At 40.5% G+C, this 71156-nt stretch overlaps 4 protein-coding genes and 1 pseudogene across 6 annotated transcripts; 2 read left to right on the top strand and 3 right to left on the bottom strand.

Moving 5' to 3' along the window:
- The first annotated feature begins 427 nt into the window (after positions 1-427).
- Positions 428-5186, top strand: onecutl (one cut domain, family member, like). Its single transcript, XM_052144040.1, has 2 exons — positions 428-1451; positions 4758-5186. The coding sequence occupies exons 1-2, from the start codon at positions 428-430 to the stop codon at positions 5066-5068; spliced, it is 1335 nt and encodes a 444-aa protein (XP_052000000.1). The 3' UTR covers positions 5069-5186.
- Positions 5187-7936: 2750 nt separating this feature from the next.
- Positions 7937-15678, bottom strand: LOC127655947 (cathepsin S-like). The gene is made up of 8 exons (XM_052144045.1): positions 15591-15678; positions 14396-14521; positions 14089-14211; positions 12975-13127; positions 12341-12565; positions 11860-12025; positions 11578-11680; positions 7937-8798 (listed from the first exon to the last, which is right to left on the bottom strand). Exons 2-8 carry the CDS (start codon positions 14513-14515, stop codon positions 8699-8701), a joined length of 990 nt encoding a protein of 329 aa, XP_052000005.1. The 5' UTR covers positions 14516-14521; positions 15591-15678; the 3' UTR covers positions 7937-8698.
- Positions 15679-29099: 13421 nt separating this feature from the next.
- LOC127656178 (uncharacterized) lies at positions 29100-33599 on the bottom strand (annotated as a pseudogene).
- A 2144-nt stretch (positions 33600-35743) lies between these two features.
- Positions 35744-41731, bottom strand: LOC127655946 (cathepsin K-like). The gene is made up of 8 exons (XM_052144044.1): positions 41548-41731; positions 41016-41162; positions 40423-40545; positions 39833-39985; positions 39050-39268; positions 38201-38366; positions 37886-37994; positions 35744-36338 (listed from the first exon to the last, which is right to left on the bottom strand). The coding sequence occupies exons 2-8, from the start codon at positions 41154-41156 to the stop codon at positions 36239-36241; spliced, it is 1011 nt and encodes a 336-aa protein (XP_052000004.1). The 5' UTR covers positions 41157-41162; positions 41548-41731; the 3' UTR covers positions 35744-36238.
- An 11799-nt stretch (positions 41732-53530) lies between these two features.
- Positions 53531-64689, top strand: LOC127655941 (leucine-rich repeat and immunoglobulin-like domain-containing nogo receptor-interacting protein 1). 3 transcript variants are annotated; one of them, XM_052144037.1, is made up of 3 exons: positions 53531-53665; positions 61112-61227; positions 61465-64689. In XM_052144037.1, exon 3 carries the CDS (start codon positions 61473-61475, stop codon positions 63288-63290), a length of 1818 nt encoding a protein of 605 aa, XP_051999997.1. In that variant the 5' UTR covers positions 53531-53665; positions 61112-61227; positions 61465-61472; the 3' UTR covers positions 63291-64689. The 3 variants fall into 3 exon arrangements, with proteins under 3 accessions (XP_051999997.1, XP_051999998.1, XP_051999996.1); XM_052144038.1 differs by lacking the exon at positions 53531-53665 and adding an exon at positions 59643-59700; XM_052144036.1 differs by lacking the exon at positions 53531-53665 and adding an exon at positions 59744-59967.
- Positions 64690-71156: the final 6467 nt, after the last annotated feature.

Consider the following 71156-nt stretch of genomic DNA (forward strand, 5'->3'; position numbering starts at 1 on the left):
GCCTAATACAAAAGTTATAAACACGTGCATCTCATCAGTTTGTAAGGGAATTAAGCATCTCGGGTGGTTTAAGAAGTGTAATATCTGGGCTATTTATTAAATATGTAAATAAAGTCTAAATAAATTCTAAATTACCAAATCAGTAATTTTTATTATCCATGTTTTTTTGACAGCTTTCCAGGTTACAGTCACCCAGCCAACGGCAAGACAGACAGGAATAAAAGCATATGTATCTATGGAGGGCAGAATTAGCTTGTATGTCCCAACATGGTGTTGTTGTGATGAAATGTCAATGAGAAAACACTGAAATCAGATTTGCAAAATAAACCGCTTTATTTTTATTTGAGATAAATTTTCGATTTGAAATCGAAATCTAGTCTGTAAACAACACATTTAAGAACAACCGAAATTTAAGGAGTGGTAAAACATGGATGGTAATATGGGTGAGATGTCTGTACACAGTCAGGACAGCCGAGCCATGCTGCACTCTCGGGATATCACGGCTGCCTTCCCTCGTCCTTCTCTGGGGGGCCCTTCCATGGGCCTGGAGTCAGAACACCAGAGCCCTGGGTATGACCACAGCATGGCAACACTGGGGTACAGTAGGGATGTACCAACAAGCTGTGGCAGCACATACACCACATTGACACCTCTTCAGCCCTTTGATGACAAATTCCATCACCATCATCACCACCCCTGCCTGCCTGTCAGCAACGTCATCGGTAGCTTTACTCTAATGCGAGACGATCGAGGTCTGGGGGGAAACTACTACACTTCGTACGGAAAAGACTTTGGTATAGGACAGGGTCTGTCTTCTCCGCTGGGCAGTGCAGGATTGGAGACTGCCATGCATGGCTATGGTAGTCTAGGAAGTCAGAATGGACACACTAGCCAGATGCTTCCAGGTGGCCATGAAGTCCATATGGGCAGCAATGGGGGTAACATCTGTCGAACAGTGGCAGACTTTGGGAGGGAGATGTCACCACCCTCTCTGGGGGGCGAGCATGGGGTCAGCCACCAGCTAAACAAAATGGATGCCCATCAGCACACTCCCACGTACCACCCCCATATATACAACCAGAGTTATCAGCACCATCTCCCCAGCCAACAGGCCACCAAGCTGGGGGAACACACCTCTTCCTCCCCATCCTCTTCTGGTTCCAGCCTGGGAAGAGATGGCATGCTAACTGGTTCCCAGAACAGCGGAGCAGGAGAGGAGATCAACACCAAAGATGTGGCACAGAGAATCATCACAGAACTAAAGAGATACAGCATCCCACAGGCCATTTTCGCTGAGAGGGTTCTGTGCAGGTCTCAGGGCACTCTGTCAGACCTGCTCAGGAACCCCAAACCTTGGGGGAAACTCAAGTCTGGCCGAGAGACCTTTAAGAGGATGTCCCGCTGGCTACAGGAGCCAGAGTTTCAGAGGATGGCCTCATTGCGTCTGGAAGGTAAAAATCCTTTTGCCTGTTGCAAAACAGATTGACAAATCTCTATTAAATTACCTCTACTCCATTTGGGGCACAGTTGATAAAGTGGAACTTCATCTATATTATTAACCATACATAGAGCATGTTTTTCATTTGAGTTGGTCTGTAAGTCACAATACATTAACAGTATCTTTAACCAACATTTGCTAAACATGAAATAATATTACTGTATGGTAAAATTGTAAATTAAATGACTTGTTGTAATAATGCTAAATGAACAATGTTAAGTCAAATATTTCACTGCATACCCAATGTATCACTCAGTGTTACAATGTTTTGATATTAACAAGGCTGAAACAGCAACTGTTGTCTAAAGCTCACAAAGAGATCCAGAGAAAAAAGTAACATGAGAATCGACAAAGGTGGGGGGTGCTAGTGATGCAGGGATGGGGCGGTTTTCAAAATGTCGGCTGGCGTGCTGCAGCAGCCACTGAGGATTGTGGGTTGGGATACAAACGCAGACATTTAGGTTCTCCAAAATCTTTCTGAATCCCAAGCGATCAGTCACCGAAGCATGAAATACGTTTCAGAATGGATTATTATGCTTGCATTACCACTACAGATATTGATTGATGACCACTGTGCCCTTAGTCATTGGGGTGTTCCATGCAATGAAATACATGGAATCAATCAATACAGGGAATCAATCAATTAAAGCCCAGTTGGCCTGAGTGCTGCTGTGTGTTTTGTTTTTTTGCGGTATTTACTATATATTTACTATAACACTATTATGGAAATTTTGGTGATTGGCACTAAATGTTCATTAAGGATTAAGTGTTATTTTGCAACTATGTTAACACTGATTTTATATTCTGTCTTTAAAAAGTTGTCATTTTATTGTAGTTCTGGGCTTTGATTATTATTTATAATATATATACATATTTAAACTTTTTAATTTATATCTCTTAACCACAAATTCCAAGATTGTCTGCTATATCTGTCTGAAAAAAATACTTGACATTTTTTTAGGCTTTTCTCATGGTTTCTAGCCAAAACACACAAAAGCACAAGTGGACACCTCTCTATTTCCCTATATAACCCACTTTCCATGAGTGTTGACTTTTCTCACCATGTCCTTTGTTTAATTACTAGCTAGTATTGATTTCCTTGGGAAAGCAACACAGAAGGCTCCTGCACACACCTCCTGTGAAAAAGACGGTGTGAGCAAACATTAGAATGCATGCATCTACACGCCTCTCCTCTCTCGGAGACAACAGGAGTTCAGTTTAAAGACACATTTAATGATTATACAGCCTAATGCAGATATATATAAATGCTTGATATATATATATATATATATATATATATATATATATATATATATATATATATATATATATATATATATATATGTATATATCAAGCATTTATAAAAAGTACATAAATCCTTTTTAAATCTTAAAATTTTCATTGTGGTTATTTGGAAACTGAAATGATTCATGCACATTGCAAGCAGGCACTGAGATCACACTGCATTTGTTGCACTATAAATGCAGTTTTTATATTTTATTTTATTGGCTGAATTTATTGACTACACCAGAATTTGATTATTATCCGGCATTATAAATCTTAATATTTGGACTAAATTGAATCCTGTTTTCCCTGAATATTTTGTGTCCATCTTCTTCTGCCTTTCTTTCTCTAACTCAGTTTTTCTTCACCTATTATGTGTGGATGTGTTCTGAGGGTGCTTTTGCAAACTGGCTGAGCTTTGATTGGGAGAAAGAGAGAGAGAGAGATGAACAGAGAGAAATTCAGTTGTAGGACAGGGTAGAGATCATTACTCTAAACCTCAGCACTCGGACAGCATGGGGATTTCACACACAATCACTGAAGCCTAAAGCTCTTGTCTTAAAGAATCAGAGAGATGAACTGGCCTAAAAACCAGAGACTCTTTCAATTGTGCTGTTACATTTAGTATAATGAGCAGCTGCACACAATAAAATGTGAATATTTTTCCCCCATGATTTTTTTGCCCAAACTATTTTTTCAATAAAAACTGCATAGTTAAGTTTTGCTTTTTCCCCTACCGCCTGCAGAGACTAAATATTAGCGTTGTTTGCCTAATATAAGCTCTGTTTTCATCCAGCACAAAAGGGGTTAAACCTACTATAGGTCAAGGAGTCTGAGCAGCACAGATTTAATCAATAATTTCTATCAGCCCCTGGCCGAAAAAAAAAAAAATCAGCAGGGGGTGGAGTAGGCAGGGAGCAGTGCTTGGGGAGAGGGGGGTGATAGGCAATTGGGGGGTGGGGGTGGTTTATGAAAAAGGCTTTCAATCACGTTTCAGCTACATAAGACAAGTGGCATACGTCATGATTAGGGCCTGCTCCCACGATCATAAGAACTCTATGGGGGGATGTTTATGTTTGTTAGTGTGGCGCAGAGCACTGGATTTATAGCATGGTCATTCCTACCTTTTACACATGATTACAACATCAGGAAGCATTTAGTTAATGATCATGGTTATCCTGGTGAAAGTAGGTGGGGCGGATCGAGAGGAAGAAACAGAGTTGTTTGACTGCTTGGTATGAGATAGCAAGGTAAAATGCTGAGCATGTGGACTATGGCATTAACCTTTTACACAATTTACCTGAATAGAAACCGTGCTGCTACAGTAAAAAGGACTATGGGATGGTGCATTTTACCATCATGCATTTTGAGAACAAGTGACTCTGCTAATGTTTTTTTTTTTTCTGGTTGGTGTTATTGAGATGATTAAATTTAATAGAGTCATGGTTTGTTCATCAATGTAATTTTTTATAAATTCAGCAAGTTTACAGTCTTTTCCCTTAACCTTTAATCTTCCTTATCCTGAATTCCCTTTCATGGATCAATAAAGTACATTTGTCTATCTATCAAGTTGGCATTTGTCTAATAGAGACTCTCTTTGGTTTTCAGGCAATAATCTGGTAAACACCCAATGTGGTATTTAATTAAATAGGATATTATGTAAAAAATTACAGATGCAGGATACAGAAATGATCTGAAACTGATCTTTTTTTTGTTAGCTTGCAACCAAAATTCCGTTAATGAAACTGTCATCTATTATTTGCACATCTTTTTTTATTTCTTCTTTGCTTTATATTATTTTTAAAGACACAAGCTACATATTAAAATATCCACACTGAATTAATATTTATCTAACATGGTTTATATTTTCTGGAATTAAAAACTGTAGAGGCCATCAATGGAACACACAAATGTAGATTTAAAAGCCTAATTTATACTGCTAACATTCTCTCTCGTTCTTTGTCTATTTTTCAGCTTGTAAGCGCAAGGAACACGAGCAGTCTAAGCTGGAGCGAAACCAGGGACCCAAGCGTACTCGGCTAGTCTTTACAGACCTGCAGCGTCGCACACTTTTGGCCATTTTCAGAGAGAATCACAGACCTACCAAAGATCTGCAGATTACAATCTCCCAGCAGCTGGGCCTTGAGCTATCCACCGTAAGCAACTTCTTCATGAACGCTCGCCGGAGAAATGTAAACCGGTGGACCGAAGAGGGCCGACCATCCTCCACTGGCTCATCGGGGTCCAGTACCGTCTCTCCTGCTGTGACCTGCTCCACGGCATGAAAGGAAAACTAAGCGTTTTCTCTCTGGGCAGGTTTACCTGTAGCTAAGAGAGTTTGAGATTTTTAATCAAGGGTGTTTTTATATAGAAATCAAAAGCATATGAAACCAAAGATGAAGTCTTTACAAGGGTGATGTCCAGAGTTGTCTAGACGAGACAGGATTTGATTGTAGTTTTAGTGATTATTTTAGCTTTGATTGCAAAGTACGATAGCCCAACACATCAGGGCTCATGAAATCATTCACAAAGCAACTTATTGAGTCTCTGTGGATGGTTACGAAAAGGTAGCAAACAGATATTGAATCGGTTTGTGTATTATTTTATTATCTGCTTCACAATTTAAAATCAGTGCAAGGTCTAAACGGTTCTGATTTTTCTGACGGTGACGGATGGAAAGACTGCGTGAAAAATAAACAATTATGACCAAAGAAACAAAGGATGAAAATGAAACTGTCCAAGTTTTTGTTTTTTGTGGGGAAAAAGTACTGGACAAAGAAACTGCAGCTTAAACCAAAATACGAACACATTTTTCAAAAGCTTTTTTCTTTTTTATACTCAAAGTTGAAATCTTGTGCTGAAATTACAGACAGCCAGGCCATGTCTCATAGTCCATTTGTCGAAAAAGGAATCTACTTTGGGACAACTACAGTCTCAGCACTGGATGAAATCACGTCCTCTCAAACAGTGAGGTTGAACTGAAGATGCAGTGGTGGGGAAGGGCAGCCGTGACACTCTTTGCAGCAGCCTTCAAACTTGGCCCGATTGATTGGAAAACCTTGTGTGATTTTCTGTTGATTAGCTGCGAAAAGGAAACCAGAAAGATATCTCCTCTGGCATCAGAAAACAGTTGATTTCACAAATGATTTATCCGATGTCACACTGAGGATGGAGATATGTTTCCACTTTTTTTATTTTTACAAATTTCCAAGCACACAAGCTGGCCGATGGCTGTTCTTCCTGGAAAGCTCAAAATCTCCTAAACTGCAATGAAGAATACCAAACACAATGTCGAAGCTTGAATTGAAACAAGAACTGAGAACCACTTTGTGTATTTATAATTATTTATGTATTTATTTCCAATATTCTAGCTATTTATTTTATTTATTTGCTATTTACCGTCAGTATTTAATTATGTGTTGTTCGTGTATGAAAATGACCCTGTCTCTGATAGAGTCCCAATACCAAAGATGAATATTTGTCCTCCCTGAATGTCTAGATTTTCTCATCTCCTGAACGCTGTGTTCTTAGTATCTCGACATCAAGGCTAGTGTTAAAACCATCCATGGTTCATACTTAACATGTGCTGCATGTTTAGACCCATTACTTCACAGCCTGACTGAACAGATCAAGACTTAACATATAGATTCTAATGTTTTCTACCAGCTGTGCATGAAAACTGCACAAACTTGGCTGTGAATGCTAGATGATTCTATATTTAGACTATTCAGTCCGGCTGAGCAATGGGTGCGAATGTTTAACTGTGATCTCCTGCACTGCAGTTCACATTTATTGTACGTCGCTTATAGGTGCTGCTCCCCAGTCTCTCGGGGTGGGCTATGTTTGGCGTCAAGGGAGAAATCGTCCCTTTTTCAATGCTCTTTCTCATTCCCCCGTGTTTAACCTTTGCAGGGCATGTAGTGAGGCCTCTTCACAGCATGCATTTGAAAGAGGGTCCTTGAAAGAGGCCATCGACTTTTGCCAACTTCAAAGAGGCTCTTTTTATCCGTGTCCTCTTGGAGGCTGGGATAGCACTCTGCACTTGGTCAGACCCATGGGGGGGCAGATCAGAGACTAGCTGCATTACCAAATCACGTCAAAAAAGGGGTGGGGTGGGAGTTTGGGGATGGAAATTAAAGTTTAATGAGCAACAATTGTAAGTGTGCTATGCACAATGCAAAGGGTGTCAGCATGCGTTTCTCAACTCTCCAGGACACACAAAGTTGTTTTGCTGGTCCTCTTTTTTTCTTAGAGATTTAATTATTTAGATAATTATAATTTCAAAAATTACAGTGGTAGATAATTATATATTACATGCAACCTGTAGTGTCTTAAAGGTTACATTTAACAACTCAAAGCCAGCACATCATGGAAGATGCTTCTGTTGTAATTTAGTCTTTGGCGCCTCCTGGTGGGCATTTTGTTCACACAGTTAGGCTATTTTTTAACTTACCCTCAGGCCACATCAACTATAATCGTTTTTCCAGTTCCCAACGTCATCGTCACCAAATTATTCGCTAATGAAGAGCGTTTTTCTGGTGGAGGAAACCCGTTCAAGTGTGGATTAAATTGACGTGGCCTGGACTCAGATAACTTTGTACAGAGGCCCAAATAAAACAGTTCTAAACGTGTTCCAGTAAATGGAACACAAGGTACAATCCAGGTTGCTGGAGTGCTTGACAAACTCTTATTAAATGAGCCATGATGAAAATTTAAACAGAATGGAACTGTGGCTATCTATTATGTTCTGGCCATGTGTAAATCTAAAATATATTTCCATTCCACTGTTCATCAAGGGGAACTTGTGTGGCCCTTTTTTCTACCCAACAGCTCGAATTTCATCTACCTCAACTGTGTGATGTGTTGTGTAGCTGAGATGTAATTGTACCAAAGATCCCATCCATTCAGGGAGTGTTTGTGAGTTTTTAAGTTTTTATAGCCAAATGTGCTGGAATCAATCCGTTAACACAATTAAAATCACAGCCCTACCTGCAGGCAGAGAGAACCATATTGTTTGTCTATGAGTGTGTGTATATGAGTGAATGGGAGAGAGAGAGAAATTACAGAACATTTTTCAGTAAAGACCAAATGGGAACGACAATCGGAGCAAGATGGGGTCTTGCTGATCTTAAGATTGCTTATCCCTTCAAAAATAGAAAAGAGGAGAGGATTGAGACCAAAATGTTAAATATGTCTGAAACGGTCTACAAATATGGTGCAGTGATTCTCTAACACTGTCATATGAACCATCCAATAGGAAAATAAAATGAGAAAACCTGAACAAATTGGTTGTTGGAACAAAAATAAAATAAAAAAATAGGCCAACATAATTCTCCCCTGGAGAGCCAGGGCACTCTGACATAGTTTATACATTTTGGTGTCTGGAGATCTACTGATTTAGATAAGCAGACTTTAAGGTAGAAAGTCTTTTTTTATTTTTTTTTTTTAAAGTTGTCACTCATCTAAAATCCCTTTCTGCTGGTGTGAACAGCTGTCATTTTATGCCATTGTCCCCTTGCGTTACCTTAAACATGTGGCTAATCAACCAAAGGTGTAAAAATCACAGCAATCTTAAATGTCAATCACAACTGTGTGCTGATTTTGAAAATAATTAATAAAATATATATACATATATCTCCTTTAATACCTCATGTGAAACTGTTTGTTGTGATGTTGCACTGAATAAAACCCCCAAGTCATTTGTAAACTTAAAAGTGTGAAAGCCTATTTCCTTTAAAGATCTAGAACAAGCAATAGAAACAGTTCTAAAATAGAATATTTATTTAGTAAGATATTTAAAAATACATCTGAAATTTAAAAATAATTTTGATTTAGAACAATAAGCTAGAAAAAAAGATTATACAAATATAATTATCTTTTGACAAGTTCAACAGTCTGTTTCAACAGGGTTTCAGTTACACATCTGGATAGCAGGCATACGAAGCAATTCCACACATGTTGTTGTGATTTCGGGCTATACGGACATAGCCACCATCTCCAAAGTAGGTGCCCCAGCTGTTAATGCCAAAGACAGATTACATCAAGCATCCATACGTCAAAATCACAACTTTGATGTTTAGTTAGTTCTGCAAGTATTTTCTATACATCATACAAGAGTTGATCAAAAACAATAAATCCACTCCTCAGGAGTAGTGTTGTCACAGTACCAAAATTTCAGTAGTCGGTACCAATACCAGTGAAATTTCACGGTACTCAACACCATTTTCGGTACAAAAAACAGGTTACTGAACAACACTTATTAACAAAGAACAAAAATATACCACTGAGCAACACTTTAAGTTAAATATTTTATTTTTGAATTATAACACTGTACAATGTATGCTTAAAGTATTTTTGAACACTTATATAAGATTTGCTTCAACTTTTACTTTAAGTTTTTACCAAGTATTAAAAAAACAAAATAAACAAGCATACAATAGAATGAATAAAAAACTAATTTCCAAACTAATGCGCAAAGTGCTCATATTAATAAAGCTGCATATTGCCAATTTTCTTCACGATAAGAAATGCACAGTGACATATATTATGATTAAATAAGTCGCGAGCCATCGCGTTATAATCTACCTGCATTAAGCATCCGCGCTCGAGGGATGAGCGTCCCCGAGGCAGAGTCTCTCTCAGACGGGTGCAGTTTCAATCTCTCCCCCTTAGATCAGGACATTCACGCAACTCATTGAAGAGGCACCGACCACACAGAGAAATGGCAGTTTCTGAGTTATAGTTATTAACATGAGCTGCTTCTGTATTATTTGAACTTTAATAAAGCTATAACACATTGAAATAACTTAATTTAAGATGCAACGCATGTTTCCTTTAAAGAGCTCCGGCTCCACTTATTCCACAACGAGAGTATTTTATTTTATTTTTTTATAATTCCCTAATATTTTGGAGTCTACATAAGATGAAGCTGTGAAAGTTTAGAGTGCATCTGGACTGTGATCTGTAATTCTTCCCAATCAGGCATGAACTGCTGTGCTGCTCTCACGCTTCATCATTACAGTTTAATGTGATTTCATGTTATCATGTTATGAGATCAAATGACTATTAGACAACGAAAAATTCTCGACAATTTTATATTTTCGACATTGTCGATAATGTCGACTAAATGTTTCAGCCCTAATGCAAATGATAATGTTTTTAAACTCACCTGCTTTATTTGCTTGAATAAATCCGGGTGTCTGTCTTTCAGGTGCTTTATTAAGTTTGATGGGTTTCCTCCTTTCGTCAGAAAATTGTGAAAGTAGCGTTTACAAATACCGTAATTTCCGGACTATTGAGCGCACCTGAATATAAGCCGCACCCACTGATTTTTAAATAAAATATTATTTTGAACATAAATAAGCCGCACCTGTCTATAAGCCGCAGGTGCCTACCGGTACATTGAAACAAATGAACTTGACTCAGGCTTTAACGAAACATGGCTTGTAACAAAAATAAATAGGCTTTAACGAAACACGGTGTGGCAGCGGGGGCGTGGTTAAGCGCCCGTCCGGGAGAGAAAAGCGGCAAGGGCGCTTACACCTGAGCTAAATTGTGTCTAATTTCAGTAAGTATGGGGAGAGCAGCATAAAAAGGCAGCAGCCACAGAGCTGAGAGAGTGACACACGTCAGTCTAGTGTTGGCACATAGAAGAATTGAGAAACTTTATAAAATTGATTGTAAACATTGCTGTGGCTATTAAAAGCCTTACCTGGAACGTCAACTTGGCACTTGAAATTAGACACCGGTGTTAGACATAATTTAGCGCAGGTGTAAGCGCCCTTACAGCTTTTCTCTCCCGGACGGGCGCTTGACCACGCCCCCGCTGCCACACACGGCTTGTAACAAAACATTTGCAGTAAACAGCAGCCTACCAAGAAAGTCATTGGTCACTATCTTCCTCGTCCTGTGCACTGAAACCACTGAAGTCATCTCCTTCGGTGTCGGAGTTGAATAGCCTCAGATTTAGTTGTCTTTTTGCACTGAGTCAATTCCTCACGCTGCTGTTTCCAACGTCTTATCATCAACTCATTAAGACCAAGCTCCCGTGCAGCAGCTCTATTTCCTTTTCCAACAGCCAGATCAATCGCCTTCAACTTGAAAGCAGCATCATATGCGTTTCTCCATGTCTTTGCCATGGTGAGGGTGACACAAATACTACCGCACTCAGAATGATGGGAAGTTTGAGCGCGCTCGATTTAATCTAAACAGTAAACAAAAAAAGTTGTTTTGACCTTAACCCGTTCGGCAATTTCATTGGTCTAATGAAAGCTTCACGCCGCCAAAAAACTGAGCACGTCACAGAATGTTTTTTTTTTTTTTTTTTTTAATATATAAAATTTGAAAGCGGGAAAAATCCATATATTAGCCGCGTCATTGTATAAGCCGCAAGGTTCAAAGCGTGGGAAAAAAGTTGCGGCTTATAGTCCGGAATTTACGGTAGGTTTTTGCTGATCTATGATGTTTCCCTTTTCATCAGCCTCAAATCCAAAGAATTTCCAAACCTGGCTTTATCCACTTTTCTTTTCGACAAGATTAAGTTGAGACTCCGCAGCAGCAGCTACTTTGCTTGTTGTGAGCGTTCGAAAGTTCCCGACTCTGATTGGGAACCGGGTAAACCTGGTACTCGGTACTCCGGTACCTTCAGAAATTCTGGTATCTTAATTTCTTTTTGTTTGAGTACCGACTTGGTACCAGAGTACCGGTATTTTTGACAACACTACTCAGGAGTTCTTGGAGTTCTTGTCCCAAAGGAAAGGTAATAAGTGATTGAGTTTACCAATTGTATTCTTACCTGTTTTTGACCAGCCAATAGTCCTGTCCATCCATTGTACCATATCCCACAGTAAGCACTGCATGGTTCACGTTTTTGGTGCAGGTTGGGTCATTGTAAACTCCTGTGTACAGTTGACAGATTTAAGGTAACATAAAAAGTTGACAACAGATGCCGCCCCCCCCCCAAAAGCCAATTAAACATGAACCTCACACTGTAGGCTGAGAATTTCAGAAATTTAGAGAGGAAGAAGAGGTTGCCATAACAGAAAAATACTACCTAAACATGTATAGAAATACCTACCACTGCGGTACAGGATAAACTGAGGGCGGGTGGCATCAATAGCCACTGAAATGGGTCCGACATTAAACAGAGCCTGCTTTAGGGCCTCCTCATCTCCCTGACGGACAAAATAGTACTTGGTGCAGTTTGCTGCGTTCTGGGTTGGATTGTATCTGCACTGCCCTTGCTGTAGGACACATTTATATATTAGATTATACATTAGACCCATAATGATAATGGATTACATTTAAAAAAACAAGCTCCATCGCCAAATATTGATGTATGTAAATCCAGCCATGTAGAACCCATTCCCTATATGCATGTTTCAAAATAACCCAGGATCACCCCTACATTTCAAGGTTAAGAGGTTTTATGCATGACCCACAATCATGCAAAGAATTCCTACACATGTTCAAAAAGGGTGCAGACCCCAATACAGCTCTCTTATAATAAAGGTTGATAGATAGAACCCCATATCAGAAGCAAAAAGAAACACCCTTACCACTCCTTCATAAGGGTAAGAGGACTCTGGGTCTATTCCCCCATTATCAATGACATACTGGAAGGCAGAGCTCATAAATCCACCATTGCAGCCCTTGTTGCCATATTTGGAGGAACAGTCCACCAGGTTTTGAGGACTGAGGTCCACCAGCTTTCCTGTGGTCTTCTTTAGCAGTCCTTCAAGAGCCCCAACAGAACTAAATGCCCAACAGGAACCACAAGCACCCTGAAAGCAGAGAGAAGTAAGAAAACTACAAAAAGAAAAAACATGAAATTAAAGGAATAATTTCAATGTACATAAGGCTGCTGATTCAGCATTCTGAAAACTTATGTCAGCATTATTACATTTTTAGCAAGTTGCAATGGCACTACGGTTACTCAAGTTTTTTCTGGTTTGCAAGTGCATAGAGGAAGCTACAGGAAAGGAAGAATAATATCCCTTAGACACAGACTACGAAAAACAAAATTAAGGAAGTGAATATATATAAAAAAAAAAAAAAGAAAGAAAAGAAACACCACATGTAATCAGTCTACATGCAACTTTTTTGCCCCTATTTGCTACATATAATTGATATTAGGGAGGATTTACAATGGAACCTCTACTAGTGTGAACATCCTTAAAATTCTAACTATACCTGCATCTTCACACTGGTAACATAGCCCTTATCTCTCCAGTCCAGAGAGTCAGGGAGAGGATCCCCAGAAGAGCCTACGATATTCGCCTTTTGCCTCTTTAGGCCAGGTGGGATACGGGTTACAGCAAATGTTCGCAGGATTTCTTCTGTCGTCTTTAAGTCAACACAGCAGAAGAAAAAAAAATTTAGACTTAGGAAAAAACTTAAATGTATAACAAAAATGATTCTTCAACTTCTGGACTATGGATATATATTTTAGACAATTTATTGTGTAGAGTTTACAGAACACCCTAATTTTTACTCACCAATCCCAATCGAATTCTCAAATTAATTGAGAAGCAACAACGTGGGGAGTATGATTTTTAGCTGCTGTGCTTAAAGTGAATAGTCAGCACAATAAAACCCTCTGCAAGAATTTTCATATCTTTAATACTTTAAATTTAGTCAATTTATGTGCCGCTGCTGTTACAGCCAAAGTGCTGCATCATCCAAACATTACAAGATGATCACTGTCAGGCATCAAATCCTCTGCTGCGTGTAATGCTCCCATATTTTAAGTGCTTTGGCAGGATTAAAGTAATTTGCTGGTTCTGTCTGAAACTGCTCAAACAAATAGTTGGGAGTACACTGATTACACTGCTAGATTTTGTGAATTTTGTGTTTACATGCAATATTTTCTTGTAGTTCTGTGCTTTCGACTGCACATTGAGGATTATCCTGAGGCTCCCAAGCTCTCGGTTCACATTGAAGCACGTAATTATGTGCTCAGGATACACATAAATGGTTTTGTAACATTCTTAATTGGAACCCCTCTTATTTCTTACTATTTTGTGCAATAAGATGTTCTAGTTATTTAGCCTTTTTAATTGTTGAATATCTGTTAATTACCATGCTGAAGTGCTGCACTTTGCTTCAGTATATCCCTTTGAAACACATCTGATTGGGTTCAAGTGACCCTAACAGAGCCCAACTATACATTATTATCCTTAACACAGACTAGTTGATTATGAAAATTAGTAGTTCGCACATGCCTAGTTCTTGTCCATTTACATGGGCACAGCTTAACTTTCACATTAACATGCTCAATTTATCAAGGAAATAAAGCAGTACTCACCATGTCACCCATTTGATTCATGCCCAAATCATAGGTATGCATGCCCATGGAGGCCTCCAGGTTGTGGAGTGTAATAAGTTGAACATTTCTCTCCCACAACTCCCTCCTGCCCAGTTCCACAACCTACAAATGGACACACCTAAATAGATAATGCAGTACATGCACTTGTTGTGTGCACCTGTGCAATCTGGTAGACTACAAGGTGTACTACACATCTCTGCATTCTACAGAAATGTATTGCAAACACTTATTTTAACATTTCATTTTAACAAGTCATGTAACATTATAATAAGGTTTGTGTTCTCACCTCACTGGAGTAAAACTTGCCATGAGTCTTCTTCCACATCTCCCAGTGCTGGTCTAGATTGGAGTTAAAATGGGCCAGTGCTGCACCACAACACACTGCAAACAGCAAGCTCCTGAACATCTTTGCCTGACAAGTGCAAAACACCATGCTGAACACACGGACATGCATTTACACATCTTATCTACCAATATATTATTAATAATGTTTTGGCAACTGGCCTAAACAGCAATCCATCTGCCACAGTATAAAGAGGAAATGACATTTCAGTGAATGGCATTTTTGAAGTGTCTACAGGTTAAGATCCTCGGCATTGAGTGAACATGTGTTCTGCCTTCAACAAAGTTGTCTTTTACATTTTTTTATTAAATGGGAGCAACAGCTTGTTCTTCAAATGTTCAAATCTCTGTAATGATCCAATGACAAGCAACATTATTTTAAGGAAACAAACTCCAAGAAACTGAAGCGAAATTAACAGGAATAGACCAGGAAGTTAACATGTTGTAGAACTAGTTTTTTGAAATCCATGCAAATAACTACTAAACTAAACTGAACTGAACTGAAAGGCACAGAACTGAACTTCCCTGAAAAGTCTGTCTCAAGGGTTGCCACCCGTCCCGTAACGAATCAATAGGCCTAAATAAGATAAAGGAGACAAATAATCGAAAAGATACAAATAAATATATGTTTAACAAAAATTAGATTTTTTTTGTAAGTCATAGGTCAGGAAAATTCTAATTTTAGCATATAAGAAAGGGAATACAATGTTTATTAATAACGCATATTAACTCGACGCCTTTATAGCTAATAAAATGTGGAGGATGCGGTTAGGTGCCGTGATCCACCCATCTCTCCTCATTTAAGTGTCCCTTATTTTAAAAATCCAAAAGTGGCAATCCTAGCCTCAAGTCACTGCACAAAGTATTAAGCATAAGGGTAAAAACACAGTAGTAAGCAGATGGATACGGAAAGCAACATAGCAAATTTAAAATCACGTAAATGGTGCCACACAAGAGAATAACAGATGAGCCGAATTAAGGAAGCAACCGAAATTAAACCAACACGGCTTAATCGACTCCACCTGATCCCTCACCCCTTTACACAATTAAAATATTTCTTCATTTTTTTCAGTAACAGATAAAACATGTGAACGTGAAGGGCAAGAAATGTCTCCTTGTTCAAATGTTGTTAGTCTCACCTGTGCACTCTTGTTAAACTGCACTTCTCGTCACTTGGAGAGGATGTGAATGTCGGTGAGTTCCTAGTTGCTTTATTTTGTTCCATCACGTGTTAATCTCTGCCTATTGTCATGTGGTAACTTTTTGTTTCGCCCTGTTACAAAAGCAAGTTGGCGAAACTTTATACTTTATTTCTAAAGTAGGCTATGCAGATGTAGTTTGCCTATAAACAAAATATGGTATAAAGAATTAACTAAATAGCTAACAAAGCGCATTAATATATAGGGCTAATAGCACCAAAGTATTTTATGTAAAACAAGTTAAAGCCTTAAAATTTACTCTGAGGCCCGGTAGAACAATGAGACCTAAAAATAATAATAATACAAATAGGCTAATAATAGCCTAATAAAAGCTAGAAGCGGGGCCACGAATTGAACAGATCGCAAGTGAACAACAGAACGGTCAAATAGTCATACAAAAACACTTTCGGTGTTAACGGACCCTCCTTTTAAACTGGGGTTTAGGGTTCCCTATCGAGAGGTCTCTCCTATTGCGTAAGTAGCTTACGCTATGGGAAAACTCCGTTTCTCGAGAAATATTGAAGTCTTTATGTAAAACGCATTGCAGCTGCACAGCAGACAGCAATGAGCGAGGCAGCTCGGTCATTGGCTGTGCTGCAGCAACTTGCTCGAACCAATGACGGGGCGACTCTGAACGGGCGACCAATGGGCGCGCTTCGTGCTCGCGCGCTCAGAGCCCGCCAAGATGGGCGTGGCTTAGGGCTATATATTAGGCGCCCCGTCATTAGAGTTCTTTAGATTTAATCTCCTTCAGCAAAGACCTGTTCTTCGCTGGATCCTCTGGATTGTTGGAGTCTTTCGCCCGCCGTCGAAAAGCCTAAAGCAGGACCGCTAAAGAGGACGCCGGCGCCTTCAGCCGCCTTCAAAGCCTTCTGCTACGCCATCCGGCGCGCAACGCTATATCCTTTTACTGCAAGCGCTTGCCTCGTGCAGAGGCCCTCTTCCTGATGGGGATCGTCACATCATTTGCACTCGCTGCCTGGGACCGGACCACGCAGAAGCTGCTCTCATTCAGGGCGGATGCCCCGAATGTGACTCCCTGGGACTCGCCGAGCTGCGCGCTCGCTTTGCCGCTTTCACCGCAAACGAGCCTGCTTCCACCGTGCTGCCGCCCCCTCCGTTCGAGCCGCGCAAGAAAAAGCGCCGCTCACAGAGGCTGCCAGAGCACGTAGACTTCGGTGACGTCACGCCGGCCCAGTCCCCGCGTGCTTCACCGCTACCTGAGATCTCCCCGCCGCCAGTCCATTTTATGAAGGCGGACCAGCACCCCTCCAGCAGAGCGGTGGGTCTCGTCTCGTTCGGCACGTCAGGGGACGACGATGAAAAGGATGACAGCCTCTCTATTGACGCTGCATCCGACGACTGGCCGGGCTCGAGTTTCGACCCCGCGACATCGACATCAGCGGACACGAGCACGGGCACCAGCATGGACTCTGAGATCATCCGCATCCTGTCCAAAGCCGTGGAAGACCTCAGGCTCGACTGGTCTTCTCCGGAAGAACCCGCCCGCAGCCAGCTGGACGAGTGGTTCCTGCAGGGGCACCGGCAGGCCCCTCGACAGAGACCCTCTCCTTTCTTCCCCGAAGTGCACGACGAACTCACGAAGTCGTGGAAAGCCCCGCACTCTGCTCGCCTGAAGCCTTCTTTTTCTTCCTTGCTCTCCTCAGTGGATGGCGCAAGAGAAAGAGGCTACGAGGGAACTCCGCCCCTCGAGGAGGCTGTGGCCAACCATCTGTGCCCACCCTCCACCGCCGGATGGAAAGCCAAAGCTTCTCATCCCTCGAAGCCCTGCAGATCCACCTCAGCTCTCGCCGGTCGCGCATACGCCGCCGCCGGCCAAGCTGCGTCAGCGCTTCATTCAATGGCGGTTTTACAAGTTTACCAGGCCAATTTTCTCCGCACCATGGACCAGTCTGGACCTGAACCTGAGGCTTTCAAGGACCTGCGCAGCGCCACTGATGTAGCCCTGTGAGCCACGAAGGCCACCGCCCAATCCATCGGCCGGGCCATGGCTAACTTGACTGTCCTTGAGCGCCATCTGTGGCTGACGCTAACGGAGATGAAGGACGTGGATAAGGCACCATTCCTTGACGCGCCTATCGCTCCAAGCGGCCTGTTCGGATCAGCGGTAAAAGAATTCGCTGAACCCTTCACTGAGGCCCGGAAGGATTCGCAAGCTATGCGTCACTTCCTGCCCAAGCGTTCCAGCTCGTCTCACCAGAGACCGCCTCAGCAGCAGCAGCGAGCCAGGGCGGCCCCTCCCGTCTCCCAAAAGCCAAAGAGCAGACCTGAAACGGACGCTCGACGCCGCTCGCGTTCCGCTGGCCGAAGAAAGCCGCCTGAGCAACGAGGTCCTTGGCCCAAGATCGTGCTGAACCCGGAGCCTCGTAAGTCTTCCTAGCAATAGGAAGAAAAGAGAGAGTACGTGTCTCGCAAAGGCGGACCACTCTCTCTAAAACATGTAAAACATTACCCAGTCCCCTTACAGGCGGTTGGAAATGTCTGTACAGCAGTCAATGGGCCAGTCACAGAACTTCGCTCACCTGCAATCAAGCGCCGTTTTAACGGCGACACACAGAAATCACAAAAAGAGTCATTTTCTGCCTGTGTCACTAAGGGTTCACATGTCCACACTAAAGTGCGCATTCCCACATACCAATACTGTCCAAACAGTGCCAAATACTTCCCCAGCTCAGGCTGGACGTCCAATAAATGTAGATCGTGTGCCTATTGTCATGTATGCACCACTACACACAAGCACTGTTCCCACAGTTATAAACACTTCCCCAGTAAAAGCGGGAAATACTATAAATGTAGCGCGCGTGCCTGCTGTCCTGCATGCACCCCTACACACAAACACTGTATGCATAGCCAAAAAAAACCCCGCAGCGAGCGGAAGACTTTATGAAAGTGGTGCGCGTGCCTACTACAGTATATGCACCCCCACCCATAAGTGCTGCCCATACAGTTTCAAACAGTTCTCTGTCTCATGCCGCAAACATCACAGATGCGATGCGTGAGCCAAGAGACTCCCCGCTAAAAGCGGGAAGCTTCATGAATGTGGTGCGCGTGCCTATTATGATGTATGCACCCCCACCCGAAAACTCTGTCCATACAGTTTCAAGCATTTCTCCGAGTCATGCTGCAAGCATTTCGGAGATAGCGCGCGTGCCTGTACTCTCACACGCACCCCTGCACTCGGCACTCAACACGGCTGCTCAGCATGCACCTGCGCCTCTGAGAGCTGTAAACTCGGTGTTAGCACAAGGCAATTTGCCGGTGGGGCCCATACGTCACTGCGACATGCCCCCAGCCAGCATTCAGCCCATATCTGTGCGAGCAAAAGCCTGGGAAAAAATCCCCGACATGCCGAAATGGGTTTTGAACATAATAAAACACGGTTACTCACTTCAATTCGCTCGCAGACCACCCCGCTTTTCAGCGGTGGTCGAGACGAAGTGAGGAAAGATGTGTCACATGTTCTACGCACCGAGGTGCTCAAACTGATAGAGAAGGGTGCTATAGAAACTGTTCCTCCCTCTATGAGCGAGGCGGGTTTTACAGCCGCTATTTTCTTGTCCCGAAAAGGACGGTGGCCTCCGCCCCATCCTAGATCTCAGACATCTGAACAAAGCTTTAATGATTAGCTCGTTCAGAATGTGAACAACCAAACATATCCTCGCGCAAGTTAGCCCGGGGATTGGTTTCTATCAGTGGATTTGAAAGATGCTTACTTTCACATTCCGATAGCGCCTCATCACAGGCCTTTTCTGAGATTAAGCTTTCGAGGGACAGTCATACCAGTACACAGTACTACCATTCGACCTATCATTGGCCCCCGTACATTCACGAAATGTATGGACGCAGCACTTTCCCCTGAGACAGCGGGAGTCGCGAATACTGAATTACCTCGACGATTGGCTAATCATAGCACAATCAGAGGGTCAGTTAACGACGCACAGATCTTGGATTATCAGCCATCTAGAATGCCTGGGTCTGAGAATCAATTTTGCAAAGAGCGTGCTATCCCCAGCCAGAATATCTCTTTTCTGGGAATAGTGCTAGACTCAGTGCAGATGACAGCGCGCCTCTCATCAGAGCGCAGCTCTCTATTCGACACCTTGCAACATCATTCAGAGCGGGTGCACACGCCCCGTCAAAGCGATTTCAAAGAATGCTCGGTCTCATGGCCTCGGCATCGGTGGTACTCCAGCTAGGATTGTTGCACATGCGTCCTCTCCAGCGCTGGCTCAAGAGCCGTGTCCCCACTCACGCGTGGCGCTCGGGCCACTTTTTGATCAGAGCGAATCACGGCTGTATAAAAGCCCTGACGCCCTGGAAAGCCGTCAACTGGTATCAAACCGGCGTGAGTCTGGGTGTAAATACGCGGAGAAAAATGATCACGACAGATGCCTCCAAAATAGGATGGGGGCCCTTTACGAGGGCAGGCCTGTCTCCGGCTTTTGGTCAAACCCGGAAAAGCGCCTACATATAAACTGTCTGGAAATGAAAGCAGTCGCCTTGGCTCTCAGAGCCCTGCTTCCGTACCTGAAAAACGAACACGTCCTGGTCCGAACGGACAACATGACGGTAGTTTCGTATATAAATCGCCAGGGTGGACTCCGGTTGAGCTCCTGCACTCTATGGCCAGGGAGCTCATCTTATGGTCACAACACCACCTGCGCTCGCTGAGAGCAGCGCATGTGCCAGGTGCCCTGAACCAGGGAGCGGACATGCTGTCCAGAGACAAGGTTCTCCCAGGAGAATGGTCTTTCCACCCCCTGACGGTTCAGTGGTTATGGCAAACCTTTGGCGAGGCAGAGGTCGACCTCTTCGCCTCCAGAGAAAACGCGCACTGCCCCCTTTTCTTCTCAAAGAGCTCGGATGCGCTCGCCCAAGTCTGGCCGAGCCGCCCCTTGTATGCTTTTCCCCCGATCGCGATGCTACCTCAGGTCATCAGTCAGATCAGGGAAGTGAAATGTGCAGTGCTCCTGGTAGCCCCACTCTGGAACAACCAGATGTGGTTTCCAGAACTGATGCAGATGATGCAATCTGCCCCATGGCCGATTCCATTGAGGCTAGACCTCCTCAGGCAGGCCAACGGGATGATTCTTCATCCCTGCCCTGATCTGTGGGCCCTCCATGCATGGCCCCTCAATGGGTTCCCGAGAACCTCCCCAGTGAAGTTTTGAGAACCATCACTGAGGCGCGAGCGCCCTCTACGAGGCGCTTATATGCCCAAAAGTGGAAAGTGTTCAGTGACTGGTGTGATACCAAGAGCTTGAACCCCAAATCGTGCGAGATACCAAGTGTACTCGCCTTTTTGCAAGAGCTGCTGGAGACGGGCCGCACACCCTCCACGCTCAAAGTCTATGTGGCTGCCATAGCGGCGTCACACAATCCTGATAAAGGACGTTCATTAGGGAAAAACGACCTAATCATTCGTTTCCTAAAAGGCGCTAGGAGGATGAACCCTCCTCGCCCCCTCTCGGTGCCGATCTGGGACCTGGCCACGGTCCTGGACGCACTCAAGAGTGCCCCGTTCGAACCTCTCCGAACCGTGCACCTTAAACAGCTCTCGCTCAAAACTGCGCTCTTGCTGGCGCTCGCCTCAGTCAAGAGAGTGGGCGACCTGCACGCGCTGTCATCAAGCGCTGCTTGCCTGGAATTTGGACCTAATGACTGCAGAGTTGTCCTTAGGCCAAAGCACGGGTATATTCCTAAAGTGCTCTCCACACCCTTCAGAGTACAGGTGATATCTCTGGCAGCTCTATCGTCCCCAGCAGACGAAAGCGACGCTAATTTACTCTGCCCGGTCAGGGCGCTCAGAATATATTTGGAACGTTCTGCCCCGTTCAGACAATGGAACAATTATTCGTATGCTTTGGCGGCCGCACTAAAGGTCTCGCAGTCTCAAAGCAAAGAATATCGCGCTGGATAGTGGATGCTATAGCGCTAGCTTATGAAGCCAAGGGCCTTCAATGCCCCTTAGGCGTCAGAGCTCACTCTACGAGGAGCATGGCCTCCTCGTGGGCGTGGTCGAGTGGGATACCCATCGAAGATATTTGTGCGGCGGCGGGCTGGGCCTCGCCTTCGACATTTATCAGGTTTTATAACCTACAGGTCCCCTCATTGCATTCCAACATTCTATCAGCCTGACTGTAGAATGGACTGGAGAATGTATATGCTGAGCATTATCTCCTCCCTTATAAGGTCCGTCTCTGACTGACTTAGAGGATTTTTTATGCATATCAGTATATAGAAAAAAAATAAATAAATAAAAAAAAAATGCATTACAACATTCTATCACCCTGACTGTAGAATGGACTGGAGAATGTATATGCTGAGCATTATCTCCTCCCTTATAAGGTCCGTCTCTGACTGACTTAGAGGATTTTTTATGCATATCAGTACATAGAAAAAATGCATTCCAACATTCTATCAGCCTGACTGTAGAATGGACTGGAGTATGTATATGCTGAGCATTATCTCCTCCCTTACAAGGTCCGTCTCTGACTGACTTAGAGGATTTTTTATGCATATCAGTACATAGAAAACTCAGTACATAAGATATGTGCTTGTGTTTGTACTATGAGCGCCCCACCATGGACCACCTTGGAAGGGTGCTCTATACTATCCCATTATGTAGCTCGCCGTTGGCCGGCTCGTGGAATAATCACTTTGCTTTAAGGCTCAGGCATCTGCCTCTGGCTTTATAGAGCGAAGTCAGCACGCACGGCATTTTACATGGTGTTCCCATAGCGTAAGCTACTTACGCAATAGGAGAGACCTCTCGATAGGGAACGACTCGGTTACTAACGTAACCTCGGCTCCCTGAGAGGAGGGAACGAGTATTGCGTAAGCTGCCGTGCTAGTGCTTGGTCAGTTTCGATTCAGTCGATTGAACCTAAAGAACTCTCATGACGGGGCGCCTAATATATAGCCCTAAGCCACGCCCATCTTGGCGGGCTCTGAGCGTGCGAGCGCGAAGCGCGCGCCCATTGGTCGTGCGTTCAGAGTTGCCCCGTCATTGGTTCGAGCAAGTTGCTGCAGCACAGCCAATGACCGAGCTGCCTCGCTCATTGCTGTCTGCTGTGCAGCTGCAATGCGTTTTACATAAAGACTTCAATATTTCTCAAGAAACGGAGTTTTCCCATAGCGTAAGCTACTTACGCAATACTCGTTCCCTCCTCTCAGGGAACCGAGGTTACGTTAGTAACCGAGTCCTTTCCATGTCATAACTCAGCGAAGTCGGTGGTAGAGGAGTTGATTATCGGTTCGCTGCTTGGCTGTTTGTTGTGCTGTACCTCTGTCTGTGAAGAGGGTCTGTAAAGAGCGTGAACTGGAAGAGTCGAGATGAGGAATAAAAGAAGCTTTAGCTGGATCAGATACAAAAGTTAGAACAGATAAGTCAGAGGAAGAAAAAAAGAAATGGAGGTAGGATGTACACAGATGGAGGGAGGAAAAGCACGAGGAAAAAAACAAAGAATAGGAAAAGAGATAACGGTGAAGGGTTAGTTGGCTAACTAGTGTAGGTGATAGGATGGGAGGAATTCAATATCATAGTGCGATTAAAAGAGGGATGCCCATATCAAAGGAATTGAGTAAGTAGGTGAGATCGGGTGTTCCAAAGTACTTCAGGGGCATTGATTGTGGTATGAAACAGTGAAGAGCAGAGAAATAAAGTGATGAAAATGAAGGGTGTATGTAAGCAAGTGATTATAAGTTACAAACAAGTAGCCTAGCTGATAAAGCTAGGAGTAATCACTGGGGTTCCATTAGGGGTATCCATTGCAGAATTGAAAGGAAATATAGAGGGAGGGAGGGAGGGAGGGAAGTAAGGAAGTGGAACCATAAAGCCTACAGGTAAACAGGGAAGGTAATAGAGTGGACAGTCTTTCTGTAATGTTGCGTTTTGAGAGTGGTATGTTACCAAAAAGGGTGATGTCAGTTATCCAGTAAGAGCATATGTGCATGCACCACTGCGATGCTGTCACTGTCAGAGATATGGACACACTGCAAATCTCTGTAGGTCCAAAAAGAGATGTGCACAATGTGGAGGAGAGCATGATTATGGATTATGTTGCATACAGAGGATGTGACGTTAGAAAGAGAGCATTTGAGGTGCAAAAAGAACGGGATGAAAATAATTTGTCATATGCAGAATCTGTGAAAAATGTGGAAGTTGGGAAGAAAGAGAAAGAAGACGATAAAAAGGAAGGAGAGAAATCTGGCAGAAATCTATCCAGAAATGCAGCAGAGGGAAATATGATTAAGGAGGAGACGCTAATAAATAAGACCCATAAATAAGACAAATTTCTTGTTGTTTATGGCAAAGTTCATAAATTGTACAACTGAGAAAGAAAGGAGGACTTAGAGAGAGCAGAGAGATTTTTGGAAGTAAAAGGGCTGACATGGGAAATATTTAGAGATGGTCTTGCTACAGATACACAGCCAAGTCAAGAAACATGGGTTGGATATTAATCCTGATGTTAGTGATCCTGCAATGGAATGCTAGGAGTTTGGTGGATGAAAAACCTGATGTGCTGTGTATACAGGATTCATGGTTGAAGCCTAATTTTGATTTTGTAATAAAGGGTATACATCTGTGAGAAGAGACTGGGAAGAGGGTAGTGGTGGTGGATGTGTTAATTTTATTAAATCAGGAATACAATATAGAGTGGTGGGGCAGGGAAGTAAAATGGAATATGCGGTAATTGAGGTGTGGGTAGATGACAAGAGTTTTGTTATTATAAACTTGTATTATCCTTGTAAAAAGCTGATTTTAGATGACCTGAAGCACATAGAAGGTCAAAGTGGATAATCTGGTCTGGGGTCTTTAATGCCCATTGCACCTTATGTTGGGATGGAGGTACAGTAGTTGGAAATGGTCAGATAATAGAAGAGTTGATGGATGATATGAATTTGGTATGCCTTAATGATGGTGGAGGTACAAGGATTAGGTCAAGAAGCAGCACTAGACAACGCTAACAACAAGGAGGAATAACCAACTGAAGGGTACTATAGGAAGCGACCACTTTCCAATAATGATAAAAATTGTTGGGAATGTTGCAGCAAAAATAAGTGGAGATGGGTTAGTAAAATGAATGTATGAGAGCTAATTGGACCGAATTTGTTAAAATGATTGAAGAAGGATTTTGTATGAATGATGAAATACATGGTGATAATAATAAACTATTAGTAAGAAAATTACAGGGGGTAATCAAAAATGCTGCAGAAAATAACATCCCCAAGAGTAAAGGAACAAGGAAAATGAAAATGGTACATTGGTGGAATGATGAGTGTGATAAAGATATAAAAAAAAGAAAAGGAAAGCATTTAGGAAGGTTGGGAGAACTCATAACTTCCAAGCTCTGAGGGAGTACAAACAAGCTCAAGCAAAAGTAAATAAAATAGTAAGAAGGTCAAAGCGAACTATTGTACAGGTTTCTGATGAATGGAATTTGGAAAGAATTTCCAAACTTGCACCAAGAGTGATACAGCTACCAATACCTTTGTGGATTCTTCCACAACCAGCAGTGGATCTAACATTATTGGAGGTCAGACAAAAAGAGAATAAAGATGAACAGGAAGTAACAAGAGTAAAGGAGTATATTTGGCTAAAATATGGAAATAAAATTCATATATTCACAGGTGCTTCAAAAAATCTAAATGGAGGACAAGAAGTTGCAGTTGCTATTCTAAAATTAAAGATCTCCAGAGGATCTGAGTTACTCTCAGAAGAAAAGGTTAACTGACCAGGTATCAGTATATACAGGAGAATTTAATTCTGTTAGCAGTACAATTCTAAAAGATTCTAAAATACAATATGCGATTATATGCTCAGACTCATGCTCTGCATAAGCAAGTCTTGACATACAACATTCAGAAACAAGGCAAGATATAATATTGGACGTTCTTCAAAACTTATACATCATACAACAAAGTGGAATAGAGTTACAGTTCTTATGTGTACTAGCTCATGTTGGAGTTAAAGGAAATGAGGAAGCGGATAGATAGCAAAGCAAGCTATGGAAGAAGAGGTGGTAGAAACTGAAATATCACATCGTAGGTCAGAAATCAAATGATGCTACAGAAATGGCAACAGTATGGAATAATGAAATTAAAGGAAGACAGTTATAGGCAATACAAGCAAAAGTTGGTAAGCGAAGAAACAGTGGAATAAATGGGAAGGAAAAGAATATAATATCAAGACCAAGGCTGGGGCGTACAGGTCTAAATGAAACATTGCAGTTAATATCCAAACATCCAACAGAGCTGTGCGAATGGTGTGGCCAGAATGAATTAAAATGATTAAAAGGTGTGTTTTATTTAATTAACAATTTATTGGTGTGGTTCCTTCTATGAACTGTGTGGTGCTGTGAGTAAAGCCAGAGGAATTGAACATGCAGTGTTGGCTGATAAAGTCAGGGAGGGAGGAGGAGTAGAGTTGGGAAGATTTTGAGTTTCTGATCCAAGCTGTCAGCAGGTGGCATTAATGCACTAATAAGTGTGATCTGCCAATAAACAGAAGAAGAAGAAGAAGATAACCCAGTGAAGATCTTTTTATTTTCAACTGTAATGGAAATACCAACAACTCAGCCGAACTGCTTATGAAACTAACAGTTAAAGATAGGAGTCATTTCTTTAAAGCAGAGGAAATACATGCTGGCTAGGGACTAAATGCTGTCTAGACACTAGCAGGCAGCTCACTATGTTTTGAGACACGGCTTTAAAATGCTAATATTGGGTCCACTCAGCAGAATTGACTGCAGAATTGAGGGTAGTCAGTGTTTCACAAGCATTCCACCAAGTGGCAATTTCTCAGGGACAGCAAAGAATTCTCTGCTGGCGTAACATGCCTTTATGAATAAATCTTTTTTTCATCCTTTCATTCTCATTCACCTTTTTGCCTAATGTATTTTCAATAGCTTTTCACTCCTAATTCATCTACATATGAATAGCAAAAAAACAAAAGGTTTATCCAATCAGAATTAATCCCTTAATGCTTATAAGCAAAGCGTGTTGGCTGTTTCACAAATCGCATGCTCCTTATGCCGAGTTTACATTACATTGATTGATTTTAAGCCCGATTTTTGCTCGCTGACAGTTTTGGTGATCGCCGACAAAAGGCTGAAATCGTAGGCAAATCGGAGCTCGCTCCCGCGAGCGACAATCGCAATGTATGAACTATCAAAGACGTAATCTGAGAGAATCTCCGACGCTTTGCCGATTTCAACAAGATATTTAGAATGTTAAATATCTGGACGATTCCAAATCACGCAATGTGAAATATGTTTTGACTGAATACAACTGCGTCGTTGACCTACAGCCAATGAGAGAGCAAGAAACGGGGCACGGGAAGTTTCAGTGTGAGTCCTGATGTACCTGCAATAGGCTGCAGTATCGAGAAAGTCACATTGGACCAAAGCAATGGAGGAAAAATGTGTGGAACATTGGCAGGAGCAAGTTGGAGAGAAATTGCCAATTCTCTTAGACAGTCAGGTAAACAAATAGATAGATTTTTCAGTGTGAGGTACTTTTTCATCATGTAACCAATAACATATATGATGCCTTTAGGCGATTAAAAACATACACATCATTTTCTGAAATGCATAACATACGATCGTGCATTTGTTTTCGTATCTCGTATCACTTCTCGCGTGTACTCTGTTGGGAAAGGTAATTTGTTGTCCAGGCAGAGCTGTCGGGGATTTGTCAGTAGTGAAATGTCTTGTAATATGTTCACCCATGTCGCTGATTCCTCGTGTCATTTGAAAATGCTACGACTTATATGACAAGACAGACAGTTGTGTAATATGAATAGTACCATAATCCGACATCTTTGAAAGTCGTTTAGTGTGTAGGAGGCATTAGCTGAAGCAGCGCATGAGTCTGAGCTCCACCCTGTCAGGCCTTCAGAATTTCTGCAGAATCCCTTAACAGTGCAAATGAATGGGCATCTAAAGTCAGATTCATCAGCCAATCAGATTGATTTATTTGTTCTTTGAGGATATGTCCCAGTCCAGACCTTCTAGCTGGTTCTGAGTGACGCAATCACGCTTTAAGTGATGCATGTAATTTGAACGCAAAGAGCGTGAGATCTTGCTGTCGAGACAGCTGTCATCACTGCCTCATCACCATTGTGAAAGAGATCCTTATGGATTTAAAAACCTGAGATGTTCTGCATGATTGTGCGATTGATTAATTAAACAGGAAAGGAAAGCTGATTTTCACTTCAAGCAAATTAGTAAGTGCTTTTTGCATTGTTATAGCAAAATCAGGGGTTTTCGAAGTGTAAATTAGGCTGCTGGAGCATTCAGTGTCAGATCAAGTTTTACCGTGTAACCTTACTAGGGCTGCACGATATTGGAAAAAACTGACATTGCAATATTTTGTTTTTGACTTAATTTGGGTAGTTTATTTTATTATAATAATTAATACACTGTTTAATTCATCATGGTTCCATTGTATTCATGTAATACTCCTCTATCAATTCACCCTAAAGTCAATGATATAACATGTTATGATATTAATAATGCATGTTGTTGTGGTGTCTAGAAGGGATCCAGGAGATTACAGGAGCCTTTATCTCTGTACTCTAACCAGGTTAAAAAAGAGCATTACACTAAGGAAGTTTCATTATCACAATAGGGCATTAATGTAAATGACAAAATAAAGAAATGTAAACAATATCTTTTAATTTAAACCCTTTGGGGAAAAAAGTGCAGCTACCACCTGAGTGGTTTACAAAAATATAACATAAAATAAAATGTTTATAAAAGAAATAACTTAAAAAATAGTTGCGTGATTGTATTACATACCACTTGTCAAGGATCATGTTTTAAAAACCCTCTTTGGTAAACATGTTAATTGGTACCATGTCTTTCACAAGGTGAAATGTTACTGAATCTGAGATTTTTCTCTGCCGTTTGGAAACTTTCTCGTATGATGTAACACTGGCAAAGGCATCTGAAATATTTCTTTGCTTAGGACAGCATTTAGATCTGGCTTTGCACTCGACATACAGAGATTTGTGGTGCTGACTTAAATGATCAAACAAATTGGTCGTGTTGTGGCAACAATTGCAAGACAGTCTCGACGAAGTACCTGTTTTTGGTCAACATCTTCCTGTCTGTAGACAAAATATTTCCATATAATTGACAATGCATTTCATTTTGCAACCAAATCCTCCATTTATTTTTGCCTCTTCCTCACTCATCATTTCATCAAGCGCAAGCAGAGCCTGCACTTCAACAACGTGCAGCAATGAATGTTTTAAAAAATTATAATAAACTCTGTGTATCTATAAACTCATAAATCGGAGTAAATTACATAATATCAGACAGATATAATGCTACATTTCCTATTGGAAAAAAAATATTTTAGTTTACAGAAACATCTACTGATGCACAACTTTGGACACATCATCAGTGTTGTTTCCAGGAGTCACTGGGTGTTTCGGGTCTTACAACAGACACCCTCGTCCAGGCGACCCGACCGAGGCTGATCAGGCCCCGGCCTGTGTCCAAGTGGCATTCTACTGCCCCCACTGCTCTCCCCTCTTTAACCAGAGCCATCTGGATGCTTTTTCTGCTGCCTCCACGTTGTTGCCTATGGCTCTTCTTTGATTAGCTCCTTTTATGCCCAGCATACCATAGGCCTTGCTCAGGAAGTAACTAGCAAATCCCCTACTGCCCACCTCTACTGGCATACACCTGGTCCTCCATCCTTTCCTCCGACAATCCTCCACCAGTTCTTGGTATTTCTCCCTTTTTCTCTCTTGAGCTTCCTCCATCCTCTCCTCCCAGGGCACTGTCAGCTCTAACAAGATCAGATGTTTGGTGGCCTCAGAGACCAAGATGATGTCAGGTCTCAATTTGGACTGGGTGATGTGTGTTTGGATTTTCAGCTGCCTTTCCAGATCGACTGTCATCACCCAGTCTCGGGCCATGGAGAGCAAACCTACAGAGCAGTTTTTTGATGTTTTCTCTGGCTTTTGTCCTTCCTTGATGAAGTGAATTGTCTTGGCTGAAGCTTGGGTGTATCGGCTGTCCTTGATCCCCTTGCTGATTGCCTCAGCGATGGATTTGAGGACCTGGTCGTGCCTCCATCGATACCGGCCCTCACCCAGCGCCTTGGAGCAGCTGCTCAGGATGTGTTCTAATGTTCCTATTTTGGAACAAAGAGGGCATGCAGGTGTTTCTATTTTGCCCCATGTGCACATGTTGGATGGACTTGGGAGGACGTCATAGACCCCCTGAATCAAGAACTTGATTCTCTGGGGGTTCCACTTCCAGATTTCCTTCCAGGTGACGCTCCGCTCCATCGCCTGCTCCCACTTCATCCAGGCACCTTGCTGCCGCATGGCCACTGCTCTGCTGGTTCGCTCTTCCTCGACTGAAGCTCGCACCTCCTCCTGTACCAGCCTCTGCCTCTCCTTTCCACTAGCAGAGTCATATCGGGTCGCTGTTAGACTCCCGAGTCCGGCTCTGCCTTGCGCCACTGTTCCAAGGATTGCCTTGTGCTTCAGCTGCGCCTCTGCCTGCTGGACTGCCTCGGCTGCCCTCCACTTCCTCCCTGTCCTCACAACAATCCCTGCGCCGGACACTTTGGTATCTCTGGATCCAGAGTACTGCAGGTGTTCTCGTGTCCGTGCAACGATGAACTCCTCCCTGACTGAGCTAAAAGGGAGCCTGAGCTTGTTGGTGTTCCCATATAGCCCTATGTTACTCAGGCTACGTGGCAGGCCCAGCCATCTGCATAGATAGCTGCTCACCTTCTGCTCAAAACCTTCCACCACTGTCATGGGGACCTCATAGATAAGCAGAGGCCTTGAATCTTCCAGGAAGACCAGACTTATCCACTGTTCTCAGCCATCCCTCTAGGTCAGCACCGGTTGCCTTGATGGAGTCTCTGTCATTCAGGCTGCAGTTGAAGACCTTCCCAAGGCTCTTCACTGGTCTCTCAGTAACTGACGGGATCTGGTGTTCTCCCAGTCTGAAACGGAATTTGTCTGTAACCTTCCCCTTCTTTAGGACCAGAGACTTGGACTTTGCAGGTTTGAAGCTCATGCGTGCCCATGACATGAGTCTCTCCAACCCCTGGAGGATCCACCTAGCTCCTGGTACCGTCGTTGTTGTCACTGTGAGGTCATCCATGAATGCTCTTATGGGAGGTTGCCTTACTCCAGCCTTGCTGAGGGGGCCTCTGCACTCTGTTTCAGCTGCCTTGACCAGCATGTTCATTGCCAGTGCAAAGAGGGTCACTGAGATGGTACAGCCAGTGATTATCCCCACCTCCAGCTGGTGCCAGTCAGATGTTAGCTGGCCAGTGGAGACTCTCAAGCTGAACTTACTGTAATAGTCCAGGATGAGGCATTGGTGAGGTCTAGCCACAGTACAGCCAAGTCCCCTCTGCCTTCTCTTGCTTCCCTGATAAGCTGGGTTACCACGCCCGTGTGTTCCAGACAACCAGGAACTCCTGGTATTCCTCCCTTTTGCACAGACGTGTCGATGTACTTATTGCTCAACAGGAAGTTGGAGAGCCTCTTGGCCACGATGCTGAAGAAGATTTTGCTCTCCACACTGAGCAAGGAGATGACCCGGAACTTGTCGATGTTCTCAGACTTCTCCTCTTTTGGTATGCACACTCCCTCCACATACCTCCATGGCTGGGCGATCTTCCCGCCAGTTCTTGGTATTTCTCCCTTTTTCTCTCTTGACTATATGTACTATATTGTAGACTATATGTTTATCTTACTACTACGCACATTCTGTGATGTGACTATTGCGGATGCGCACATCGCAATGTCGATGCTGAAACAATATATCGTGCAGCCCTAAACCTTACGAAACAAAATTTATTGAAAGTAACATTTAAATTGCAAATACTATTATAGAGCTTTTTTCTTCATATTAGACATCCTTGGTTCTGGCTTTCATGCGTGGATGTGTTTAAGGTGTCAATTGGTATTATTAGTTGACTGCAACTTAATGTATGAATGGATACAGTGTCTTATTCATTATGAAACTGTGTTTTCTTAATGGCTTGAATCACACTGAAGACCTAGACTTAAAATGCACAGGCCACCACTGATTCCATTCAATGCTTATAAAAACGTTTTTAATCTGTGGCCAATCATACACATTTATTCGGCTGTCCTTGACTTGTTTGTGTCGCCATCTGTCGACATTAGTGTTAGGTTATTATTTGCCAACTGAACCCGATATTATAATGGACTAATTACAAAGTACCTTTTTTGCATTTCAGACAATAATAGCATTGAGAGCTGACAGCCATAATTACTATTTATTAGCTACGTGATTTGTAAAGTCCATATTATGAACATACACTTGAAAGTGTATGTAATTCAGCAGAACGGTTGTAAACACATTAAATCACAAAAGCACATCACCTAAAAGAACAATATGATCTATCAGTTTGCTGGGATGAACTTTGGTGTCGAGATTGTAGAGGTTGATGGGATAATCCACCCAAGAATAAAAATTCTCTCATCATTTACTCACCCTGATGCCTTTCCAAATGTGTATATCTTTCTTCAGCAGTATAGAAAATATTTTTGGAAAAATATCTCAGCTCTGTAGGTCCTTTCAATTAAAGCGAATGGTGGCCAGAACTTTTATAGCTCAAAATCACATAAAGGAAACATAAAAGTAGTCCATATGACTCCAGTGGTTAAATCCATATCTTCAGGAGTGTTATGATATGTGTAGGTGAGAAACAGAATGATGCTTAATAATTGTTTTACTCTAAATGTCCACTTTCACTTTCAGATGTGAAAGTGAAACTAAACAGGCACAACATGTAACTTTCAGATGTGAAAGTGAAATTGGAGATTTAGAGTAAAAAAGGACTTAAATTTGTATCTGTTTCTCACTCACACCTATCATATCACTTTTGAATGTATAGATTTAACCACTGGAGTTGTAGGGATTATGTTTCCTTTATGTGATTTTTGGAGCTTCAAAGGTCTGGTCACAATTCACTTTGAATGAACCTACAGTACAGAGCTGAGATACTTTTCTAAAACGTTTTGTGTTCTGCTGAAGAAAGAAAGTCATGCACATCTGGGATGTTGTCATGTTCATTGTTGTCCTTTGTTCTTTTGTGTACTTTTATTTTGAAAATTCCTGTTCAGTTCCTAGTTTTGTCACATCCTGTTTTCCCTCCATGTTTTGTATCTGGGTTTTATTGGTTCATTGTTTGATTACCTTGATTCAGTTCTTGTTTGTCATTGGTTTTAGTTAATTATCTTGTTATCCTGTTTCAGAGTTCTGTTTGTTGATTGGCCTTGTTACCCTTGTCCTTGTGTATTTAAACCCTGTTTGTTCCTTCATTCCCTTGTTGGTCGTTGAATGTTGTTGTACGTGAATGTTATGGTTGTTTCTCCTGCCTGTGGATGGTTTTCATGTTGTTTTCCCCTCGTGGATATTTATTTGTTCCTGTTTGTTTGCCCTCACTTTGATTTATAATAAAGAACCTGCTTTTGGATCCGCACCTCCTCGTCTGCCTTCACTCCTACATTCGGTACAGAACGACCGACCACACTATGGATCCAGCGGTTCAGCAAGCGAACTACCAGCTGCTTTGCCTAAAGCAAGAGGACCGACTGATGGAGGACCACATCCGTGACTTCCTTGGGCTGGCAAACATCTCCGACTTCCCGGACTCGGCATTGGTGGTTTTCTTCTGGGGTAACCTGAACCCCTCACTGAAGGAGCGGTTGCCACCGGCGACACGCGGCTGGATGCTCTGTGATTTTGTGGCGGAGACGCTGCTGGTATGCGGCTCGCCACTTACTGTGGATGTTGTGGATGAGGATCCTGCCTCCCCTCACACGGCGGTGACTCTCCAGTCATCCCTAGCTCTCCCTGTCACGCCAGCCCCTACGGTCAGTGTGCAAACCCCCACGCCTGTTGCCGTCATCGAGCCTGCACGGTCCACTTCGTCTGCCCGAGGAGGGTGAGAAGACGGGCTTCTGCCTCCCGGTTCGCGCCTGCCCCGGTCTGCGAGCCAGAGCCCACGCATGTCACGGTGAGCGAGCCAGAGCCCACGCATGTCACGGTGAGCGAGCCAGAGCCCACGCATGTCACGGTGAGCGAGCCAGAGCCCACGCATGTCACGGTGAGCGAGCCAAAGCCCACGCATGTCACGGTGAGCGATCCTGAGTCCTCGTCAGCCACGGTCAGCGAACCCAAGCCAGCGCATGCCTCGGTCACCCTGCCAGTACCTGTCGCCTCAGAAGTCAGTGAGCCAGTGCCGATAGCCTCAAACGTCAATGAGCCAGCGCCTGTAGCCTCAGATATCCGTGAGCCAGCGCCTGTAGCCTCGACCGTCCCAGAGCCAGCGCCTGTAGCCTCGACCGTCCCAGAGCCAGCGCCAGCAGCCATGACCGTCCAAGAGCCAGCGCCTCCCGAGCCTTCCAGGGCTCCTCCTCCCAAGTCTCCCAAGTCTTCCAGGACTCCTCCTCCCGAGCCTTCCAGGGCTCCTCCTCCCAAGTCTCTCGAGTCTTCTAGGGCTCCTCCTCCCGAGCTTTCCAGAGCTCCGCCTACCGAGTTACCCAAGCTTTCCAGAGCTCCGCCTTCCGAGCTTTCCAGAGCCCCGCCTACCAAGCATCCTGAGCTTTCCAGAGCTCCGCCTCCTGAGCTTCCCAGAGCTCCACCTCTCAAGTCTCTTGAGCCTCTCGAGCCTTCCAGGGCTCCGCCTCTCAAGCCTTCCAGGGCTCCGCCTCTCAAGCCTTCCAGGGCTCCGCCTCTCAAGCCTTCCAGGGCTCCGCCTCTCAAGCCTTCCAGGGCTCCGCCTCTCAAGCCTTCCAGGGCTCCGCCTCCTGAGCCTCCTGCAGCTCTGCCTCCTGAGCCTCCTACGGCTCCGCCCCCCGAGTCTACTACAGCTCCGCCTCTCAAGTCTCTCGAGCCTCTTGAGCCTTCCAGTGCTCCGCCTCTCAAGTCTCTTGAGCCTTCCAGAGCTCCTCCTCTCGAGCCTCCTGGGGCTCCGCCACTCAAGCCCCTCGAGCCTTCCAGGGCTCCGCCACTCAAGCCTCTCGAGCCTTCCAGGGCTCCGCCTCCCAAGTCTCTCGAGTCTTCTAGGGCTCCGCCCCTCAAGCTTCTCGAGCCTACCATGGCATGAGGGTGAGTAAATGATGAGAATTTGAATCTTTAAGGTTCCAAATGCACACGGTGTTGTTTAAAAAAAAAATTTTTTTACCACTGATTCAGTAGGTATAAGAGCTGCCTAACCAATATATAGCAGAGGAACAACTGGTAGCATGACCTACATTTTCTTTTCACAAACATTTTCTGATATGTAAAAATATCAGAATCATAATGACTATTTGCAAAGCGTTTGTGCTGACCTGCATGGTGCTGATTTATTTTTTTCCCCTTATGATATTTAATGAGGAATTATCAAATAGAACTTATAATTTGAGTACTTTGTTGCATAATAACATTTTGTCTCATTGGTAAATTCTATTTATGGTGTCGTGTCACAATTCATCATGCTGGATGCACATATGAAGACCATCATATATATATATATATATATATATATATATATATGTGTATATATGACTCACATCTAACGTGCAACTTGCAGTGGAAACCGGAGTCATTCATCTGATATGCAGATGAGGGAGGGTTTCAGTTAATGTCATGTTTTTTTTTACCACAGAACATGTAACATAACAAAAGGTCATAATTTTTTGTTGAGACAGCAAACATTTTGGTTCTGAAACCACAAATAAAAATGAAATCCAGATTACATGGTTGATTAAGGCTCTTAAAGATACACATATGCAGTTTTGGCATGGACTGTTGTTCCTGTCTCCCAGTTCTGTGTATTTCTTTTCCTTACTTCTATTGGTTTCACCTCTGCCAAATCTGGAACTTTTTCCAGCTCAGCAGAACAAAAGCTAAGGCTTCATTACCTTAAGAACATCTTACACCTATAATTTCTTAAAAAAAAAAAATTGTCTCAATCTTTATATTTTCACTGGTATTTTATTCTCTGAAATTTCTTTTTATAGTGTTTCTGTAGAGGATGGTAGTGATTTAATTACTGAATAAATCGTGTTAATGTGATCTAATTTTAATAAATCTATATAATGAAAACATCATAAAACATTTACATTTATGCATTTGGCAGACGCTTTTATCCAAAGCGACTTACAGAGCAACCTGGAGTTAAGTGCCTTGCTCAAGGACACAATGGTGGTGGCTGTGGGGCTTGAACCAGTCATGTGCTTAGACCACTACACCACCACCACTCCATAAAACAAGTGTTTCAGTGATCAAATCCCAACAGGGGCATCGAAAAACAATAAGAAATTTAACAGACTGCATACAAAATATAAAAACTCCCTCATGTCACATATTGCACAGAACAGCTGCAGTTGCAGTATTTGATTGGAATAAGAACAAGTCATTGTAGATAAAATGAAAAAAAAAAAAACACTCAACCTTGTAGATTCCTATCATTTGCCCCAAGAATTATTGATACTAGTGATCAAGTCCCTTTTGTTATTGATCTGGTTGGTCCCTTGTGAGCTTCCTGTTGCTGTCCATCTCTCACATGATTGGGAAACTGGCCAGGCTGGCAATGCCACATGCGTTGTTTCGGTTACGCGCCATCAGGACATATCCCTTCTTTCCCCACTCTTCCCCCCAACTTTAGGAGGAGAAAAGACAGATGGTTTAGGAGGGAAGACATTATTACATGCTGACAGAGACAAAATGCACATTTCAAAATCATATCATATATAGTAAATATGAAAATGTATCTGGTTAGTCTTAAAGGGGTCATATTATGAGGAATCAAATTGCCCTTGATCTCTGGAGTTAAGATTTCATTGTAATATGAAAGCACACAGTAAGTTTCAGAACTCAAATCTTCTTACCAATGTAGTTTTTTTTTTTTAACTAAGCTGGAAAAACAGGTCTTAGTTGGGTTTCTCACATCAAATTACTTAAGAAACTTATAGTTAATAAAGGGTTTTTGTTCGACAACGAATAAAAGACACATCATGATGGTACGATGTGAAAAAAATTAGATTGCATGATATTAACCATGCACAAAGAGAAGAAGAAATATCTAGAAAAACATCTGTTTTTAGAAGCAGAAACATCTTGAGAGAACTGATTCATATAAATCAATATGTTGGCCATTTTCTCACTTTAAAGCTGAACCGCTTTACAAAGGGGTTAAATACCTCACTCCATTTATTTACACATTAGATTAATCACTGTATCCACAACATATATTTAACATTAAAAATGACATCTGCACAGACAATGAGGCTACTGAACAGGTGAACTTGTTCTAACTGACGTTCTAGTCATTATGTGTAACTTGTGTAAAAAACACGCTACACTCAATGCAATAAACCAAACTGGCTAAAAACATGGAAAATTAGTAACACTCTTTAAAGCATGAAGAAGTCAGAATACAGTAACTTCTAAAAAATAAATAATACTTCAGAATTCAGATAATCTAATTAACCAATCTGGTGGCATCAGTGCAATGCATAAAATTAAGCAGATACGGGTCAGGATCTACTTTCGGAATGGGGGGGAAATGTAATCTCAGTGATTTCGACCATGCCATGATTGTTAGTGTCAGAAGGGCTGGTTTGAGTATTTCTGTAACTGCTGATCTCCTGGAATTTTCACACACAGCAGTCCCTAGAGTTTACTGTGGTACCAAAGAATGGTGCCAAAAGCAAAAAACCAAAGAGCTGTAATTCTGCAGACAGAAAAGCCTTGTTGATGAGAGAGGTCAACGGAGAATGGTTAGACTGGTCCGACAGAAAGGCTGACAGAAACGCTACAGTAACTTGGATAACCACTCTGTATTTAATAGCACCACAGAATGCACAACACGTCGAACCTTGAGGCGATGGGCTACAACAGCAGAAGACCACATCAGAAACTTTATTAGGATTTTAGTGTTAATAATAATGTGCTCAGTGAGAGTATTGTATGTTTGATACATGTTTAAATGTATAAATGTTTATACATTTTTCTAAATGCTTGAATAGTTGATTAAAGCTTGGTTTGTTACAGTTTGACACATGTTTTTGTCATTTTGCACAATATAATCAACACAAATGAGTAAATTATATGCGCAGAGTAAAACTGACTAAAACGAAAGAATATTAGATTTTAGTTTTTTATTTATTTACTCGTATTTTAATTGGACCAGTGGAAATTCCTCACCTGTTCTTCACAATCCAGTACTGTTTGCCTTTTAGTGTGGCTCCATACCCAACAGCTAGCACTGCATGGTTGATATAATCTTTGCTGCAGTTGGGATCATAGTACACACCTAGAACAGGTTTTCAACAGTTCACCAGAAAGTTTTCCTACAAACATCAGTGACATACTCCTATGATGTGCCTCCTTTAATGTCCAGTACTAAACATGACTACTGGCAAATGCAAAAAAAAAAATGGTCTATGACTGAATACACAAATATATATATATATGTAGTTAGTTTCAGAATAACAAAGACATTGAAGAGATGTTAAGTACCGCTTTTGTAGTACAGGAAGGTGGACAGTGTGGCATCTATACCCACTGACACAGGTCCCACCTTTGCCACTGTGGCAGCCAATGCACTTTCATTCCCCTGGGGTACCTCTTTATATCCTTTACAATCAGCTGCTCTCCCTGACTCGTTATAGGCACACTGTTGATCCTGCAGAGGGCATCAAAGAGAGGAAAAATAATTGATATTAACAGTGAACACTTTTGCAATTATGATCACACTGGTATGTAATGAATAAAGGCAAATGAACTCTGAAATCAGAGCAGCGATGCGATAAATTACATAATTACAAGCCACTGTCCTATGCCATCTAAAGTCATGCCTGTAGCTTTCTTCATGACCCAGCTGAGTAGTGTGCAGGAAGATGACGCACTCCCTCTAAAAAGCTAGGTAGCATGCATGTGTGAGGAGTGTGTCGCTTGTGCACTACAAGTGGCATGTAAGTCACAACATACTTTAAGCATTCCATGCATTCTGCACACTGCAGCAGCCAAACAGATGTAAGCAAGCAACAAAAAAGGAATAAATAGTGGAGGGATCAGTTAAATCATTTAGAATTTAAATTCACATGGTTAAATCATTGGTTGGCCTAAACTGTAATTGTATTGTGTTTTGTTAAAGATGCACTCAGTAATTTTTCCCACATTAAAAATTATTTATCTTAGTAATCCTCTGTTCATTTCTGCTAAGTATCAGCGAAACATATAAAAAAAACTACTACAGTGCACCTGTTGGTGATACAACTGCTAGAGTGCAACTGTAGGTGATACAAAAATAGTTTTGCCTTGTACATAATTCTGTGTAAAAATAAATAAAGCTGACTGTTTTATTACAATTCCAACATAGGGGTAGCTCTCCTCAGAATCAATGCCTTTGTTGTCGCTGACATATTTGAATGCATTAGTCATATATCCTCCACCACAGCCTTCATTTTCAGTCACGCAGTCCACCAAGTTTTGAGGACTAAGTTCCACCAGGTTGCCTGTGGTCTTTTTCAGCTGACCTTCCAAAGCCCCAACAGAGCTAAAGGCCCAACAGGAGCCGCATGAACCCTGAGGGCAACAAGAAAAGAAAACAAAAACAGGACTAAAGAGCAGCCAAAAATAACCATATACCTGTGAAAAATAAAAGCCATGCAGGAATAATTCACCACAAAAAAGAAAAAGAAAGAAAGAAAATAAAAATGTCTTAAATTTTGGATAGTTTCTCATCAAAACCTATTTTATGCCTTCAAAAGACTTGGACTATAACTCACAAGTTGCATGGACTACTTTTATAATCCTTTTGGGCCCTTTTTTAACCTTTAAAGTGAATCCCTATCAATTGCTATTGTATTAAAAAGACAGATAGTAATATTCAATTACATTCGTACTTTTGTGTTCTGCATAAGAAATAAAGTCAAACATGTTTGGAACGGCATGAAGGTGAGTAAATTATGACAGAATTTTCATATTTGGGATAACTATTCCTTCAACTGTCATCTTTATTCACCACTGGATGGCACCCAAGCACAGTCATAACTGTAGTTAATATGAGATCTCAACGAAGGCAATGGCTAGATGTTAACTCTGGTCCTGCCAAACCTCTTGTGAAAGCGCATTTTTTGGTTTCCTTACTTGGTTCTTAACTTTTGTGACATAGCCCAGTTTACGGTAGTCAATAGATTTGGGCAACATCACCACTTCCTCATCAGGAACAAATGTGTTTGTAGGGTCACGGTACATGGGCATTTGGAGTCCCATCATATTCTCTGCAACTTCTTCTAGTGTCTGTAATGAGAAATTTTCAATGTCATACAACATTGTCAGTTGTTTAAGACAAGCTGTCTCGGACCTAGTTTCAGTAAACAGGCCTTTCATAATATAATGCTTATGTTATGTGATTTTCCTATTGCCAAATGCAGAGTCTGCAAACATGTTTTTCAGGTAAGAGTAAAAAGAAAACCAAAAATGTAACAGTTTAACAACCAGGCCCAGATGCAAATAACCTATTCAGTAAAGAAACCCCTTATAATTGAAAATGTATTCTCGCTAATACTTTTAAGAATTTAAGGAGGTTCTTGCAACGGGGTCCTAGGATTTTACAGTATACTGACAAGTATCACATGGTCTTACAACTGTTTCTCATTCCGAGTCAGCTTTTAAAACAACGGTTTAAGCATTTTACAGCATTCAAATATTAGTATACTGAGTTTGGGGGTACTAACCATATCTCCAAATTGGTTCATGCCCAGATTATAGGTATGAATCCCCAATTCATACTCTTTGTTATGGGCCTCAATAAACCGCATGTTCTTCTCCCAAATAGCCCGTCGAATAGACTCCTCATCCTGTCCACCGTGCAGCGCACACACAAACAGTTAGTGATATTGAGAGATGTATACAATAACTGTAAATCATACTCTCAGAATACCAAGAGAGTGCCAGAATTTTGGCCATGTCCACTGGTTGTTCTTATCTTAAAATTCTGATAGGGTGTAACAAGAAGCTGAAAATACACAATTAGACATTAAAATGTACATGACAGATCTGAAAGATCCTACAGCAAATTTCCACATGATCTTTTCCTAATTCTTTATTAGGAGCTGTGCGTGCAACAACAAAGCCCAATAGAAAATAGCCAGTAAATTCCAGCGAAATTCCAATCAAGGTAGTCATAAATAAATAAGAGCTAGTTTTCCCTCTTTTTCTTCAAAGGAGGGTATGAATAGCTCTTTCCCATTGAGGATCAAAGTGCAAACCTAGTTCTAGTTGGATTGGAAATTGGAGTGTAGTGCAACTGTATAGGTTGTTTACTCACCAGGCCATTGTACTCTTTCCTGTGGGTGATTTTCCAGCTCTCCCATGCTTTATCCAGAGACATATTATCCAAAGTGTGAACTAGTCCACACCACACAACCATCACCACCACCAGCAGAGGTTTTCCACCAAATTTATACATTATGCCCTGAAAAAAGACATGCACTTAGAGGTTTAAAACCACAAACAATAACATGTTATCAGTGGTCCTACAACGAGTGTTAACTGTAACCACATGTAAAAACGAAACCCTCAATGCAACTTATTTAGGTCAGTTTAGAGAAGTATTGAGTGGTGATTTATCTGAAATAAGCGGAAAGAATTTTGAAAAAGAAAAAGCAATTAAAACGTTTGAAAAGATTCCAATTTAAAAGTTACGTGAACGTTAAAAAGAAAGCGAAAGTGACAGACATAACAATGTTACTATACTGTAAGGGTTTAAAACAAGCCATCTTAAACTTTGCAGCACGTTTTGATTTATATAATACGTACTATTTAAGAAAGAGCGACAGAAAAACGACGAGGCACATTACCCAAGTTCGATGATTTCTAAAAGTTCAGCACAAAAGGTTCTACTCCCGGTTTGAAACTGGTTTAGTAGACGAACTCTATGTATGCGACAATTTTAAGGAAGTTCCTGCTATTTGAGGGAAAATGTAAGAAGGTTGTTTGCATATATGGCATGTCCAGCACAAAGTGATGATGTCAGATGTCGGGTTTCTGTATAGGCTATTGCGGGAAAAGGCTATCCTACATGAGCTATTAGCCTACAGTATCTATAATATTTTTTACACTTTTACTTTAGATATTTTTTAAAGCAGCTAACCAAATGTAAACATAACCTGGGTATAGTTTGTAGAAAATATATATATTTTTTTATATTTTGTATTGTTAATAAAATAGGCTAATAATAATCAAATACTCCAAACATTTACCCCATTCACTTAACCTCGATTTATTCTTTATTTTTTTAAGGAAAAGAGGGATGGGTGGAAATTATTTTTGTGGTAATTAACATTATGCCACAAATGCTGTCGATTGAGCTTAACTTGTACATCATTGTCCCTTTAACATGGTACAAGCTGTTACAACTGCAATTCCCTATGCATACATTTACACTAATTTCACACAATTACAGCTTTTCCTTGTTGCTCAAGCGCTGCTTAAACACTCTCAAGTCGTTTGGGATTGCTCTTTGACACCAGTTTTCAATTCTTGCCATGTTCTTAATAGCATATAAACCTTTTACCTGGGCAAGCTCCTTCAGTTCCTGCTGATGTGAAGCAATTCTATAGCTTAATGTTGCTGCCACCATGCCAACACAGCACACAATTTCTTAGCACTTTCATTGTTAGCTCAATGAAAGTGCTAAGAAATTGTGTGCTGTGTTCTGTGTGCTGCACAATTAAATCATTTAATTTAGACCAAAAAACAAACAAACAAAAAAACCTTAAAAACTGATGCAACCAACTACAGCTTCTGTAAATTTGACACATTTTTGCAGAATGATTCAGGTGTTTTGTGGCCATCTCTAGGCAGGTTTTGAAATGCATGTTTTGGCAGTTTCATTATTGGGACCCTGCAAGTGAGGCCTGTTTGTGCAGTGCCATTGATTTTATTACTTTATGCATATTTTCTCATAGGCATTAGAGATGTCTTAGTCTAGATTGTAAGATTTTGATGTAAAAACTGGTCAGGTTGTTTTTTTGTTGGTAGAGGTTTTTGATCGTGTTGGTTACAATAATTATAATCTGCTAGACTACCTGCACTGAAAAAAAAAGTTCTTCAAACGTAACATCTAAACTAACTGGCTTGATTCATGGCAAAACTATTATATATGGCTGAATCAACCTTACTAACACATTTTAAGGGTTAGATGAGGTAGAAATAGCTCTTTAAGGAAATAATTGCAGGTTAAATTAATTAATGTAAAACTTTTTTGTAAGGTCAGTAGACACTTGCTTGCTGTTTACGTTTTAAATCCTGATGTTTAATGGATAAATAAGTTGACAAACACCAAAGCAAACACAAAACTTGGTACTTCAGTGCATTCAGGAAGTATTCAGACCCCTTCATTTTTTTCACATATTGTTATGTTGCAGCTTTATGCTTAAATGCTTTAAAAAATCCACATCACTCTACACTCCATACCCCATAATAATAAAGCAAAAAACTGATTTTTGATAACAATAAATAAAGCAAATGTATTAAAAAGAAAAAACTGAAATATCACATTGACATATTCAGACCCTTTGCTATGACACTTGAAATTTAACTGTGCGGTGCATCCCATTTCTCTGGATCATCTGTGAGATGTTTCAACACTTTGATTGGAGTCCGCCGGTGGCAAATTCAATTGATTGGACATGATTTGGAAAGGTACACACCTGTCTATATAAGGTCTCACAGCTGAAAATGCCTGTAGAGCTCAGAAACAGGATTGTGTCGAGGCACTTCCCCCCAGATTGGGGGGAAGGCTACAAAAATGTTTTGGCTGCATTGAAGGTACCCAAGAGCACAGTGGCCTCCATAATTCTTAAATGGAAGAAATTTGGAACAATCAGGACTCTTCTTAGAGCTGGCCGAACAGCCAAACTGAGCAATCGGGAAGAAGGGCCTTGGGAAAAGGAGAGTGGGAGACACAGACAGAGAGAGAGAGAGAGAGAAAACTTACTCGCCAGTCCCCGGACAAGCTGGCCCTCAACCGCTCCACTGCCCTCTTGCAGAGGATAGCTCGCTCCTCCCCAAGCGGATGGCAGCAAGCCCTCTGACCCCTGGTGGACGGAACCGCTCCTCCCCTTCTTGGCGGATAGCAGTGGTTCCTACGGCTCTCGGCGGCCTGTATCGACCCCTCCATCCCCAGGCAGATGGCCGCGGCTGCTCCTCAGAAGGACGGCAGTGGCTAGGACTCCGCAACAGCTCATCCCTTCTGGGTTTCAGCACCAATGTAACAGATAAAGGACGAGCAAGGAGGAGGTGGGAACGGGCTGAACAACCAAGTAAAGTTAAGACATTTTATTTGTGTAGTGCCTTTCACAACACACATTTTTTTCAAAGCCGCTTTACAGGAAATCATGCATTAACAGAAAATTCAGTACTTAGCCAATGAAATGCACTATAATTTGTCTTAGAGTCATTATTGTGTAGTTTGATAAAATACAAAAAGTGTTTAAAAATAAGTGATTAAATAATAATTGTATTTAGAAACCCAGTGAGCAAACTGTTGCAAAGAGCACAAAACTCCAATGGCAATATGAGTTAATTATGTATAGTGCCAGTCATGGTTTACTAAGTAAGTGTTAAAGGTTAGTGTTTAAACACAGATTTTGTAAGAACTGTAAGATTATTGACTAATGTCTTTGAAGTTCATCCTGGATTAACTGCAGAAGTTCACATAGATGCAGTGTCCTTTGTCAGTTGGCCAATGATGGGTTTTGTTGGCAATTAATTATGTATTCCATTATAAGTGTAGTCCATCATAAGACTGATGTAATGCAGGCAGAGATCAAAGAGGTGCATTGGAGTTCAACCGGCTAGTAATTTTGGTGAGGTCTATCCTAAATCCAAGGTTCAGGCAATGGCATATGAAGTATCCCATGTCTTATGGTTGGAGTTGGCATCAGTTCATCCTCTAAAGTCTATCGTAATAGACTGAAAAGATGTTTTGCTGGTACCGGCTGCATTTATTCGTCATCACTCCATAGCTGTGGAGTATAACACGAAGAAGGAATGGAGCTGGATCCAGCTGGTTCTGGTGACCAGGATAGGAGTCCTGAGGTTGATACAGGGATACAAATAGAATAATATTTGCATAGATGCCATTCAATTTATTGCAGAGTTATAGATCATGATTAATGTTTCTGGTTCAGGCAGACGTAACTAAAGAAGCCTAAATGTGAGTTGAAGGATAAATTAGATGTATGCCTGGCTTAATAGATGAGTCTTTAGTCTAGACGTAAACTGAGTGAGTGTGTCTGCATCTTGAACAGTGTTAGGGATACTATTCCATAGTTGCCAAATATGAAAAGGAACTACCTCCTTTTGTGGATTTTGATATTCTAGTAATTATTAACAGGCCAGAATTTTGTGATTGTAATGAACATGATGGAATATATTGTGGTAGAATGTCACTTAAGTACTGCAGAGCTAGTTCATGCAAAGCTTTGTACATAGTTAACAGAATTGTACAATTAATACGAAATTTAACAGGTAGCCAATGTAACAACGATAGAATGGGGATAATTTTATCATATTTCTTGGTTCTGGCTGCTGCATTTTGAACCAATTGAAGTTTATTTATTCTTCTTCTTAGCGTTTGCATTGTGTGCCCAGCCACAGAACAGCATCTTGTTCAGCCAGGTATAGAGCCTCGAGTCCACCATTGAAATAAGTTAGCGGACACTCATTGACAATGTGCTGCATGGTTTCTGGTTCCCCACAGCTGCAGTTCGTGTTGGTGGCTTGCCCCCACCGAACAAGGTTGACTGCACATCGACCCTGTCCCGTCCGGAATCGGTTCATTGTTGACCAGTGTCGTCGAGGAAGGTCGAAGCCAGGAGGACAGACCGACGGCTCAGCTACGAGGGCGTAGTTCACACCATCATTTGCTGCCCACTCATCACTCCATGCCGAGTTAACTGTCATATCCTCTGGTGGTGGGTTCAACCAGACAGGTTTTCTTGATGGTAGGCGGGCTGCTGGATGCAGTGTGATGTCCATGTTGAGTGGCAATTTGCCATTCACTTGGACTTTAGTCAGCAGCTTGGCAGTGGCCTCCTGTCATCGGAGATGTGGTGGTGGTATGTTGCTGAGAACTGGCAGCCATGGTAGTGGTGTAGGATGTAGAGTTCCAGTGATTGTGCGCATAGACGTGTTTAACTGAACGTCAACTAGCTTGGTGTGGGATGATCTGGACCAGACCGGTGCACAGTACTCTGCTGTTGAGTAACACAGAGCAAGTGCGGTGGTCTTGAGTGTCTGTGCCCTTGCACCCCAGCTTGTGCTGGTCAGTTTGTGGAGTAGATTATTCCCGAGAGCTGACTTTGGCTGCTGTCTTCTTCAGATGATCATGATATGTTAATGATCGGTCCATGGTAACTCCGAGGTACGTCGGATTTTGGTCATGTTTGATCCGCTGGCCCTTGAGGTAGATATTGAGCTCCCGTTTTGCTTGTGCATTGTGGAGGTGGAAGATACTGGATACAGACTTGGTTGCACTGGGCTGGAGCCGCCACCTATTGAGGAAGTCCACCATCAAGTCCATGTCCTTGTTCAGCACGTTCTCGACCTCTTCAAATGTCCGATGTTGGGTCCCAAGGCAAATGTCATCTGCATAGATGAATTTGCGGGACTGTGTTGCTGGAAGATCATTCATATAGATGTTGAAGAGACTTTGAGACAGGACAGACCCATTCCATTTGCTTGTTTCCTCCAAGAGCTGTTTTTGTCTGCCAGGTGTACCCGGAAACATCTATCATGGAGGAAGAGTTCTATGACCTCTGCTACTCAACGCGGTAAAACCTTGGATAGTTTCAACAGGAGGCCAGCATGCCAGACTGTGTCATAAGCTGCGGTTAGGTCAAGGAAGACGGTTACAGTTTTCTGGTTTTGCTGGAATCCATTTTCAATGTATGTCATCAGGGCAAGAACTTGGTCACCGGTGCTACGTCCTTGCCTGAACCCTGCCTGCTCAACTGTGATGGATTTCTCCAAGACTGGGCTGATTCGGTGAAGGATCAAGCATTCGAGTAGCTTGAAACACAAGTTTATTTATTGATCTTGATGGACATTCTCCCAGTAATGCATTACAATAATCTAGTCTTAAGGTAATGAATGCATGAATTAATTTGTCGGCATCCGCAACAGAGAGCATGTGTCGTAATATAGCAATATTTCTTAGGTGAATACATGAGCATATAAATATATATCTAGCATATAAGCATACAAGAGATGAGGTAATGATCTGAGATGTCATCGCTCTGCGATACAATTTCTATAGTATCAACATCAACTGCATATGACAGAATTAAATCTAGTGTATGATTATGGTGGTGAGTTGGTCCTGTTACATTTTGTCTGACTCCAAGCGAGTTGAGAATATCGATAAATGCTAATCCCAATGAGTAATTTTCATTATCTATGTGAACAATTACACCCCTGGAGTTGCAAGTTTGAATCCAGGGCATGCTGAGTGACACCAGGCAGGTCTCCTAAACAACCAAATTGGCCCTGTTGCTAGGGAGGGTAGAGTCACATTGGGTAACCTCCTTGTGGTCACTATAATGTGGTTCTCGGTCTCTGTGTGGCATGTGATGAGTTGTGCATGGATGGTAATGCGCTCAACAAGCCACGTGATAAGATGCGTGGATTGACAGTCTCAGACGTGGAGGCAACTGAGATTCAGTTCCTTCAGATTCATCCTCCACCCAGATTGAGGCGAGTCAATACACCACCACGAGGACTTGGGGAGAAAAGGGGAGGAAAAAAATAAATAAAAATCTCTATCTACACTAACTACTAGATCTGACAGAAAAGTTGCCAATAGTTGCTTATAAAGCCCAGGTGATCTATATACTGTAGCAAGGGCAAGGGCATTTAAAAAAATAAAAAAAAATATATATATATATATATATATATATATATATATATATATATATATATATATATATATTATGATGGTGGCACATTAAGCATAATTAGTTCAAAAGACTTAAACGTATATCCTGTACTCTGAGTAACACCAAAAACTGTAAATTGCAGCCACATTCATTTAATTCATTTAAAATTCATTTAAACTAATATATTCTTCTGGTTCAAGCCAGGTTTCGGTCAAACAGAGCGCATCCAAACTATGATCTGTGACAATTTACAATTAGTGCTTTGGTAGAAAAAGATGTAATGTTTTGTACCCCTACCTTCATATGATGTTAATCTTTAATTTTTTTTTTTTCCCAAGTTTGACCTTAATAAAAAAAATTCTAAATTATCTAGTGAGGGGTTTGTGTTTGGTAGTTAGGGGAACAGACACAATCTCTGTGATAGAGTCTATATGTGTTGCAGTTTATGTGATCTATGTGTTGTCTCATAAAGTTTAACGCAGGCACGCACAAACACAAACACACACACACACACACACACACACACACACACACACACACACATGCATCTCTCTCCTGAACTGGTGTCTCTGGTTCCCCTTTATCTCTCTCCAGCTGCGGCCCGGCCACACCCTCCTCCTCGTCAAACCAACTAACCACCACACAAACTTGAGCATTTGGAACAGAAAAATAAATTAGCAGTAAAAGGCTGTGACCAATCATACTCTAGTATTTTGGCACAAATTCATTTTTCAGTTGGTATAAGCTTGGCAAATTAGGCAGGTTGCATGAAATGCCTTCGTCCCTGAAAACCATGAGCAATGACCACGCGGGGGCGTGGTCAAGTATCCGTCCGGAGAGAGAGCGAGCGATAAGGGTGCTTGCACCTGAGCTAAATTTTGTCTAACACCCGTTTCTGATTACAGTGAACACGGGGAGAGTGGCATAAAAGAGCCACATAGCCAGCAGACCAGGGAGAGAGAGTTTGGATCAGAAAGTTTATCATGAACCTGTAGTACTGAAGAGCCAAATGTCTATTGTGAAGCTGAACCTTATTGCGAAGCTAAAGTTACTGTGAAGCTGGTGAGTTGTGGCACCCTGTAAAAGCCAAATAAAAGTCACGTGAGTTGAAGGAACCTGTTGTCCAGTGTCCTCCATGGGATTTTCTACAATTACATATCGATTTGATGTAAAGCTGGACTTCAGACTCCATTGGTCTAGTTGGATTTTCTAACTCAATTGAATGTATATTAAAAAAAAATCATACTTTTCCCAGCATTATCTTCCTTGGGCCCTGTTGACATAAACACTTCACTTGCAACAACTTGAGTTCCCTGTTCAGTGTGTCACTGTATAAAACTGTCCCATGATGTCTACCATATAGGCATGAGGTCAGCACTAAAAGGATGTAAATGTATGCAGAGAAAAGTCCCATCAGTGTTGGTTACTCATGCTATGTGCAGCTCAGTCACAAACATACCACCATTGCCATTAATATCATAGGCATGATAACAAATCGGCATAACCGGCTGACATGATGACAAGAATGAGCAGGCTAAATTTATGAACTTATTTAGCTTTTGTGTGTCAAAAAAAACACCCTGTGGCCCAAATCTAATCAAGCCATCACAAACCCAGAATTTTACCACCAAAGCATAGTGAGATTAGATTAGTTACATTTACACAAATGGTGTGTGGAACACATTTGCTTGTACTTAATTCAGCTCCTTGTATTTATATACAAATAGTACTTATTTAAACTCAAAATGTGTTTTAGTGTGGCAAGACATTTACTAAGTAGCAATTTTTTATATAGCTTTCTTCATAAAAAGTAAGATCAACATAGACACCACTTTCTCAACCATTAGGCACTGTAAAATGATGCACATTTTAACAAAATATCAACTTGTTTACTGCAATGTTGTAGTAATAGATGAGTGTTTTCTGGCTTTAGTTAGATACATTTGTACATTTACATTAACTGTTACAGTTAATGAAACAGAAATTCCTGTGTTGGAATTGCCGTCTTCCGCTTCCTCATTCCCATGATCTCAGGTTCTTGTTACACTGATTGACTCCTTCATGCAGCATTTCATTTTAGCCGAAGTATTAAGGACTAAGCCTAGTATATATTGTAATACATTTCATGCAGTTGAGTCCAGACATTCTCAGTATGAATGTTTACACAAATAAATTGTCATGAAACAATATTCTTATATATAGTACATAAAGAATGAAATAATATTTGAATACACTGCTCAAATAAACAGATGTCTAGTATGTGAAATATTAAAAGCTAGCACATTAATAATGTGTGTATTTTAAATGGTTCCAGTGTCACATTTGTTCAATGTCATGTTACAGATACAAAGGAGAAAAAAAAACTTCCCCTTTACCCAGAGCTGCATCTGCAAACCCAACATGTTTCCTGTAAATGTACATTCCGGTCAAACCACGTAACTGGAGTAACCCAGAATCCTTTGTTGCAGTCATGTGTCTGCTCCCATGACTATCATGAGACCTCTGATACAGAGCTTTTTACGGTATATTATTCAGAATGAGAATAATTCTCATACCAGTGTTTTGGACACTATGTACAGATGATATGGTGCCACTTTTATTATTTAATTAATGAATTCAAGTCTGAATCACTATATTAGGTTACACCAATGACCAATGATCAGGTAGAAATTGTGAATTATAGCAACACTTTTTACAATGTAATAATCATGAAAAGCATTTTGATTAGATTTTTAGCACACATTTCAGGTCTTAGAGTACAAGAGTTGCAGCAGACTCCATTCATAAACCTCAGCAAAGGGGCTTTTCGTGTTTTCCCTGTGCCACCGCCATTGATGAACAGATGTCCACATGCTGGGGATTAAAGACCATACACAGGGGAACTGGCAAAATATACATTATGGCAGAGTTAGAGCACATTCACAATTTCAGATGTCTACCATCTGTCATGTGCACAGGGATCTGAGCCAAGTTCAGTACAGCATTTGCAATGGCAGGTCATTGAGGGTTTTGTCTATGGTTAGAGAAAATCAGAGCAAAAAACAATCAGCTAAGAATTATGTTTCAGAGGATTCTGGTGAGACAAGGGATGTAAAGATAATTTTACAATCCTTTGCTACAAGTGACAAACAACAGTAAATATATATATATATATATATATATATATATATATATATATATATATATATATATATAAATATAATTTACTTAAAAATTAATGCTTGCTTTCCTGATTGTTCACCCCAATCTGCCCACTCTTCATTCCAGTGAAACAAAATAAGTATGCAACCAAATATGGCACCTTTACTGATGATATTTATATACCAAATTGTTTAATTGGTTCATAAAAAAAATTTACATAATAATTGTCAGTCGAGCAACATCTCTTAAGTAGACTCTGCTGAGCTCCCATTTAGGGTTGAACCCCTGGTAACAATACTTAAGTTAGTATCATTAAAAGACAAAGGGTTTGGTAAAATAGGTCAGTCTTATTGTGATGTATTACTTTTCATGAAGTTTAAAGAACTTGCCTCTAAATGAGGATAAAGGTGAAAGTTTCCTATATTAGAGATTTGCGCTCAATCCCTTACTTCATTTGAAATATTTCCCTCTAGTGGCCAGATTTAATTAAATTCCTACAGGCAATGGAGGGAGTCACTGTTCTCCCAAATCACTAATGCATGCCACTGCATTGCACATCTCTTTCCATTTTACATGCTCTTGGTCTAGCCATGCATTTTAATAGAAGTAAATAACCTTGTGGAAATAAATCTGATGTCATTAGGGAACAGCTTAATAATGCTTGTGAACAAATGTTTATAGTGTCTATGGCAAGAACCTGCCTGATTCATTGCTTTTGGGGGAAATGTGGGGCTGAATATCACAACTCTGTTATGCACATGTACATTGATTGTCCAATGGGGTGTAACTTATCTGTCTTATCTGTAACTTACAGAAATTTCTGTTTACATTGTGTGAACATGAACATATTTGTGTGATGCCCTGTGATTATTGCACTGTGATCATTTGAGAATAAATCTAGCTTGAAGGTGGTAGATGAATCCCACACTATACCCAGTAGTAATTTTGTGGATTCTCAGTTGTATTTCATGATTGCATGAAGGCTAAATAGTTAACACAGTCTATTTGACCACAGAGATGCACTGACCCAAGTTATATAATGCTGTTGTCTCTCTACAGATGGTGAGTTGTTCTTGCATTGTAAAATAAAGATGAGTGGCTACAGTTCTTAATAACTATTTAACTAAAGCTATTTTCATCCAGATATTCCCCTGGGAAACTGGACCCTTTGGTTAGCATATTGGAGATCTTGGTTGCTGGCCTGTACCTCTGGGAGCCTTTTGGAAACAAATGGGCTCAATTTCATTATTATGGTAATGTCAAAAAAAAAAACAACAACAAAAAAAAACATGTTATATATTAAAGGAATATTCCAGATTTAATACAAGTTAAGCTCAATCAACAACATTTGTGTCATAATATTGATTACCACAAAAAATGATTTGTTATCATCCCTCCTTTTCTTTAAAAAAGCAAAAGTCTGGGTTCCAGTGAGACACAATGACAGAAAATGGGGGCCTATCAGTAAATGTTAACATACTCACTGTACTCAATACTCAAAAGTATAGCAACAAGGTGTAAACAATATGTGTGTTAACATGAATGTAGTGTGATAAAATTACTTACTAAACCTTTTCTTTGTAAAGTTGTTGCCAAGTTTACAACTTAGTTGCATGATGATGTAATGTCAACAAAACCTAAAAAGACTGTGAAAATGATTTAGACAACTTTACAACTACAATTATTAATATAGCCTAAGCGCTTTTATACAATTATAAGCTTCACATTTCTGCCTTTTAAAACCTTTAAAAATTGGCCCCATTCAAGTGCTCAATTTTCTTTTTTAAAGAAAAGGACAGATAAGTCGAAATACATTTTTGTGGAAATCAACATTATGGCACAAATTCTGTCAATTGAGCTTAATTTGTATTGAACCTGGAAAATTTTAAAAATTAAATCTTACATATTAATTGAATCCTCCATATTCTGCTTATTTTTTTATTTATTTTAAAGAGAAGCAATAGATCAAGACATGGCTTGTAGACTGACTGATAGACTGATTGATGTAATGTTGCAGTATGGTTGCATAAAGGTAGCCTGAATATTTAGGGGAATAACTGTGGATCAATTAAGCACAACATAAAACAAACATTCGATTTCAGTAAAAAAAAAAAAAACAAAACGTTCCTGGAACCCAAAACGAACGTTCCCAAAACGTTCAAAATTAGTTTTTCTGGAATTACATTGAATAGGAAGACTTAAAAGTTTATTTTTTGTTTTGTCTCATGTTTGTCTTTGTTTGTTAAGCGCTCCAAACATAAAAACGTAGTTAAGAATGTTAAAAAGTTTAAAAAAAAATTTAGTTAAACATTGAGAACTTTTGTATGGAATAAACCGTATAATAAACTACCTGTTCTATGAGATGTTTTTGAACAACCTGCAAGCCACAGTCTCATCCAAGCAACCATCTGCGGTTTTACCTAAATCCGGAGATTTGGTCAAGCCGCGTAGGCCTATATCTGTTATTCTCTCTCAGAGTGAGCTCGCGCCACAGAGGTGTTATCCTCGTTAAACTCTCCAGCTGCGGTTTTGCTGAATAGAACAGTAAGCCACGAACTGCTCTGTAATACCATTGGGAATTTGGATATTCACTCGTACTGAAACAGGCAGGTGCTAGAGCTTTGAAAGTTAGAAGAGGAGCGCGAGCAGACAAGCGTCAGTGCAGAGAACAGCCAACCTAAATTAAGGTTACAATTATCCTACAGGACCCTGGAGGGATGTGTCGTAGACAGCAGGAATTAATGAAGGAGCAAAACGATTAAAGCATTCGGGGCTTGTCTCAAGACAGGCAAGTCGTTTTTCTGAACATCATGTTAGATGATGACATTGGGCACAAGTGAGGAATTTCGAACCACATCGATGCCATGGAGATATTGTACGGGAAGGGAAGCGGGTGAGTTCCGCTTTTTTGTTATTGTTCTGACAGTTTAAATAGGCTACATATGTAGCAGTATTTGCAATATACAGGCCAAACTTTCTTTTTAAACTTCACTCTTTTGCTCCCTGATTAAAACTATATTTGTTCAGCGTTCCTGTGTGGTTATGATGAACAGATTTAAAGTTACTTATTTCTTTTGTTAGTATTTTCCAGTATATTCCTGGCACATTTCTATGACGAAATAAAAAATGTCCGATTTGTGTAATTATTAATGAATTAAAACACTTTGCTTTCCAATGCTCCAAATGTATCCAAATGTGTTTACTTGATTATCTCCTGATGCATTTACAGTTGTACCTTTACTTGTGTAGATTATTTAGTTATTATTTTTATTTTTTTGTTTTTTGCTGTTGTAACCCATCCGCCTCAAGGTTCAATGTGTTGTCCATTCTGTGATGCTATTCTGCTCGCTACAATTTTTCAGATCGGTTATCTGAGTTACCGTAGCCTTTTTTCAGCTTGAACCAGTCTGGCCATGTTTTTGGCACGATTAGTAAACTCTAGAGACTGTTGTTTGTGGAAATACCAGGAGATCAGCAGTTACAGAAATATTCAAACCAGCTCGTCTGGCACCAACAATCATGCCACTGTCGAAATCACTGAGATCATATTTTTTCCCCATTCTGATGGTTGATGTGAACATTAACTGAAGCTCCTGATGCATATCTGCATGATTCAATGCATTGCGCTGATGCTACATGATTGGCTAATTAGACAGTCGCATGAATAAGTAGATGTACAGGTGTACCTAATAAAGTGCTCAGTGAGTGTATATCAGATTTCTGTTTTGGTCATTCATTCGTTGTGTCTGCCAGCACTATTCAACTATTTGATATTCCAATTGAATTTATTTTTCAAAGAGTAGGCCTTTTGTTATTAAAACAACAATATCTTAGGTCATTTGTTTTGTTTGATTGTTTAAGCCCTCTTGACAGTCTCTTAAAAAAGTCTCTTGAAAGTCTCTCAAACAGGCGCCGTATCATGGCTGACCCTGCACTCTGACCCCAGCTTAGCTGGGATATGTGAAAAATAAATAATTTCACCATGTATATGCAGAAATGTATGTATAATGTGTGACAATTGGTCAAATTAAATTAAATTAAATTAAATTAAATTAATTGGCACTAATCAATCTGCACAAGTTCCTTCTAATGAGAATTCAAACAGCATCCTACACCATCAGTGATGTGCAGCATAGCAATTTCTCCTCGCGCCGTGTGAGTAAAGGAGCACAAGCTTTGGGACCGGTCCAGATGAGCACTTTAATCAAAAGAGTTGTAATGCATGGCAGGGCTTGATTTATCATGGATTGATGAGGTGGAGCAGTAAAAGCACTTACTTGATCACTGGTTTTGCTTTGCTTGGTCATTCTGTAGACATTCTCATCATGCCCTCATACCGTACGGATCGGCATGCAATTTATGGGGTCAACCACAATGTTATCTTGCAGTGGAGGTTAAAAACGGCAAATGGCCTGTTTTACCCAAGTTTGGCCTTTTTTTTAATAATGCACGGTTGTTTCCCTAGGACTAAAATTAAAATGTTTCATTTGAAATTAGTTTCTTTTTGTACCGAGATCCTGTCTTCCTCACATTGTGAGCAATGCCCTGGTTCTTTATGTAATCCTGCTGCTCTAAAACAGACCTATTTAGGACTGCTTAGGCAGTGAACTATCCAGAGCACCATATGACCCTGGTAATGGGTGTCCTGTATTACAGCATGCAGCCTGACGCAGAGGGTGGCTGAGTTGCACAAGTGATAATTTCCCCAAAGATCAGACCCATCTTTTATCTTAGCAATAGACACACTCTTTGTATAGGAATTTTTATTTAAAAAAGTGGATCTATGACCCTGTATGATAAACAATCTGACTGCACTGCTGGGTTTACCTCAACTACAGATTGAAATACATAGTCATTACATATAAGATTTAAACTTAAGAAAATAGCTCACCCAAACATAAAAATTCTGTTATTATTTACTAACTGTCATGTTGTTCAGTACTCATATGACTTACTTTCTTCTTTAGAACACAAAAGGAGGCGTTTGACACATTTAACGCCTCAGTCACCATTCACTTGTATGGGAAAATATATGCAATAAAAGTGAATGGTGACTGAGACTAATATACAGCATAACATCTCCTTTTGTGTTTGACTGAAGAAATAAGGTCACAATGGTTTGGAACAACATGACGAAAACAACAAGATGGTGAGTGAATGATTATGGGATTTTCATTTTGGGGTGAAGTAATCCTTTAATGTCCATATCTATGATCCCTCCACAAACTAAACGCTACAATCTGGGAAATGGATCATGTGACTTCGACTTGATTTATACTCTACTTCAAGACATTTTGTCATCATTGGAATTGAAACAAAATCCGGGCCTTGACAAATAAATGATCACCGTCCCACCAGCATGTTTATCAAATTGCAGATGCTTTTAGTAATGCATGTTTACACACGTTTATACAATGTCATTGCAAATGTTGAGGTGTATGTCATCCATTTTCTTTATAGATTTGCAAGGCCCAGAATTAACAATTAACCTTATTACATGTGCAATGACCTAATTACATTAATGCATTTAGTTTAGCCCGAGGTTACCTCATATAATGTGTCCTTGAAAACGTACCATTAAAGTCACAATATTAAAGTTGAAAACTTAACATGTCAAAGACACATCATTTACAGCTTGTAATGCATCATTCATATGATACAGTTTCTTCATCCATTGATTTCTAAATGAAAATTCTGTCACAATTTAATCACACTCATGTTGTTCCAAATGCTAATATTTTTTTCTCCTGTGAAACACAAAAGAAAATGTTACACAGAATGTTTGGGACTTACAGCCTCAGTCACTATTCGCTTTCATTGTATGGGAAAAAAAAGTAAATGGTGACTCAGTTTAACATTCTGCTTATCATCTGCTTTTGTGTTCCAAGGAAGAGATAAAGTTATGGGGGCCTCACATTTTATTCTCTTTAGGGCAAACAGCACATAACATACAGTGACTAAAGTGACTAGCACAAAGCTAAATTATCATAATCTGTCCTTCAGACTGTTGTGATCTAAACCCTGCTGTGACCTCTCTTAGCTTCTCCAAATAATCATGAAAAACAGAGAAGCATGAACAGTCATATTTTCCACACAAGCAAAATATACACAAGCCCATCCGTGTGAAGCAAAACACATATGCATTCAGCTATACCTATATACAGATATACAAAGAAAGGGACCTGTGAGAGCATATTCAATCTCAAAATTATGAACAACTATTCACAGGTCATTTCACCTTTATAAATGTTTATAAATACACTTTACATACATGTGAACCTAAAACATATAATACAATAATTGATCTTCCCCTGTGCATAAACAATTTCAAAAAAGGCTAATTCTACCTCTTTATACATACTTAAAATATGCTCTCTCTCTACTGCAAAGTCACACTATTACACATAAACAAGAAAGCACATTTACTCAACCCACTACCTTAAGACAAACATATTAGAGCCTAGAGTGTACACTGATGTGTGCAATAAAAACTACTCAGGTAATCGTATTTGTTACAGACCTAAAGACGCTCCTGTCAGAATAGGTTTCTCCATTATCTTCCTCTCACACTCCTTTATACTACAGCAACAAAATCAGTCACACTGCAACAGAGGCTAAGACTAAATGCTTGTATTATATGCTTACAGAGACAAGCACACAGCAGAGATGTATTTCAACTCTGTCCATAAGGCCTTAGGCAAAGGCAGATTAGAGAAGGATGTAGACATGAAATGTGCTTGGCATAAATTGTTGTAAATTCACTGTGGGCTTGAAATAATATTTAAAAAAGACTTTGAGCAAAGAAACCAAAGCATCTGTGCTTTGTGCATGCAAGTGTGAACTTTTAATTTCTTCTTTTAAACTCTCTTCAGCATTCTCTCTGCTACTCTGTTGTGTTTATTTTTTGTTTCCCTTGGCAAGCCTGGAGGGAACACATGCCCCATGTCCTCCTGCAGATCTGTCATCTTTCCCATTTCTAAACAACACCTGTTTCTTTTAATACTTGCGATTATTCGCATGACTGCATTCGATGGTGGGGGTGGAGGCAGCACTGGGGGCCCAGAGCCAGAAACAGCCTCTTTCTCACTTTGTAGCAATTGTTGCTGAGGAGAATTGATCTGAGGAATTCTAATTGGGGATTGGAGAGTGGCTCTGGGTAGTTTTCACCCTGGTGGGATAAGAATAGCACACAAGTGAGAGTCCGAGAGACAGGTGAAGTGAGCCTGGTACATTCCCTGTCTGCATGCAGAGGTTAGAGGTCAGGCTAACTATGAAAGTCAGAGACCTCTGACACTGTCACCGAAGGAGTGCTGAAACTTTATACACTGTTAGTGCAAGAAAAGCAATAACAGGTCAAATAAAATTAAATATATGTTTGGTGAGTTAAGAGATAGGGTTTTGGTTTTAGCTGGCATTTATGTCAGAATATCATCTAATGGTGAAGGTTAATGCACAAAAAACAAACAAAAGGACCCCTGGATTCCCTTCCCTGACCTTTTCACACAAGAATACGCATACAGTTTAAGCTCTGTAATTCTCCTTTTCTTACTGTTATAATCCTGTCTGCTCTTCTTGAGCTACAATCAGTAAAGTGTTAATTGGAGTCAGTCTACAGAGGCTCTCAATGTTGATAGATACTGATGGACTTGGGTAAACAGCGACAGTGACCTGCGTGTCCATGCAGCAAAGCAAGGCTTTAGCCTCCCATTTATATCTGGCAGAGGTCTGTGTTTACTGTAACCTAATAAAGCCTGTCGGATACTGATGAGTTTTGATTGTTGATGTGAAAATATGAAAGTGAGGCCCAGTAATAGTAAGCAATGAATAAAGTGAGCACAGTATTTTTGTGTAGTTAGTAAGGGAAGACTAACCGTGATGACATTTCATCAGATTGACATGGGCATGAGTGTTTGTTAGATAAGAGCATTGTCAAAGCTTGTCTGTTGACAGTTGAGGTTGGTTGTTATGCTTTACCTAGTTTTACTGTTAGGCATCTTCTTGATTATTGGCAGTTAAAATGCCAACAAATAATAATAATAATATATATTGTGACATCTTTGCAGCTGACATTAAGGCCAACTACATCAACTAATATAATATTATATATCTATATATATCATGTGGCAGCAGTGCAATGCATATAATCATGCTGATATGGGTCAGGAGCTTCAGTTATTGTTCACATCAAGCATAAGAATGGGGAAAAAATTATATTTCAGTCATTTTGACTGTGGCATGATTGTTGGTGCCAAACGGGCTGGTTTGAGTATTTTTGTAACTGCTGATCTCCTGGAGTTTTCACGCACAACAGTCTCTAGAGTTTACTAATAATGGTGCCAAAAACAAAAAACATCCAGTGAGCGGTAGTTCATGGTAACTCAGATAACCACTCTCTACAATTGTAGCATCTCAGAGTGCATAACACATCGAACTTTGAAGCGGATAGACTACAACAGCAGAAGACCACGTCCGGCACTTTATTAGGACCATATTCCTAATAAAGTGCTCAGTGAGTTGATACTTGTCAGTCTTAATGTCAGCTGCCATGATGTCACTATAAGTAGAAATAGTTCAGTTAGTATCAAGTTTCAGCAATTAATTATTTCATGACAATAAAATCACATGTACAGAAGTTTCCCTGCTTTCATTATTACTAATCAAGATGAGCTTAGTTGTTAGACAGCACAAAAATGTAGAATAAATAAAAACAGAGATGCAGAGAGAGTGCATGAGTTTTGTGGCCTACGTGTCCAGATCATGTGCACCTGCTAAACTCTGTCTTTCACAAGTCGACAGAGGGGGATTAACACCTTTAAATTGTGTAAGCCATGGCTTTCTGCAGCACGGAAAAACCAATATGGTGTCAAAACTTACCAGCCAACCCAGGATTGACTCTCTCTCTCTCTTTACTTTTGCTAGAACAACAATGTGAGTCATTTTATTTAGGCAGTATTAGGCCTTTGTGTGTAGACAGGGGATAACACTGGACTGGAGTTCTCAGGGACAACAGTCAACAACATTGTTTTCAGCAGGGATAGGTTTCGAAGAAGCTTTATGTATTAACGGGATATGTGAGAAACCCAGTTCAGCACAGGTTTTCTGTATCTTTCTTACTTACTAATATATTAAGCAAGTAATCTGTGGTAGTGCTGTAATGTGTGATTGGATTGGATTGAGAGCATTTGGCACGACAAGGTAGGAGTTAACACTCATTTCATTCTATTTATTAGCATTTGTAAAATACTACATAAAGTTGTAGAAATTGTATCTACTGTAACTGTGCTTTATTAACCAATTTATTTTACTTTTATGCATTTTAATATAGACCTGCTAATGTGTTTTATGTGATGGAAAGTCAGGGACTAAATTGAAAAGTATTAATTTGCTTTATTGTTAGATGAATATTCATTACTTAATTTTTAGTTCTGGATCTCCTAGTAACTAGAATTTATCATTCTGTGCCTTACACTGCGAAAAATGTTTATCTAAAAAAACGTGCTTTATGTGGTAACATCTAAATAAACTTAAAAAACATTTGTTAACATTACTTAGACTGACTATATTGTAACACCAACAAAACAAATTCAAGGGTTAGATCAGGTAGAAACAGCTCCTTAAGGTAACAATTGCAGGTTACCTATAATAGGACCAATGTCCTAATATAGCAAAATGAACGTTTGCCTTCTATGAATAGAGAAAAACTGTTGTTTTAATTCTTGATTTTTATCTTTGCTTTCAAACCTCAGGATTCCAAAAGTCACGTTTTATCCTGTGTTTGTATTGAATGAATTACATTGTTTGATGTTGTGTAAGGAAAATATGATGACATTTTGGCTGCTTTTTTTAAGTCAATATCTGTATATGCTGGGTGGGTGATTTCTAATTTGTGTCTAGCATGGTCCACCTGCAGCCTGTGACATGGGGTTAAGCTTGGCTTTAGTGACAATGCTCTGCACACCTGTCCTCTTGCATCAGACCTTCTAGAGCTGTATACATGCTCTCCTCCCTAGAGAATTGGAGTGGAGAGAGCATGTAACTATGCAGCTGCCACATGTTTTGTCCTTTTTCAGCTGACTGCATGGATTTGAGTAGAATACATTTTGCAGTCTCATACCCAAACAGTTCTTGAGTCAGTTGCTATAAAACAGTTTCTCCTTTATTTCACTATTGTATGTCATCAGAAATGCATAAATAAGCCACTCTACACTTTTGGCTATGTCTGGATAAATCTGGATCATTTAGTCTGTCTTAAAAAGGCAAGGATTGAAGAGATTGCTAACACAATGATAACACAGACTCAATAATTTTTGCTATTTTATTCCCTTTTCTCTGACTTTAGGTTTTTGGAACTTTGGCTTCTAAATGTGACATGCATCTCCAATGAACACTGAGCCCATCATAGATCTAAACCTGAAAATATCTGGTTATGAGAACTGGCACTACAAAAGTCCCTTGGTAAGCTTACTGCAGTGCAGAAAATATTTTTTGTTTTTTATATGATATTGATATGATATTTTAACATGTGCATCTTTTGTATAGATGTATTTTGAAGGTAGATTAGGACGTAGTAAATAGTACATAATGTTTGTGTTCTGAATTCAAACACATACATACAATATATTAACATTCATATCACTCGTTAGCACAATACCATGTTGACTGATCAAGGTTTATTTCCATTTTTGCTGGAAGGAGGTAAGATGTTCATGGAACTGTGTGACCAGTGGGGCACCTGGACAGTCCTGCTGCTCTGGTGCATAAACTTATCAGCTGCTGATCTCAACTGCCCACAGAAATGTATTTGTAACCGTGACACGCTGGAGGTCAACTGCTTCTCAAAACACCTCACAGGTGTGCCTGAGGGCCTGCCCAGTAATGCCAAGCGCCTCAACCTTTCTGGAAACCAACTGAAAACACTGGCCAGAAGGCAGTTCTCTGGCTTGTCCAAGCTGGAGGACTTGGACCTGAGCGAGAACATAATTTCTATGATTGAAGTAGAAGCCTTTCAGGGACTTAAAAACCTGCGATACTTGAGGATTAAGAACAACCGGCTCAAGATCCTACCAGTTGGCGTATTTTCAGGCCTCTCCAACCTTCGACGTCTAGATATCAGTGAGAATGAGATCCTGGTTTTCCTGGATTACACATTCCAAGACATGATTAACTTACAGCAGCTTGATGCGGGAGAGAATGACCTGGTGTTTATCTCACAACGGGCTTTCGTTGGGCTACAGGCACTCAAGGAACTGAATGTGGACAGAAGCAATCTGACTTCTATCCCCACAGAGGCTCTGTCACAGCTCCAGAGCCTGACCAAGCTGCGTATGCGCAAGCTTACCATCAGCGTGCTTCCTAATAATGCCTTTCGCCGATTGCACCAGCTGCAGACTCTACAGATCCTCCACTGGCCTTCTCTTGAGATGCTAAATAGCAACAGTCTGGTTGGCCTCAACCTTACCACTTTAGCTTTGAGCAACTGTAACCTGAGTGCTATTCCTTATGCTCCATTGCGTCATTTAGCCTATTTGCAATACCTGGACCTATCCTACAACCCTATCACCTCCATACAGGGCAACCTGCTGGGGGAGCTTCTCCGGCTGCAAGAGTTCCACCTGGTAGGTGGGAGCCTGATGCGTATCGAGCCAGGTGCCTTCCGAGGTCTAGTCAACTTTCGTCTGCTCAATGTGTCCTCTAATCGTCTGTCTACACTGGAAGAAAGTGTCTTCCACTCCGTAGGGAACTTGCAGACATTGCGACTGGACAGAAATCCTTTGGCTTGCGACTGCAGGCTTCTCTGGGTAGTGCGACGTCGCCGGCGGTTGGACTTTGATGGCCGGCAACCTACCTGTTCTACCCCATATCAAGCACAGAAGAAAGCATTTCGGGACTTTTCGGAGTCTGAACTCCCGGTTATATTTATATGCAGACAGGCAAAGATTGTGAACCGACAGCTGCAAGATGCAAGTGTGGTGGAAGGTATGAACGTACGGTTTGACTGCAAAGCAGATGGCTATCCATCGCCTTCTATTAACTGGCTGTCAGCCCAGCAGACTCCACTTAGCTCTGTGGGGAGAATACGAGTGCTTGCTAATGGGAGCTTAGAGGTGCGTTATGCCCAAGTACACGACAGTGGAACTTATCTGTGTACTGCAGCTAATGCAGCTGGTAATGACAGCTTCCCTGTGAGTCTTCAAGTAGAAGGTCTCCCACCAAACCATACTGTAGCATATTTTTCAGACGAGGGATGGTTGGAAACATCATTACCTCCCTCTACCAACTCTACAGCACGGGTGTCAAACCCTTACCCATTTGATGCTAAAACCCTCATCATTGCTACCACAATGGGTTTTCTCTCTTTCCTCAGCTCTGTGGCAATCTGCTTTGTGTTTATGTTTTTCTGGAGTCAGAGCAAAGGTCAGATAAAACACACTGCTACTATAGACTTTGTACCACGATCGTCCATGAGTGGAGGTGGAGATGGTGGGGACACAGGAAGATTTACAATGAAGCTTATTTGAGCTGGTTGCAAACAACATAAAAAATTAAAGGACTCTGAAGAGCTGGTAACCATTAGCTGAGCCTTCAATTAGTAACTCTAAGCTGAGCAACTGCTAACCATGTTGAAGCTTGCCTACATATCTTATGAGTAAGGTATAAAGCTTTATGATAAATTTTGAAATCCTGCATGACATTAATGTAAATAGATATATTTACTTCACTTTATAATAATGAATTTTAAGCTGAGAAGTTAGGAAGAAAACCACTATATCAAAGGAAACATAAATAGGTATTGTAGTATAGTGGATTCAGCATTGCAACTGCTTAAAATGTTATATTGCACAGCAGACAAACAGAAATCACTGACTTTCTGTGTTTGTAGGCATGCAGGCTGCGTTACATTGAAACTGTAGGATGAAGTTACATACCTTAAATCTATTTTTTATTATTTGACTTAAATTTTCTTTGTCTGGAGGTAATAATTCATATCTTCTTAAATAAATGATAAAGTGTGTATTTTAATTACATTTTACCATTGAAAACTATTGTATATTAATGTTGTGTGCCATTTGTTTTGTCATTGCTTAATTTTAGGCTAAGAGCTCTTAGTAAAATTAATACTAAAGTATTTTCCTTTGTGAGGGTTCTAGCACATTAAGCCTTTAGAAATGCCAAATTAAACAAATACAGGCCACACAGTGATGTATTTGATTATAATTCCAAAGCAGTTTTGCCTAATGTAACTTTGTAACACACACACACATACACACACACACACACACACACACACACACACACACAAACACACAAAAAAAAAACATATGTGTTAGCTTAAATGTTAACAGGCTATAATTGTCCATAGGACAAGAAATAAATGAATTAAACATTTAAGCAAGTTAAGGATTTGAAATGTATTATTTTTGTGTGTGATATTGTACATTACAGCAAAGGCTGTTATTCTTATAAACTGCTGTATATAGATAAGATTACAGAGTTTCTGCAGGGTTGTTCTTTTTATAAACCACATCAAATGATGTTATGCCATGCCAATTAAATTTATGCATCTCTTATAGCACAAATGTCATGAACGCACACCTTACATGGTTGTTTAAAATGCTTTGCAATTTATGTAATGTATATATTTCCACATGTTGATGTTTTTGCTATGTATTCGTAACTTTAACATTTTGCATTGAACTATTAAATACTACGCAAGTGTGGTTGTTCAGAAAACCATCTCGCCTTCCTATCTTAAATCCAAAGTATTGCATTTTAAAGCTCCTCATTAAAAATTCAATATAATTTCTGAGGCCTGAGAGTCTCAGTAATTTGCAGCTTTCATGAATACTGGTTCATTCTAGTCTCTTGTGTCTCTTTTAAAATAGAAGCTGAGGAAGACAGCTATTATTTAAAAGGACTCTATGGTCAAACCTCTTTGTTCCTCTAGTATCTGCAGTATACCGTAGTCCAGAGGTAGGCTGTATCTTTTTCATCAGTGCAGCACCTTATAACCTTGACTGGCTGGTTGCAGGATTTCTCCAGGTCATCTGACTATGGAGAGTAAATGACATTAGAAGAAACGGTGGTGTCAAGAGAGAATAATCTGCATAATCATCTGCATCTGCGTCTTATTTGTTATGCTCATTAAACTGAAAACTAAATAATTTTCTCTTGCTATCTCTCATCTGATTACCAACACTTTATGTATTATTTTGCATAATTTATCTTATTCAAGCTCATAAGACAAATTGATCTGTGAGAGGTATTTTTTATTATGCTGATGACTGATTATTGTCTGCGTGTTCCGTAAGGGACAAGCAGTAATGTTTTAGGTTGGCTGCCATTCTGTTGGACAGACAGTTCTCAAGCCCTTGTGGCTTTAACTAGATTCTGAAGAGGGAGACAGAGAGAGAGAGAGTGAGTGAGAGGGAGAGAGAGAATCCTTTCTGCTTTTGCCCAGAATAACCCAGAAAAAAAGATGATAATCACGTGTATGACCAGTGGTTTAAACCCTTTAGGATTACCTCTAGATGTCTCAATCAGTTATATAGGTCTGTCTGGTGTGCTCAGCCCACAGACAGAATATGCTAATATGCCATTAGAATGAAATAAAACTGATTTTGAATTTCTCTTTAATGAAGAAATCTGACACATACTGCACCATTTTCATTTCTTATGATGAGCATTCATAATTTATTTTCCTGTTGTGTAAATTATTAGAAATACTATGGTACAATTAAAATGTTAAAATGTTCTGGATCAGATTTTTCTGTTCTTTACCCACAAATGTGAGGAAACCTTTTAGAACCACTTTACCGACCCAGAGTACAATAATAGATCACTTATGGCTTCTCGCCACAAGGTGGAGCCAAAATAAATAAATAAACAGGGGGAATAGGGAATAGCCTGAACAGTACAAAATTGCACAATTTAAAAGCTTTGATAATTGAATCACAGAAAAAAATCTCACAGAAAAAAATATATAGGTTAACAAAAGACCACACCATTTCAAAATATTGGTAAATGGGTAATATACAATGAATGATGAAGAGGCAGATGTATTTCCAAGCATTTTTCAGGACATGGTGAGCATTGCAGTGAGTACTGACATGTCTGAATACCAAAAGTATTGATGAGGGTTTCCAGTAGGACAATAACATGGGCAAGATGTGGAGTGAGCTGTTACTTAATGCTGATTCTGTCAAATCCAGAGTATTGACAGGGTATGACCAAGCAAATTTAACACCACACTGACAATACTATCCTTACTAAAAACAGTACATTTTATGGATCACCTGAATTGAGTAAATAGATAATTCAATATATTTTGCTGGATTCCTTTGGCTGATTTTACATTGCATAAAAGAACTAGAAAAAATTACCACACAGTTGAGAAGGCATGAAATTACCCATTCAGATCAGCAGACGTGCTGGGATGACCAGGACTGACTGTAACACTGGCTAGTTGTAACATCACTAGCTCCAGGACTCAGAGACAAGCTAGAGAAACAGGGTTTCTTTGTTCCTGATATCACATGAAAAGAAAGTAATTGTTTAATTAACTTTTTGATGCATTCCATTTATGATAATCTTATACATTCTACAGTGATGTAATAACTGTCAGGTAGATATTTTGAAAAAGCATGCAGTTGAAGTTAAACAAGGAAAAACAATATTGTCACATTTTAAGGCTGATTCCATCTGCCATACCATTTAAGGTTTTAAAGGTTTGCAACTGCTTCAGAATCATGTAGGCTAAAAAGTTTTCATTGAGACAAAAGAAGTTATTTTGTATGGCGGTTTGATGCAAACAAAAGACTTGGAACTTGTTTTACCTACAGGGAAAATATTTCTCATTCTAATTTGTTTTATTATAGCCATATATACACACACACACACACACACACACACACACACACACACACACACACACACACACACAAACTGTTGGTTTAACTTAATTCAATTGTGGACATTGGTTCCAAACAATGAAAATTTGAAAAGTATGGTGCTTCTGAGATTTTACAGATCCCCAATCAGTCTTGATACTTATGATCCCTCAATATTTGCTTTATGAAAAAAGAAATCCACATAGATTTTTCAATAGTAACATACCCAACCTCGACCTAACCATTAGCTCCCATCTTCTCCACAATGCACCTCCAGAAATATTCAAACATGACAGAAACTCCTCTAAGTCCCAACATTACAAAATATTAAAAACTTGTTTTCATTTTGCATAGAAATACATTAAAATAACACTTAATTTTAACATTTACTATCCCAATTCCAATATAATTTTTTTTAAGGACAAACTTGAACAAAACAAACAAATTAAAGATAAAAATCATATAAAGACAGGGCTACTAAACATTAGATCTCTTTTTACCAAAGCACTAATTGTAAATTAAAAGATTACAGATCATAGTTTGGATGCACTCTGTTTGACTGAAACCTGGCTTAAACAGGATGAATATATTAGTTAAAATGAATCTACTCCCCCAGGTTATTGTTATAAACATGTGACACCATGAGCTATAAATAAAAAACTCTGTCGTCTTTTACCCTTGCTACAGTATATAGATCCCGCATGCCTTATTCTTATTTCCTTGGTGAATTCGAATTTTTTTTTTATCAGATTGTGTGGTTACTGTAGATAGAGCTTTAATTGTTGGGGACTTCAACATTCACATAGATAATGAAAATGACTCATTGGGATTAGCATTTATCGATATTCTCAACCCTCTGAAGTCAGACAAAATGTAACAGGAACAACTCATCACCATAATCATACGCTTAGATTTAATTCTGTCATATGCAGTTGATGTTGATAAAATAGAAATTTTGCAGCAGAGCGATGACATCTCAGATCATTACCTGATCTCTAACCTGCGATTAGCTAATGTTACTCAATCGACACCATGCTATCGTTCAGGTAGAACTATTCTTTCGACCACTAAAGATAGCTTCACCAATAATCTTCCAGATCTATCTCATACACTCAGTAAACCCCAAAGCCTAGAAGAACTTGATGAAATAACATTTATTTATAATAAATACAGTGATCTCTAGCACTATTGATAGTGTAGCCCCCCTTCGATTAAAGAAAATTCAAGTAAAATGCCCTGCACCATGGTACAATGACCACACTCATGCTCTCAAGAGAGCAGCTCGGAAAATAGAGCACAAGTGGAAGAATACAAAATTAGAGGTATTTTGCGGTGCATGGAAGGATAGTGTCTGTAGGTCAGCATATTTTAGTAAACTCATGGAAAAATAACCACAACAATCATAGGTGTTTATTCAGTACTGTGGTGAAATTGGTTAGGAATAAAGCCTCAAAAGAACCAGATATTATGTCGCGAAATAAAATTGAAATGATGCAATCATCGGTCATAGCACATCAGAAAACAGTGTCTCATAATTTTCCTCACGTACCATTTCAATCCTTCCCTGTCATAGGTCATGAAGAGCGAACAAAAATCGCAACATCAAAATGTAACGAGGTTGCCGTAGGCGGGGATCGAACCCAGGACTGACTTGAGTCAGGAAACTTGTGTTTCTTCCCAAAAAATATAATCTTTACTTGAAAAATAAAGCAAAGCACAAATAAACAAGGAAAGCCGAGCTTCCACAAAACAGAGAAACAAAAATAGACACAAGGGTCAAAAGGGTATAATAAGGAAATTATTTAGCTAGAGAACTGGTCGCTAGAGAACTGGTCACTAGAGAACTGGTCACTAGAGAACTGGTCACTAGAGAACTGGTCACTAGAGAACTGGTCACTAGAGAACTGGTCACTAGAGGCACAGAGTACATAGGCTCAAGACTGAACACAAAGGCAAGGAACAAACAGACTTATAAAGGCCTAGACACAGGTGAAGGGAATGAGGTTTAACGAGCAGAGAGTTGAACACGATTAGGGGCATTGATGCCATATGCAGGAGTAGAGAGAACAGAGCTCAAGGTATACGTGCCATCTGCAGGCCTAGAAGGAGCATGGCATGTAAGGCTCAAGGAAAGCACCCCTGCTGGTCTGGAGGGGAACAGCAACCCAAAAAGGAGATCTTTTACACAAAAGCCACAACATATTTGTTAGATCCAATACCAACCAAGCTCTTAAAAGAGGTATTCCCTCTAATCTCAGATCATCTTCTTAATATTATTAACTCCTCGCTATCCTTAGGACATGTCCCAAGAAATTTTAAAATGGTAGTTATCAAACCACTTATTTAGAAGCCACAACTTGATACTGGAAAACTGGCTAATTATAGACAGATTTCAAATCTTCTGTTTATGTCGAAAATACTAGAAAATGTAGTATACTCCCAAATATGTTAATTTCTACAGAGAAATAGTATATATGAACAATTTCAGTCAGGATTTAGGCCTCATCACAGTACAGAGACTGCACTTATCAGAGTTACAAATTACTTGCTCTTATCATCAGATCGCAGCTGCCTTTCACTCCTAGTACTTTTAGATCTTAGTGGTGCATTCAACACGATAGGTCACGAGAATTATGTTGGCATTTGTAGAGTTGCATTAGCATGGATTAGGTCCTATTTAGCAGACCGCTACCACTTTGTCTATGTAAATGACTAATTGTCAAACAAAACAAAAGTAAAGTATGGAGTGCCACAGGGATCAGTTTTAGGGCCTTTTCTCCTTGTATATGCTTCCCCTGGGAGATATTCGATAGGAATCGTGGAATAAGTTTCCACTGTTATGCCGACGATACCAACATTATATTTCTTCAAAACCTGATGATATTTCACAATTCTCCAAATTAGCAGAGTGTATAAATGAAATAAAAGATTGGTGGCCAGAAATTTCCTTCTAGTCAATTCCGACAAATCAGAGGGACTAATTATTGGAAAAAAAAACCTCTAAAAACAAGCTAAAATATCATTTGACTCTCGGTGGATGTACTGTTACATCGTCATTAGGTGTTATATTTGACTGTCCTTTGAAAATCTAATTATCAATGTTTGTAGAACAGCATTCTTCCACCTAAGAAATAATGCTAAATTACGACACATGCTCTCTGTTGCGGATGTTGATAAATTAGTTATTGCATTCGTGACCTCAAGACTAGATTATTGTAATGAATTACAGGGAGTATGTCCAGCAAGATCAATAAATAAACTTCAATTGGTTCAAAATGCAGCAGCCAGAATCAAGAAATATGATCATATTAGCCCCATTTATCATTGTTACATTGGCTACCTGTTTAAATTACTTTTTAAAATTCTGTTAACTAGGTACAAAGCTTTGAATGGTCTAGCTCCACAGTACTTAAGTGAGCTTCTACACTGCTTTATTCCATCATGTTCATTACAATCACAAAATTCTGGACTGTTAATAGTTCCTAGAATATCAAAATCCACAAAAGGAGGTAGATCCTTTTTATGTTTGTCTCCTAAACTATGGAATAGTCTCCCTAACACTGTTCGAGATGCAGAAACACTCACTCAGTTTAAGACTCATCTATTTAGCCAAGCATACACCTAATTTATCCTTCAACTCACAATTAGGCTGCTTTAATTAGATCTGCTGGAACCAGAAACCAGAAACAGTGATCATGATCTTTAACTCTGCAATAAATTGAATGGCATCTATGCTAATATAATTTTATTTGTTTCCCTGTCTGAACCTCAGGACTCCTATCCTGAGATTACCACAACCAGCTGGATTCAGCTCCATTCCTGCTTCGTGTTGGACTCCACTGCTCTGTCGCTGTGTGATGATGACTAAAAGCAGCCGGTGCCAGCCAGACATCACTTCAGTTTATTACGATGGACTTCAGAGGATGAACTGATGCCAACTCCAACCATAAGATGTGGGATACTTCATATGCCATTGCCTGAACCTTGGATTTAGGATAGACCTCACCAAAATGACCAGCCAGGTTGAACTGCAATGCACCTCACTGATATCTGCCTGCATCACCTCGGTCTAATGATGCACTTCAGCAAGAACGACGAGTCAGCATACAGAGAGGAGGCGCATCGGCTAATGGACTGGTATAGAGCCAACAACCTGTCTCTGAATGTCGACAAAACAAAAGAGATGGCTGTTGACTTTAGGAGAGCACAGAGAGACCACTCTCCGCTGAACATCGACGGCTCCTCTGTGGAGATCGTCAAGAGCACCAAATTCCTTTGAGGGACCAGGTGAGATTCTCCGCCAGGTGAACCTCACCTGGTCCCTCAACACATCTCCCACCCCCATCCTCACTACATTCTATAGAGAGACTATTGAGAGCATCCTGTGCAGCTGCATCACTGCCTGGTTTGGGACTTGCACTGTTTCGGACCGCAAAACCCTGCAGAGGATAGTGAGGACAGCTGAGAAGATCATCGGGGTCTCTCTTCCCTCCATCA

This window comes from Xyrauchen texanus, chromosome 15 (assembly GCF_025860055.1).
Source record: "Xyrauchen texanus isolate HMW12.3.18 chromosome 15, RBS_HiC_50CHRs, whole genome shotgun sequence".
NCBI classification, from domain to species: domain Eukaryota; kingdom Metazoa; phylum Chordata; class Actinopteri; order Cypriniformes; family Catostomidae; genus Xyrauchen; species Xyrauchen texanus.

Excerpts from the sequence above, each read along its gene's own strand:
- LOC127655947 (XM_052144045.1), bottom strand. The coding sequence starts at position 14,515 with ATGTTCAGGAGCTTGCTGTTTGCAGTGTGTTGTGGTGCAGCACTGGCC. Across the intron at positions 12,566-12,974 it reads TTACCAGTGTGAAGATGCAG|GGTGCTTGTGGTTCCTGTTG; the intron begins GTATAGTTAGAA and ends CTCTGCTTTCAG. Across the intron at positions 8,799-11,577 it reads TATTGGCTGGTCAAAAACAG|CTGGGGCACCTACTTTGGAG; the intron begins GTAAGAATACAA and ends TGGCATTAACAG.
- LOC127655946 (XM_052144044.1), bottom strand. The coding sequence starts at position 41,156 with ATGTATAAATTTGGTGGAAAACCTCTGCTGGTGGTGGTGATGGTTGTG. Across the intron at positions 39,269-39,832 it reads TCACAAAAGTTAAGAACCAA|GGTTCATGCGGCTCCTGTTG; the intron begins GTAAGGAAACCA and ends TGTTGCCCTCAG. Across the intron at positions 36,339-37,885 it reads TACTGGATTGTGAAGAACAG|TTGGGGGGAAGAGTGGGGAA; the intron begins GTGAGGAATTTC and ends CTCCTCCTAAAG.
- LOC127655941 (XM_052144037.1), top strand. The coding sequence starts at position 61,473 with ATGTTCATGGAACTGTGTGACCAGTGGGGCACCTGGACAGTCCTGCTG.
- onecutl (XM_052144040.1), top strand. The coding sequence starts at position 428 with ATGGATGGTAATATGGGTGAGATGTCTGTACACAGTCAGGACAGCCGA. Across the intron at positions 1,452-4,757 it reads GGCCTCATTGCGTCTGGAAG|CTTGTAAGCGCAAGGAACAC; the intron begins GTAAAAATCCTT and ends TCTATTTTTCAG.